The sequence below is a fragment of the Xenopus laevis genome, chromosome 6L (genome assembly GCF_017654675.1).
Source record: "Xenopus laevis strain J_2021 chromosome 6L, Xenopus_laevis_v10.1, whole genome shotgun sequence".
NCBI classification, from domain to species: Eukaryota; Metazoa; Chordata; class Amphibia; order Anura; family Pipidae; genus Xenopus; species Xenopus laevis.
Window position 1 is genome coordinate 29,208,873 of NC_054381.1, and position 60,948 is coordinate 29,269,820.

The following is a 60,948-nucleotide window of genomic DNA, read 5'->3' on the forward strand; positions in this document are numbered from 1 at the left end:
TTACCCATATTGGATTCGTCAGAATGTGTACTTTCTGAAAATATATGGTTTTCTGGGGTCTCTGTACTGTTAGGTGTCTAATGTCGCATAATACAACACACCTGGGTGGTTATATTGCAGCAGCCAGCGTGTCAGCCGTGAAAATGTCTATACATATTGTCATTTGGGGTCTCTGTGCCCACATAGTTTGGTATATCTATGCATTTGGGCATCAAACGTTTAGAGACCCCTGGCATCATATTTAGGATGTTTTATGCTGTAAGTATCACATGGGGCATATAGATGGGATAAAGTTGAAGCTTTTGAGGCAATTTTCAGAATATTTTACAAAACCGTAATTTGGCAAGCCTTGCGACTTCAGTAGTTTGGGCAGAAGGCATGGATTACCCATATTTAGATTCTGTAGAATGTGTACTTTCGAAAATATATGGGTTTTGGGGGGTAAACATATATTTCGTGGTTTTAACTCCACAAATTGCATCAATGTGTTGATTTTTCAACTTAGCGTGAAGTACCACAGGAAATTTGTATGCGCTAATTCATTTTGGGGCCTCTGACTGCCAATACTTTGGTATATACTATGCAATGGGCACCAAACTGTTTGAGTAGACCCCTGGCATCATATTAGGGATTTGATTTTGTGGATGCTTACGAAATGTGGGATAATGGTGCTGAGAAGATTGAAGCTTTGAGGCAATTTTCAGATATTTACCAAAACCGAGACAATTGTGGAAGCTTGCGACTCAGTAGTTTGGCAGCAGAAGCATATGGTTACCCATTTTAGGATTCGTAGAATGTGTACTTTCCGAAAATATATGGTTTTTGGGGGTAAACATTAGTTATTGTGTTTTACACCCACAAAAATCGGTTGCTTATTATTGCAGCAGCCAGCGCGCGTCAGCCGTGACAAATGTATACAGCTATTGTCATTTGGGGCTCTACTGGCCAATATTTTGGTATATCTATGCATATTGGCATCAAAGTGTTTAGGAGGACCCCTGGCATTCATATTCAGGATGTTTTTAGGCGATAAGTTACGAATGTGGGGCATAAATGGGTAAAATTCAAGCTTTGTGACGATTTTCAGAAATTTGATAAAAACCGATTATGTTCAGCATTGCTTGGACAGTTGCAGTTTGGAAGAGAAACGCTTATTTACCCATATTGATTTCGTCAGAATGTGTAATTTCAAAAATATATGGTTTCTGGGGTCTCTTACTTTAGGTGGTCTATGTTCGCATACAAACACAGCACTGGAGTGGTTATTTGCATCAGCACAAGCGCGTCAGCCTGAATATGTCTAACATATTGTCATTTGAGGTCTCTGTGCCCCACATAGTTTGGTATAACTCTATGCAACATGGGCCATCAAACTGTTTGAGTAGACCCTGGTATATATTTAGGATGCTTTATGTCTGGTGCTAATGATACATGGACAATACGATGGCTGGAAAGTTGAAGCTTTGAGGCAATTTTCAGAATATTTCACCAAAACCGCCAATTTGGCAAAGCCTTGCGACTCAGTAGTTTGGGGCAGAAAGGCATGGGTACCCATTTTAGATTCTGTATAATGTGTACTTTCCAAAATATATGGGTTTGGGGGGTAAACATATATTTCTGTGTTTTTACCCCACAAAATGCAGTCAATGTGTTGATTTTTCATTAGCTGAAGTTACCCACAGGACTATTTGTATGCGCTAACTTCATTTTGGGCCTCTAACTGCCATATACTTTGGTAAACCTATGCACAGTGGGCACCAAACTGTTTGGAGGACCCTGGCAATCATATTTAGGGTGTTTTTTTTGGTGCGTAACGATACATGGGTGATATGGTGCTGGGAAGTTGAAGCTTTGAGGCAATTTTCAGATATTTCACCAAAACCGACAATTTTGGGAAAGCCTTGCGACTCAGTAGTTTGGAGCAGAAAGGCATGGGTACCCATTTTAGATTCTGTAGAATGTGTTCTTTCCAAAAATATATGGGTTTGGGGGGTAAACATATATTTCTGTGTTTTTACCCCACAAAAAATGCAGTCAATGTTTTGATTTCTCAGTAGCTGAAGTAAAGTCCTGAACAATTTGGATGCGCTAACTTCATATTTGTGTCTCTAAATGCCAGATACTTTGGTAAACCTATGCATAATGGGTATCAAACTGTTCAGTGGACCCCTGGCAATCATATTTCAGGTGCTTTTTCTTGGTACGTAATATAGTTTGGGATATGCGGAGCAGCAAAATAAAACCTTTGAAATGATTTTTCAAAATTTTGAATTTTATTTTGAAAAACCGCTATGTTCAGACAAGCTTTTCTGTTTGGTAGTTGGGAGTAGAGAGACATAGTTACCCATTTTGTAATCGGCAGAATGTGTACTTTTCAAAAATGTATGGTTTTCTGGGGTAAACCTATGGTTTCAGGATTTTTTGCCTTGGAATCTAAAGCATGCCGTTTTCTGCCTTAGTGCTTTCAAAATTCAGTAATATACTGCCGGGAGTTTTTGCTGTACAGAAATCCTAAATCTCCCTAAAACTATACATATCTGGTATTGGCACGTTCGAGAGACATAAGGCTTTCCAAATACGTTGGATTTTCATCTGTAAAATGAAATATTTTTCTGGTATAAATTGATATACGATGAAAAATGGTAATTTTTCATTTTTTTTTGTTATTTAGCACTATAAATTTTTTTGCACAGGTGGAAATACATGAAAACTCAGGCAGATTTAGAAAGCTCAGTTTCTACCGAAAAAAACAATGTATAATTTTCCTAGGTAAACTATAGGTTTCCCCTCAGAAAATGCCCCTAAAGTGAGAGAGCACAAAATGCTTAAAAACGGCTGGCATTTCGCGTAACCAAAATGTGAAATTCTGCTGGCACTTAAAGGGTTAAACCACATCAGCACTGGCTGTCTGAAAAAATGTGCTGGTGGTGGTACGGCACTAATATATAGCTTTAAAGGGCATGTAAAGGCAAAAAAATAAAATCCCATTTTTACTTTCTTTAATGAAAAAAACAAAACCTATCTCCGATATACTTTAATTAAAAAATGTGTACCGTTTTTATAAGAAACCTGACTGTATGCAGTGAAATTCTCCCTTCATTTACTGCTGTGGATAGGAATTGTCAGATGGTACCTAACTGCTGAGCAGGGAAACAATCATACTTATGAACAGCAGGGGGAGCTCCCGCCTTACTTCCCAGCCATGCAGAACTCAAGCAGCTTTGTTTATGACGATTCCTAAGCAGCCCAGACCACACTGAGCATGTGCACAGTCTTCGTCTTGCAAAGATGTTTAACAAAGTTACAAGATGGTGACCCCCTGTAGCCAACTTTAGTAGGCATAAATGATTTGTTTGATTAGGCTTGTGGTGCAGTAAGTTCATGTTTATGTTTAGTATACAAAATACAGCATTTCTAGCCTTATTCTATTTTAGACTTTACATGCCCTTTAAGCAACAAATCTCTTCTTCGGTCGACTAATCTCCCCTAAATGCCGGCTAGAATGTAAATCACCAGTGGGGGTGGCCCTTGGATTGCTTCAGCTTTCCGAAGTTTCCTCGTGAGGCAACTTCGGAAAAACTAATCTCCCCACGTGAGTCACCACCACCCTAAAGGAAGAAGGTATACTGACTGATAAGTACTTTCAATTTATATTGATGCAAAAATTTTGTACTCCAATGTTTAGGGTACTTGAAAATGATTTAACTGTGACACCTCAAAACTCCCAGTCAAATCTCCTCCTCTTCGGGGAGACTAATCTCCCCGAACTGCCTTGCATCGGCTAGAATGTAAATCGCTGGAGGGATGGCAATCAATGCGTTTTGTTTTCCGAAGTCGGCCGAAGTTGCCTCACGAGGAAACTTTGGGCGACTTCAGAAAACAAAGCGCTCTGAGTGCCATCCCGCCGGCGATTTAGATTCTAAGCGGCGGGAGGCAGTTTGGGGAGATTAGTTGCCCGAAAGTAGAGCCGATTTATCGCAGGGCGACTAAATCTTCCCAGAGCGTGTGTCTCTTTTTTTTTATTATTATTACTCTTTCCTGGAGCAGCAGGTTTAATGCTAAGTGAGTATAATGTGGCAGACAATAAGTTCACTCCTGCTTCTCTCTACTATGGTCATTTGTTTCACATGCTCCGTCTCTACAGTCCCTCTCCTCATGATCCAGGCACACAGGCGGTTTCCTGACTGCCACCTACTGCTAGAGCTCAATGTGCTTGCTTAATGCTTGGTCATGAATCAAGGAGCCATGTTAACGCTTTCTAAATGTATTCAGATCCTATCTTCACAAACAACATCTTAAACTTTTACAAAATCTTATTTCACCCTTTGTAATTACATACTTGCCTAGTCTATATATATTTATAGTAGTTCTACCAAAGATGACTTTTTTTTTTGTCTTGTGCATCATTTTGCCCAGATACATACAAACTACAACTTTTATGAATAAAATGAGGGGTTTGAGGTTTGCAGAAGTTTATTGTATCTGAAATACTGCTCAAATACTGTAGCTTTGTAACTTTTTACTTGACTTTTCCATAGACAACCATTTTTATGGGGTGCAACAGAATAGCACCTCCTCTTTATGGTTTGTGTATCAGATAACTGAAGTGGGAAAAGAGTAACTTTTACATCAGAAAAAATATCCACAACAAACCTTTTCCTAAAAAATTATGTTCCCTATGATCTTCTTAATATTTTTTTTCCCTCTCATTTAGTCATGCTTGACATATATCTGCCCAATCTGTTGGGCAGGTTAGGAAATTCGTTCACATGAGGATTGCATTTGGCCCAGGATGAACCCGATTTGTCCCAGCTTGAGGGTGGCCAATCAAAGTCACCTCACCAACGGGTGGATCTTCAGATACATGGAGTCAGCTTAACGGTCACATATGAATCCATGTATCATACTCTACCTTTACTATTTGCTGCTTCAATTGCCACACCTACATTTGCTAGAACTACACAGACCAGTGCAGCAAGCTTCTTATCAAGATTCATTTACTGGGCAAACAAACACACAGTTCACTTCAGCCTGCCAAAACAATTCTTGTATATTGCCTGCATTGTAACTGCAAATGCAAATCTTCTTTTTGAAATCTTACATTCTTCAAAAATGAAACTAAAATATGTTTATATCGCAGATAATGAAGAGATTTGTAAATACTGTACGCCTGGAAGTAAGAGGAAATGGTTTCAAAAACTGTAATTTTTTTGTATTTCTTTTCCTTCATAATGTGACTGCTGATTGTGGCTCCATGACACCAGAATTCACAAATAATCCATTTCAGCAGTTTCTAAATACTTAGTTATATATTTCACAAGCTGCTTTTCATTTGCAGGATCCTTTAAGTAAAAATGGCCTCCGGATAATTTGTGTATGTTAAAATCTCCACTTGTAATGTCCTTCCATGCTGAGGAAACAAAAATAAGATGAAGATATAGTTGAAATAAAAATGCAAGGGGCGCTTTAAAAAAATCTATCTGATTCAATAATATTTGAGTTTTGGCCCAGACTTGCAATCTGTAGGATTCTGGCAAATGCCAGAAGGGCTGTGGTAACATGCGATAGACATTCATTATTTATTGGGTATATGGGGGGATGTTTGGGCCCTTTACACTTGTTTCCATTCACAGAGCTACCATGTGACTTAGTACCCATCGCTAAACACTGGTGGACAGGTTCATAAACCACTGGACCACAGAATTTCCATTTCACCTTGGATTTATGTTTATCTTATAGCTGTGCAATTATAGTTTTTATTATTCTTTCCTTAACAGTCCTTTTGGTTTTCTAAACACCTTTCCAAAAATGGTGAACACTTTATAATATTAGCTCATGCTAGTTTGTTTAGTAGAGCATACAATACATTTGGAACAATCCAGATATTTGTATGGCCCATTGCATGGATAACGTGTAAATTTAGGAATTTTTCCAAACTTTTGGATCATCCTTATGTACTGGGTTGTATGCCACTTCTTATATGATAAATGTTCTTACCATGTGATGATGCACAATAGCGACTGATAAATCTGTTACCCCCAGCCAATAACTCTGGTTTGAAAGCATTGAATTGAAATGTGAGTGGCAGGGATTATATTAACATCTTACCATCTAAATCATGTGGAATGTCCTCTGTGCCATCAAAACAGGTAAGTCCACAGGTGAGAATGTGGTTTTCTGGCTTGTTAAAGCTGAAGCATTAAAGGAAAATGGCATATAAGAATCAATAAGTAGAGTTTGAACCTGACATTAATAAGAATCTGAAGGGTAAATACAATTAGTAAGCACATGTATCATATGCTAGCATGCGAGTACCATTTGTTATTCAGTGTTAAGCATTTCAGGGGTCATGTCTGAAAATATAATGAAGCAGTATGTTCACAAGCTGACTGAACTTTCTTAAAAATAATTCATTTCCAAGCAGAGATTATAGTTCAGAAGAACACTGGACTGTAGACACCTTAAAACACCTTTGCTAAAAATAAGCAAAATAAATTGGACCTGTATATGGAATGCATCCTGCTTATAAGATCAGAGGCAGACACTGCTGGGCACATGATTCAAGTATCCTAACTCTGAATTATAAAACAGTTGTGTGTTAATATGTAGGAATACAGTCCATAAGAAAAACATGAATCTAAATATAGACTGATACTTTCTTCTACAGCCAGTCCACTTACATAAAATTCTCAACAACCCTGAGATCAGCTCTGAGTGGAGGAATAAACATCTGCAGTGCATCCTTATTCTGCAAGATTTCCTTTGGTGTTCCTCCTGCTTCGGACATATACCTCAAAAACTCCTCATCGCTCAGCTCAGATTTTTTCACCGCAGAAGACCTTGATTTTGACTGCAGTGTCAAGAGAATCAATTTGTCTGATTTGTAACTAAATTCACAATTTACAGCAATGATAAGATAATGACAAAGCAACTCTAAGATTCACTAATATATGTTACTTTATATTGCACTTGTTTATTGTTAAAAAGGATTATTTCTTATTTGTAATTCTATAAGGAACAGCAACCTTGTTAAGTATAGTAGCTTATACAATGCTCTTCCCAACTCCAATTTACTCATTTTACCAAACATATATGAATACATTATTGTCTCCAACTGACCATATGTATGTATGGTGTATCATATTAACCCTATTACAATTCATCAGCATTACAGATCTATATGCTTTAAATGTGAATTGGGATGTGAAATGTGAATAATAATAATAAATGTGTAATATTAAAAGTATCTTTATCTTCACTTAAATAGTACTGTTTTATTTGTGACCTGCAACAATATGTTTTCACTGCCCTTAATTATAATCAAGAAAACAGAATTTAAATCAATAGCTTTTATTTTTCTAACTAATCACTTTGTGGACGAGAGCTGCCTTTGGCAAATTCCAGTACTTACATGTGGGGCTGATACCCCAGACACAAAAAGATGGACAGGCTCCAGGTTGTGCTTCTCCTTAAGTGTCACTGCAGTAGCAAAACTAGTAAAGGCACCAAAGCTGGAGAGAAAAATAATACAGATTTTTTCTTTTGGAACTGACAGGTTTAGACAACACACAAGGAAATCGTTAAAGGATAAACAGCAATAAGCACATGCTGGCAATATTTAAAGGAAAACTATACCCCCAAAATGAATACTTAAGCAACAGATAGTTTATATCAAATTGAATGACATATTAAAGAATCTTACCAAACTGGAATATATATTTACATAAATATTGCCCTTTTACATCTCTTGCCTTGAACCACCATTTTGTGACTCTATCTGTGCTGCCTCAGAGATCACCTGACCAGAAATACTACAACTCTAATAGGAAGAAGTGAGGAAGCAAAAGGCAGAACTCTGTCTGTTAATTGGCTCATGTGACCTTACATGTGGTTTGTATGTGTGCACAGTGAATCGTACGATCTCAGGGGGCGGCCCTTATTTTTAAAATGGCAATTTTCTATTTATGATTACCCAATGGCACATACTACTAAAAAAGTATATTATTATGATAATGGTTCATTTACATGAAGCAGGGTTTTACACATGAGCTGTTTTAATCAGTATCTTTTAATAGAGACCTACATTGTTTGGGGGGTATAGTTTTCCTTTAATAAAAGTTTCACTGTTATAGCTGCAACACTGGCAAAGCAGTTTGGCAAGTTTGTAGCTACAATTCAACTCAGTCAATTGTTGCTGATGCCTTAAGTTGTCCAAAAAGGGTCCCTATTGTCTGTCAAATTCTGTAATGGTTTATTCTACGTCTTCTAGATTCCAGATACAAAAAAAGGGATAGCTAAAGAAATGTTTAAGCTTCTTTTTTTCTGTTCTCTGTACAGTGCAATGTTTAAAGACGTGTTCACACTCTCATAGGTCTACACACCTGTGGCCAAAAAAAGCAAATGCTTTTTCATGAAGCTTTGGCAGCAAAGTGTGGGTTACTTCATTGACTATTTGGTCCATCGTCAGAGCAAAAGCTTCTTGGGAACGTGATTCTCTTCCAGGAAGCCTTACAGAGTATACTAAGTGAAATTGAAATTTAAATCAGTTAAATGAATAACACCCTTACATACTCACAGAAAAAATCATACTTCTAATAAACAATAATTATTTTGTGTTTCTTGTGTTATTGCTTCTGTATTAAAAAGGTCAAACCCTCAATATGAGACAAGTTGTGATGTATAGTAGATAAGTATTTATCTGTTAGACAGACATGGCACTGCTTAGTAAAGCTTTGCTTATTCCATTAGGCCATGCCCTCAACAGAACTAATATATTTGTATATTTGTCTTATTTTATATATATATATATCTATATATAATACACAAAAGCCATAAATATCCTGTAAATTATATCCTTATAAACGGTGAGTTCTGATGTCATCAGTTATAAACGGTGAGTTCTGATGTAATTTCTGTCACATGACTCACTGAAACTTGTGTATTATAATAAATAAAGTACCCCCAGTTGAAAAATATGACGATATTAGAAGTTACCTCGGAGTTCCATGACCTGTATAAAAACACTCGGCCTTCGGCCTCGTGTTTTTATATGGTCATGAAACTCCTCGGTAACTTATAATATCCTTATATTTTACAAGAGGGGGTACTTTATTCACTATATATATATATATCTATAAATATCTATATATATATCTATATATATCTATATATATATCTATCTATATATCTATCTATATATATATATATATCTATCTATATATATATCTATCTATATATATATATATCTATATATATATATGTATATATCTCTATCTATCTATATATATATATATAGATATATATAGATATATATATATATATACAAATGTATTGTTAACACTAATTTTTATTGCTTATCTTTCTACTCAGGCCCACTCCTATTCATATTCCAGTCTCGTATTCAAATCAATGCATGGTTGCTAGGGCGATTTGGACCCTAGCTACCAGATTGCTTAAAATGCAAATTGAAGAGCTGCTGAATAAAAAGCTAAATAACTCAAAAACCTTAAATAACCTTAAAAACCAATTGCAAATTGTCTCAATAAATCACTCTCTAGATCATATTAAAAGTTATCTCAAAGGTGAACCTCCCCCTTTAAATAATAAAAATAATCTGGAGCCAAAAGCTAAAATAACATTTTTTCTATCACCATTTCAGCAGTATATACAATACAGCAAAAGGGGAAACACTGTGTGCACTGGCTCATCGCTATTTATTAGCAAGTCACAAAGGGACTGCCGTATGTAGCCCAGTACAGTTATCTGTGCCACAGTTGTAAGAAATGGTCCTAGCAAGCTTTAACTCCCCAACTGTAAATGGTTAACCTATGAAGCCCCTGAATTCCCAATATACACAAACAAGTAAAATAAAAGGGTCCATTCATAAATGTGGTAGCCAGTTTGCACTAAAAGAAAAAAATCTGGTATGCTGCAGTTTTTAATTTATCACATCAGCAAAACCCTTGCAAAACATTTATGCACAGAGAGCTGCAGAAATACATAACATTCCAAACACTAGGTCCCTTAGGACATGAATTAAGTGCTTTGTCTTGTATTGAAACTGCAGTATCAATTAAAGGAGAACTAAAGCTTAACTAAAGATGTAGGCTGGAAATGTTGTACATTATGTTTTGGGCTTTTGTACCAGCCCAAGTTATACACAACCCTTTAGCAGTAAAGATCTGTGTCTCCAAAGATGCCCCTGTAGCTCCCCATCTTCTTTTCTGCTGATCTCACTGCAGATGCTCTGTGCTGCTGTCACTTATTGAGCTTAGGGGTCCACTCACAATATACAGTACACATAGAATATAAATGTCACAATATAAGGCTGATTAGTAATTAATACGGATAATTACCACATGGCAGCTCAGAAACCAGTGCAACTAGCATCATAATTTAATAATCAGCCCTGTAGCATCAGTTTATATTACAGACAAACCTCATTTTCTGCTTAATCATTCGATACAAACCCTAAGCTCAGCTTCTCAACAGCTGCTCAGAGCCCACTGAGCATGTGAGTGTCACAGACACTTTCCAAGATGGCGATCCCCTGTGACAAGTTTGAAGTCCTGGATCATTGCTGCTATTGAGAAGCTGAAAGTTTAGACTGATGCAATAAGCTCATTATATAAAATATGGCATTTTTAGCCATATTCAATTTTAGGGGTTAGTTCGCCTTTAATCCTTGGCACACTCCCCAAGTGAGCTCAACACCTATGGAAATGTAGGCACCTATATTAGATAAAGAGAGATGTGTCTTGCTTTTTGTCATGCATGTCTTGCTTTTATTTGATGGTGCAGGGTAATGCAATGCAGCTTTAATAGAAGAAAACACATAATAAATGTTAAAGGGGTTGTTCACCTTCCAAACAATTTTCAATTCAGTTGTTTTTAGATTGTTCCAAAGAAATAAAGACTTTTTCCAATTAATTTCCATTATTTATTTTTTACTGTTTTTCCAAAATCCAAGTTTAAAGTTGAATGTCCCTGTCTCTGGAGTCTGGCAGCTCAGTAATTCAGGTGCAGACTGTGAACTGTTACAGTTTTGCAACATTTAGTTGATACATTTCTCAGCAGCATCTCTGGAGTATTAGCAACTATTGTATCAATTCTAATAGCTGCCTGTAATGAAACACAGAGATTCTGCTCAGAAGGGACTAAATATATCCCTTTAGAACAGTTTACAGGGTCGGCGACCCCCCCCAGAGCTGCTTCAGAAGGTGAAAAAATGACACTTGACACTTCAATATTAGAAAAAAGATCACACGCAGAAAATAGAAAGTCATTGGAAAAAGTAATTATTTCTGGTGATCTATTTGAAAACAACTAGTTGTTTGAACGTGAACTACCCCTTTAAAGGAAAACTATACCCCCAAAATGAATACTTAAGCAACACATAGTTTATATCAAATTGAATGACATATTAAAGAATCTTACCAAACTGGAATATATATTTACATAAATATTGCCCTTTTACATCTCTTGCCTTGAACCACCATTTCGTGACTCTATCTGTGCTGCCTCAGAGATCACCTGACCAGAAATACTACAACACCAACTGTAACAGGAAGAAGTGAGGAAGCAAAAGGCAGAACTCTGTCTGTTAATTGGCTCATGTGACCTTACATGTGGTTTGTATGTGTGCACAGTGAATCTTACGATCTCAGGGGGTGGCCCTTATTTTTTAAAATGGTAATTTTCTATTTATGATTACCCAATGGCACATACTACTAAAAAAGTATATTATTATGATAATGGTTCATTTACATGAAGCAGGGTTTTACACATGAACTGTTTTACTCAGTATCTTTTAATAGAGACCTACATTGTTTGGGGGGTATAGTTTTCCTTTAAGATGATACAATTAAAGTTTGTCAAGTCTAGTATAGTCCAGCTATTAATTTGAAATGTTTTTTTTAAATTACATGCAGTATTTACATTCCTTTATAATATTAATTATTCATGTACCCGTGCAGATCCGGGTACAGAACTGTTCGTTGTATCATTTATTATATTGCTTCCACTGATCCAGAAAGGCAACACACCTTCTACCGACTCATCAAACAGCCTGGCCCATTGTGCAAAATAGATTGATCCCCCTCCAGCCCATGGGAAACATATTAATCTTGTTGTTGCACTGGGTCTTCGATAGAGGCAGGTGATTAGTTTGTCCATCCTATCAAAAAAAATTAAAATATAATAAAATAAAATGTGGTTATATAGTGACTATAGATAAACTACTAAATAATTTGTAATAACTAATTTCGAAAGCCTACAATATTATATTGTACAATATTACTTGTTATCAAACCACTATTAGTTTGGAACCTGTAATCCAGTACTCTCAGAATACTGGAAGTTTCCCCAAACATCCTTTATTTTTTCTTATCCATTGTTTCACTGTAATGTTCAGGCGGTGCCTTATAAGTCATGTTAACTAATCCAACATCAGTGGCGGCTTTTTTTTTCCCTAGTGCTCCACTTACCACCATCTGCCCCCATGGCAGTATCTTTTTGCAGTGTCATTGACATACCCATATCTGACGGTCCCCAGCACAGTTACATCCCTTCCACCCCTGTAGTAAATAGTAGAACTTTATATATTATAATATGTTACAATACATTTCAGGTACATTGGGACTGCAAGTTTGAAAAAAAAACATTAATGCAGTATCCAGGTCCTAGGAATTGAGGATGCTGTACTTGTATTTGCATTGCATAGCGTGTATGAAATAATACTGATCCACAAAATCTATATGTTTTTACTCAGTCCTCCAAAAACAATATTTGAAATCTCTCGATCAGACCAAATGCAAAAGGTCAAATAGATGGAAAAAGACTTTTAGAGGAGTTCTCATTATTGACATAGGGTGACAATGCACCATTATCTTGCCAACTAACTGACCCCACGGCATAATGAGTGGTCAAATAGCTGTGATACAATCAATCCAACTAAAGAAGATCTATGAGTGATTGAGAGGAAGATTTGACTCCAGTCACCTCATCAGCTGCCAATAATACATCCACCTACCAATAAGGGGCATGAACAGAAATTGGACAGATAGGAAGGCAGACAGGTATGTTGAAATTGCAGTCCCCCCTCTGAAGTGCCATATTGGTGGCATGGTTTAAATTGCCCACATGGGCATTTACGACTACTTACAATCACATTTGTAATTGCATAGGGGGCGGCTACATTCCATTGTCAAGATAAAGCAGAATACCCTTTATTAGTCTGGGTTTATACTGTATTCCTTAGCGAATAGGTGTTTGTGTGTCAGTTTAAGTTACATAGTACTCCAATGTCACTGTGATTTATATGTATGTCCTATTTATGAAAAACAGCACAGACCATGTTTACCCCTTCAGAGGCAGCTCTGCTAACATACAAAATCAGATCAATAATATCATTGAAATCTCATACCTCCCAACTGTACCGTTTTGAGCGGGACAGTCCCACTTTTGACAGCTCAACCCGCTGTCACGGATTTGTACTGATTTGTACTGTACTGAAGTCCCAAATAACTCTGATCTCCTGCACTGAACAGTCAGAAACAGATACAAAGTTTCTCACTTAATTGGGTCTTGGCAGGCAGCCCAGAATAGATACTTAAAGGGCATGTAAAGGCCAAAAAATAAAATCCCATTTTTATTTTCTTTAATGAAAAAGAAACCTATCTCCAATATACTTTAACTAATAAATATTTACCATTTTTATAAGAAACCTGACTGTATGCAGTGAAATTCTCCCTTCATTTACTGCTGTGGATAGGAATTGTCAGACGGTCCCTAACTGCTGAGCAGGGAAACAATCATACTTATGAACAGCAGGGGGAGCCCCCGCCTTACTTCCCAGCCATGCAGAACTCAAGCAGCTTTGTTTATGACGATCCCTAAGCAGCCCAGACCACACTGAGCATGTGCACAGTCTTAGTCTTGCAAAGATGTTTAACAAAGTTACAAGATGGTGACCCCCTGCAGCCAAATTTGAAAGCATGAATCATTTGTTTGATTAGGCTCGTGGTGCAGTAAGTTCATGTTTATATTTAGTATACAAAATACAGCATTTCTAGACTTATTCTATTTTAGACTTTACATGCCCTTTAACATACTTTTGTAACAATTAGTTAAGTAGTTGATCCTCTAGAAGGAAAGGTGTTTCCCCAATCAGGCAATCAGCAGGGCTCTCCTCCACCCTTAAAAAAAAAGACAATTGTGGAAATTATACTTCAGTTTGATAAGAACCAAGAATCACAGCTTAAAGGGTATTCACCTTCATTTAAAAATAACATAACATATAAAAACCACAGAAACTTTCATAACCTGCCAAATTATGTAAAATGAACATGGTAATTTGAAGGTGTGGCCACAAAAATGGGCGTGACCAAAAAAATGTCGCCACGATAAGCGCACCAAATCTTTTTGTCCCTCTTTTTGTTTCCTAAATGTTGGGAGGTATGCAATCTGGTCAAATTGAAGTAAAAGGGGTGGTTCACCTAAATTTTAGTATGTTACAGAACGGCAACTTTTTATTTGGTCTTCATTTTTTTTTTTTTTTATAGTTTCTGAGTTATTTACCTTCTTCTTCTGACCTTTTTTCAGCTTTCCAATGGGGGTCAATGACCCCATCTAAAAAAACAAATGCTCTGTAAGGCTGCACGTTTATTTTTATTGCTACTTTCTATTACTCATCTTTCTATTCATCAATGAATGCATTGTTGCTCGGGCAATTTGGACCCTGGCAACCTGATTGCTCAAACTTGAGAGGTGCTGAATAAAAAGCTAAATAACTCGCAAATAATAAAAAATGAAAACCACTTGCCAATTGTCTCAGAATATCACTCTCTATATCATGCTAAAAGTTAACAACCCCTTTAAAGGAGAAGGAAAGGCTAAAATTAAGTAAGCTTTATCCGAAAGGTCTTTATAAATACACCAGTAAACCCTCAAAGTAATGCTTCCCTGAGTCCTCGGTCAAAAGAAACACAGCATTTCTGTCCTTCTATTGTGTACACATGGGCTTCTGTATCAGACTTCCTGTTTTCAGCTTAAACCTCCAGGGCTAGGGCTTGAGCATGCTCAGTTTGCTCCTCTCCCCCTCCCTGCTGTAATCTGAGCCCATAGCTACTAGTGAGCAGGGAGAGACTCAGGCAGGAAGTGATGTCACACCAAACTAATATGGCAGCTGCTATCCTAAACAAACAGAGAGGTTCTAGAGCTGTTTACTCAGATATGGTAAAGCATTCTACAGAATAAATAGTGTTATAGCTTGCACTATTGTGGCTAATCTACTGACAATAGACTGCTTTGGTACCTTCCCTTCTCCTTTAAAAAGTATTGGGATAAAGAGGTGCAGAGCTAAAACCCCACACGATGTCCTAAAACAACGAAACCACACAAACAAGATCGATGCTTTTTATCAGCCAGAACCAGTGAACCTGCAGAGCTGTTTTCGCTACAGAAGCGAAGTAGTTGAATGATATTTCCAGAGACTGCTACACATGTTATCTGAGCCGTCACTGACCTAAACTACTGACAGGGAAAAAAAACCCCACACAAAGCAGCTACACCAGCCTCATAAACTAACAATACCTCACAGCTCGGGGAAGAGTGCTTGAAGTAAACGCAAAGCGCCAGAGAGCCAAGCCTCGTTCTGGAACAGGAAGCGTAGCTGATTGGTTGTCAGGTCTGTGACGTTCTGTGAGTTCGGGCGAGTGATCGGCGTGCTTTGCGTAAGGACTGGGTCTATCATAACGACAAGTTCTTTAATGCGGTGCTTCCTCGCAGCTCATTCTATGATACATTTATTGTTGGTTACATTGCTATTTCCGCATATTTCGCAGTAGGCCTCCAGTAGGCAACATATAACTGTAGAGAGGAAATACAGTAGGGGTGCAGCATCCTTCATAAAATGTGTTAGCGTCACGGTGGCAGACCCAAGTGGAGAATTAGAAGCTTTAGGGGAGCTGTCCTAGCTAAGCAATAGGTAATACACATTTCACTGCCCTTGACTTTTAAAGGAACAGCAACACCAATATTTCTCTTTAAAGGAGATAAGTAAGCTTTATCAGAAAGGTCTATATAATTACACAGTAAACACTCAAAGTAATGCTGCTCTGAGTCCTCTGTCAAAAGAAACACAGCATTTCTTTCCTTCTATTGTGTAGATTTAGACTTCCTGTTTTCAGCATAAACCTCTAGGACTAGAGCATGCTCAGTTTGCTACTCTCCCCTTTCACCCCTCCCTGCTGTAACCTGAGACCAGAGTTACGAGTGAGCAGTTAGAGACGCAGGCAGAAAGTGATGTCACAGCAAGCTAATATGGCAACTGCCATCCTAAACAAACAGAGCTTCTAGAGCTAGTGTTATAGCTTGCACTATTGTGGCTAATCTATTGGCCATAAACTGCTTTGGTAGCTTTCCTTCTCCTTTAAACATATCCATTCTAAACACTTTAGTTAAGATTGTGCAATATTGAGAAATGTGACTATAAAATATTGATTAATGTGAACTCAGACTTTCACAATACAAATGCTTTTCTGATATATATATATATAGATAGATAGATCTATTCTTGAAACTGCTTAAAGTGGACCTGTCATCCAGACACAAAAATTTGTATAATAAAAGTCCTATTCTAATTAAACATGAAATCCAATTTCTATTTTTTATTAAAGCATTTATAGCTGTTGTAAGCTCATTTAAAAATCTGAGCTGTCATTCAAATATTGTCTGCCCCTCCTCTATGCCTTAGGCAGGTAAGTATTTCAATTCCCAGCCATAAAAACAATAAAACACTGTAAGATCACATAAGTATTTTATTAAATGGCCTATATCCTGCAGCTAAGGAACAAGTGTCAGTTTGTTTGATGAGACAGTCTGAGTAGGAATCTCTGCTCTTGGTTTGCAGAGTCGCAATACCAGCTTGGTTGATGCATGTTCCTACTGACAAACATGTAGCACTGTTACTGCTTGGCTGTCTGTTTACAGATGCTTAAGTCACAAGTTGGATGGTGTATAGGCAGAAAAAAGAAGGAAAGCGCGTGTTTACACTGATCAGAAAGCTGCATTGAGTAGAATGTACAGTTCTAGGTTTGAGGAGCCGGAATACAGCTTTTGAGTAAAATAACAAAGTCATTATATAGCAAGATATGTGAGAGGAGTGAACTGGAACCCAAGAGAGCGAGTACAGAATGCACAGGGAAAATACTGTATAGGTTATATTAGGAGATGGAATTATAGAGTTAGGAGTCCCTTAATATTGAATTCATCAATGTTATCTAACACACAAAGATAAAACATGACAGATTTCTGCAGATGGTTACCATGCACTGAGCCTTCATTCCAAGCAGCGTGTTCTAGATCATTCCACACGGACACATTTATCAGCTCACCACTGGCTCCATTTACTTGCATAGGATTTTTAGAGGTAACTTTATTTTCACTATTTGATAAATATTTCCCTCTGGCAAATTTTAATGTGTTCTAGTTTCACTTTCAGGTAAATACACTCCAATACATTCTTTATATAAACTTTGCCGATTAATTTTACAGAAAATGTAGTTAAAACTATGATGGCTTCAGTAACTCCAGTTTAGCCCTCTGCTATTAAGGGTAATTTAAGTGGATTTCACAAAAACTGGAGTAATTTTATTTCATTTTTTTTTTACTTCTAGCGCAAACTGCAAGACCTATTTGTTGAGGAACTAGGTGGAGCCCATAACCTGTTATTCCTCATGCCAAAGAGGGGGCATCAGCTTTACTGTCTATAAAGACAGACAGACATAAATAGCAATAAATATTTTTTATCAATACATTTGTTATACATTATTTTGTGGGACAGGGTTTTTTTGGTTTTTAATTCTTAAAATTTTAATTTTGTTTGTGTCAAGTACTCCAAATTATATCTGCTTTTGGAATTCAATGCACACATGAATGCGTACTCTTCATAAAAACTCTTCCGCTCTTCATTTTAGACAAAGATGTAAGAGAGAACTGAAAATTGTGAAATACACTAAAAAGACGATAGAAATTTTTGACAGCGGCACAGACATACGTACCGGAAGAATGTTGTGCATCCGACTACTATGCGAATGCTAGAACTTTCCTCCATACAAAATGAATGAGAGACGCTATTATGTGCTTTGCCCTGTCTAGTGACATCTGGTTATGTCTGCAGCTTTGCATTTCTCCAGTGTTATGCATCACAAGATAAGGTGGATTGTGGTGATTCTCATTCTTTTTAAATGTCAGTACCCTTAAAGGAGAAGGAAAGTCTAAAATTAAGTAAGTTTTATCAGAAAGGTCTATATAAATACACCAGTAAACCCTCAAAGTAATGCTGCTCTGAGTCCACTGTCAAAAGAAACACTGTGTTTCTTTCCTTCTATTATGTACACATGGGCTTCTGTATCAGACTTCCAGTTTTCAGTATAAACCTCCAGGGCTAGGGCTTGAGCATGCTCAGTTTGCTCTTCTCTGCTGTAATCTGAGCCCAGAGCGATCAGTGAGCAGGGAGAGACTCAGGCAGGAAGTGATGTCACGCCAAGCTAATATGGCAGCTGCTATCCTAAACAAACAGAGAGCGCTTCTAGAGCAGTTTACTCAGGTATGGTAAAGCATTCTGCAAAATAAATATAGTGTTATAGCTTGCACTATTGTGGCTAATCTATTGGCAATAGGTAGCTTTCCTTCTCCTTTAAGATGGATATAGACATGCAGATTTTATTCTTTGTACGACATAACCGTTAATTTTCATGTAACGTCCTACAATTAACCATTTATATTAAATAAACTAATTAAAATAAATCAGATGTTCTGGCCATTTATTGACAGCAATCGTACGAAATGTATGTTAGCTGACAGAAATCGTCTAACCAATAAACGAAGCAACCGATAACTATGGTATGAAAAATATTGTGACGATCCACACACGGTCCAAAAATCGTATGAATCTTCTTTACGTACATCGTTATCTTGGCATCTATGGCCAGCTTTAGAGTTACAGTACCCCTGCTGTTCTGATTTGTGAAGCCAAACAAAGCATCTCTATCCTGCTCTAAATGATCCCTTTTCAATCGAATGGGAAGCAGAGCGGGTCAGTTGTCAAAAATATTTGACTGATTGAAAAGTGATCTAGGGCAGTTAGTGGTGTTCTGATCACTGCCACAATAACAGCTACCAAAATGTCACATTTTAGGCCCTTAAATATAGTAGGTTTGTGTAAATAAAAAAGTATATACTTCATAGTTTAACTAAACCAATCTGCAACAGAATTCAATATTAAGTTATTAACAGGGAAATGTTTAAAATGGCACAAACTTAGTACCAGATTTAATAAGAACTGAATTGTCAGGAAGCATGGATTGGTCACCTTTTTAAAGCAAACATCTCCATTAGTTGCCATACACCAGGAGTGCCCTTTACTAAGGTGAGGTCTACTTTTAGGGACAGATTTATCAAAACTCAGATTTTTTTTTTTTTTTTTACATGATTCAAATTTTTTTTGCACCCAAACGCACACATTCAAGGCATATTTTAGAAAACCTGAATGTCTGTTAATAAGAAAAAAAATTTATGTAAAAATGTGTTTTTTATCTGAAAACTTGATCAATTCAAGTTTTCAGATCATAAATCTAATCAATTCGAGTTATTTCGCCACATGAACTCGATCGTTGAGTTTTTCATGTGAGTTTTCAACATTCAGATTTTTCCATAAACACGCAGACATTCGAAATTCGAGTTTATCCGAGGTAGACAAACCCTCACACAACTCACAAATTTGATTCTTGATAAATATGCCCCTAAGTAGTGATGTCCCATTATTAACTACACATCCATAAAAGCATTGTTAGCATTCTGTTCAATGGAAAATATGACAAATACTGATTAATGGGAAAATGTATATTGTTATATTTAGCAAACAACTCTTTCTTATGTAACCTCCACATAATAAATATCTGAATGAAACAGGAGGGTGATCTAGACAAGCTGTTTGTTGGCAGTGTCTTGAGATCTACTGATCACAAGCTAAAGGTCTACTGGTAGATCCCGATCTAACTTTTGGGCAACCCTGCCATACACTGTGCAAACTTTGTGACTTTTGTTGCATTGCCCCCATTGTCTAAATTTGTGTTAGGCACACACCATTCATTCCAAAGGTATAGAAGCATGGTCATATGGGGCAGGGTGCTGGGGTTAGTTAACTATGTAATCCTACCAGGCTTTTGAACTCTTAAAGGAGAATTTAACCTGTAACATAAAAAATTCCTACCCCCCTACTCTACGTAAACCCCCCCCCCCGGGCAAAAGCCCCTAACTTTTTTACTTACCCCTCGGTTGCAGATTCTGTCACGGCAGCCATCTTTTTTTCTTTGTTAAACTTCGGAAGCAGCAGGGAGTTTCAGCAAATGCATAGTTGAAGTAATATTCATGTCCAAAACAACTGCGCATGCGCTGAAAGTCAAGAAAAAATTTCAAAAATTTTCGTGACTTTTGGCTGCAGTTGTTCGGGACCAGAATATTACTCCAACTGCGCATGTGCTGAAACTCCCTGCTGCTTCCGAAGTTTAATGAAGAAAATAAGATGGCTGCCGTGAACTCCCAAGGACAGAATCTGCACCGAGGGATAAGTAAAAAGTTAGGGGCATTTGCCCGGGGGTGGGGTTCAGGTAGGCTGGGGGGGGGTCTACGTTAGGTAGGGTTTTTTTATTTTACTGGTTGAATGCTACTTTAATTATTTTTAAAAAAAAGACCAGCAACTTAGTTAATTTCTTAAATACAGATGAAGCAGAGCTTTATGAATTAGGAGGAGGACTTTTCCCAATTGCTTGGATGGTGTGAATGCATATTGTGTGTGCCAGGTTCACTCTGCTCTTTGTGGTCTGCATTACTATTCCCTACACGGTTGTGCAATCAAGAGCCAGGGATAACCATTTAGAATCAGAATTTAGAATCAATCCGATTCTGAAATTAGTTGGCCTATCACTGAACCAAATGCGCAATAGTATTCCAAAAAATTAACAGTCAAAACTTAAACAGAGATTGTCTATTTTGTTACAGGAAAATGTGGACAGGCAAATCCATATGGGACTCTTGGCAACAGAACTGGAATGAAGTTTTGGATTTACATGGGTGTATTGGTTCTCATGTTCCAGAAAGCACTGCATGTTTTCAGGATATCCCCACAGAAAGCAGGCCATTGTACCAATTTCTACGCACTCGACAATCCTTAAAAATCTGATCCAGAAACCATGCACTAGCTCAAAGATGAAAGCACATTTGGGAACCAATTCATTAAGCTACATGCCAGCTAAACACAAATGGACCTTTTAAAGCACCAGTCCCACCCCTCCAAAAAAAAAAAAAAAAAAACCTTTCCATTCTGGCATAATCAACATTAGCCCCAGCCAGTTACCAGGTTTATCGTTTCAATATAACACTGTGACTTAAATAGAAAAAGCTAATTACAATTCTATGCCCTGTTCTGATGAATAGGGCCAGCAGCACAATGCCAGGAAGAGTACAGCAGCAATATCCAAATGTTAAAGCGTTAGAGTGTTCATGATGTCAGTGCTCTCCTCAAACTCCAGTTGCCAGAAATACCTTAAAAATGAGTCATTTGTTGGCATTCTCAAAACCAAAGTCTTGATGCTTTTTTTTTTTTTTTTTTTGCTGCAGATACAACCAAATGTAGAGAGTTTTATTTTACATGCATTCTGCAGTTTTCTGTATAAAAATGATGGTGGGTTAAAGACCGGAAACTCAGTCCACAAAGGAAAAGGTTTTTAAGTGAAAGGAATGTGCTTTAGTTCTTTTTGTACAAGTTCTTCATGAAAAATAAGATCAATGATGGCTCTGTCCCATGCCTGTGTGGTGCCAGAATCTGCCAGGATTCTAAGATTTCTTCATTATTTCAGGTTTCCTTTGCCTCTCCATTTGCTTCCATGTACTTTGTGCTTTTTGTTCATGCACATTGGCTACTCGAGTCCCTTCATGACTACAGATGGAATGCAAATGTGCTCCTTACTGCAACACCAAGCCGACCTGTAAGGAAGTAAAGATGGCCATGGTTATTCTACCATTTTCTAAACAAAATACACACACTGGGGGATATAATAAGTATTTGAGAAAGAAACTGCAAAATCAGACTTCACTTTGTGGTGCTCGTGCAAAAAGCCAGAACAGTTTATTGTTTCTTATCTACAATCTCAGTGTTACAGGTTGAGATTTCATTTCTTGGCCTGTTCTTACAATATGAAGCCACTGTAGCCAGTAGGAGCAGAATTGCTGTGGGAGTGTACAGTGTCCCTTTTTTTAGTTTATTTCAGCCCACTCCCTCATGCTGCAATATTACAGAGTATATTGTCTCTTAAAGGAGAAAAATGGAATCATCCTATTGTGGATTATTTTGCAAAAGTTTCCACCCCTGACACTTAATGCAATGGCAGACGTAGCTGTTTGTCGCCCGCGGTAATAAAGTGGTAAAAATAATTAATAAGGGAAACTATCGCGAAAATGAAAATTTTATATAAGCTTCAGCATACTGGAATAAGAAACATTTAAATACAATCAATTAAATATTCTGCATTGTTTCTGAAATAATCAAATTTATGTTCACTATCCCTCTCTCAGCATCTGTTTCTCTTCATTCTGTCTTCTTGCTGCAGTTGGGTGTCAGATATTCATTGACAGATCCAATGTATCAGAGTTCACTTATATAACTGATTTCATTACAAACAAAATAACTGACTTTTGCACAAATCCTGCATGTAGATAGACATGATGTCTGATGATTTTAATAGTCTTCTAGGCAAAAGGAGCCCCCCTATAAGATATATTGGATCTGACTGTCAATGAATATCTGACACACAACTACTGCAGGAAGAGAGAATGAAGAGAAACAGATGCTGAGAGAGGGACAGTGAAGATAAACTTAATTATTTCAGATTTTTTAATTGATTAAATTTAGAAAATGTCTTATTTCAGTATGCTGAAGCTTATATTAAATTTTCATTTCCGCGATAGTTCCCCTTTCATGCCTTCTTGCAGTTTCCAAAAATTAAGCCATATAGCTGCATATAAAGTGTTTTACATTCAGTGATCCCCATTCTTTGCATTACAAATAATTTCTGGATGCTCTGTAGCCCCTGGCTATCTCCTGTGGATTACAAACAGCTGCATCTGGCATTGCCCTTATCTTTTCCAGGAAGGCTACAACCAGGGTTGTTTAAAAATGTTGACAGAATAGGTACTCTTAGAGGAACCAAAAAATGAAAATGTTTTAAAGAAATGATAATATATTGTACTGTTGCCCTGCACAGGTAAAACTGGTGTGTTTGTTTTAGAAACTATAATTTCTGAAGAATGCTGTTGCATGCTACAGAGCTTATCTGTTATCTACTATGTATCCTGTGCCCTTTCTCCTTTTTCAGCTTTAATGGCTGCCCCCTGGTGACACAGTAGTCTATTTATAGAAAAAAAAATGGTGTTACTGTTGTTTTAAGATCTGCAGTTAAGAGACATCTCAATTTCCTCACCTTTTCAGATTCCATGGCTGGACACTTCCAGTTATACAGATAATACTGCAGATTGCCATCTCCAATCCCAAACTTCAGCTTTTCCAAGAAAATTTTGTTTTCCATTAAATCGAGAGCATTAAAAACATCAAATCCTTTCTGCCAAGACAACAGAATTAATCATTTAAAATATTTTCAATAGAAACAAGCAGCCAACATATCTTGAATACAATATAAAAGACTATTTTGCTTTAATATAATGAACATGAGCAGCACATGAATATCCTGTAAAATATATCCTTATACTACACAAAAGCCATGAATATACCGTAAATAATATCCTTATAAATGTGAGTTCTGATGTCATTTCTGTCACATGACTCACTGAAATTTGTGTATTATAATAAATAAAGTACCCCCAGTTGCAAAATACTTCGGCCTCGTGTTTTTATATGGTCATGAAACTCCTCGGTAACTTATAATATCCTTATATTTTACAAGAGGGGGTACTTTATTCACTACAGTCTGGTCATTTCCCTATGGGACCAGACTGTAAATTATATCCTTATAAACGGCGCGTTCTGATGTCAGAACACGCCATTTATAACAGGGGTCCCTCGCTGCCGAATTTGACGATGCAAGTCCGAATTTGACACAGAGCATCCGAATTTGCTGCCACCGCGTTCAAATCGAACGCCGGCACGCCTGATTTGGACGCCGGCGACCAGAATTGGATGCTGACCCCTCCACCTCCCTCCTGACATTTCACACAAAATGTAGATTATAATGCATAATGTACCCCCTACTGAAATTTATAACGATATTAGAAGTCACCTCAGAGTTATGTGACCTGTTTAAAAAACCTTTTATATGGTCACATAACTCCTCGGTGACATAATATCTTTATAAATTATAGTAGGGGGTACATTATCCACTATATAATACATAAAAGCCATGAATATCTTGTAAATTATATATACAGTATATATATATATATATATATATATATATATATATATATATATACATATATATATATACATACATACATACAGTATATATATATATATATATATATATATATATATATATATATATATATATATATATATATATATAATACACAAAAGAGCCATGAATATCCTGTAAATTATATCCTTATAAACAGTGACTAGTGATGTCATCAGTTATAAACGGTGAGTAGTGATGTCATTTTTGTCACATGACTCCTAAAACTTGTGTATAATAAATAAAGTACCCCTTGTTGGAAAATATGAGGATATTAGAAGTAACCTCAGAGTTCCATGACCTGTTTATGGTTATGGAACTCCACGGTGACTTATAATATCCTTATATGTTACAATAGGGGGTACTTTATTAATTATATAAATGTCACATGACAAAAAATAATGTAACCCCTGTTGTAAAATATAAGGATATTAAAAGTCACATGACTGTTTCATGACCTGGATAAAAGCACTTGGCCTCCTGTCTTTATATAGTTATGGAGCTATATACAGTACAGTCATACAGCACATGAATATCCTGTAAAATATATCCATATAAACACAGTTATACAGTTATATTTAGCGCTTAAAACTTGTGTCATATAAGTTTTGTTTACTATGTATCCCCCTAAAAAAAAAGATATACTGTATAGGTTCCATGACCAGAGCTATGAGTGAGCAGGGAGAAACTCAGGCAGTAAGTGATTTCATACCAAGCTAATATGGCAGCTGTTATCCTAAACAAACAGAGAGAGCTTCTAGAGCTGTTTACTCAGGTATGGTAAAGCATTCTGCAAAGTAAATATAGTCTTATAGCTTGCACTAATCTATTGGCAATAAACTGCTTCGGTAGCTTTCCTTTCTCCTTTAATGAGGTGGTTCACTGTTAAGTTAACCTTTAGTATGTTATAGAATGGCTAACTCTAAGCAACTTTTCAATTGGTCTTCATTTATTCATAGTTGAACAATTTGCCTTTTGCTTTTGACACTTCCCAGCTTTTAAATGGGGGTCACTGACCCCATCTAAAAAAAAACAAATGCTCTGTAAAGCAACAAACTTCATATTACTCATCTTTCTATTCAGGCCTCTTCTATTCATATTCCAGTCTCTTATTCCAATCAATGTATGGTTGCTACGAGGATTTGGACCCTAGGAACCACATTGCTGAAATTGCAAACTGGAGAGCTGCTGAATAAAAAAGCTAAATAACTCAAAAAACACGTAATGAAAAATGAAAACCAATTGCAAACTGTCTTAGAATATCAATCTCTACATCATACTAAAAGTTTATTTAAAGGTGACGAAACCCTTTAATGATTAAATAATTTTTAGTAGACAAAGTATGGAGATTCAAATTACAGAAAGATTTGAAAGAAAGATTTTACCAATTTGGCAATAATTAGTGCATCATTCATTAGGTCCAACAGAGGTGTTTCTGTGTGGATGTTGTAGAAGGAATATGCTGCTTTAAGAGTTTTATGGATGGGGTGGTGCATCACTGTTGACGGTAATGTGTAGAAACTGAGAAAATCTGTTAGAACCCCATTTGAACTCTATAAAGAAAGGGGGGGGGGAAAAAGAAGAGAATGTAAAGTATAAACATTTATTTTTAACGGTAATTCAATGTATAAAAGAAAACACTGCCACTTCCCAAAATGAGTTTATCGTTGGAAGCCAGACCAGCTGGAAAAGTAGACAAAAGACTGGTATTAGTTGATTCATCTCTCTTATGCCAGTGGTGGTGGAACAAAGAGAATTATCCCATGATTTAAATTCGATGGGGATGTCTAATGACCAGTGCTTCAACTCTAGTGTGTTAAAGGAGAAGGAAAGGCTTTGTGCACTTGGGGGTGCCAAATGTTAGGCACCCCCAAGTGATTGTATTTACTTACCTGAAACCCTGGTCTGGTGCTCCTATCAGCAGAAAACTGCACCGGCCCGGGGTTATTCCAGCGAGCACCATGGAGCAATCCTCTTCTGTCTTCCTCTTTCTTCCAATGTCCCGGCCAAACGTATGCACAGTTGAATGAAATAGCTGACTTTTTAGACTTTTTGTTCTAATGCTCATGTGCAGCCGCAGGAAGGAAAGAGGAAGACGGAAGAGGATCACTACATGGTGCTCACTGGAATAACCCCAGGCCGGTGCAGTTTTCTGCTGATAGGAGCACCGGCCCGGGGTTTCAGGTAAGTAAATACATAAACTTGGGGGTAAGTAAATACATAAACTTGGGGTGCCTAACATTTGGCACTCCCAAGTGCACAAAGAGTTTCCTTCTCCTTAAACACAACTTGATTATAATAGGATGCAAGAAAAGTGGCCATCTTCCTAGTTTGCTATAAAGGCAAACCCTAAACCCAAAGACATCCTCTTAGGTTTTATTCATGCTCTTCATGGGTCATCCTTCAAGTTAATAATAGACACCGCAGCATAATGAGAAGAATTGGGCAGTTACGAAGAGAATATCTTCAGGAATCCTGTCGTATTAACGCAGAGGCAAAGATCAATCTCCAAGTGGATTTTTTGATACCAGAGTGGTGTCTTCAACCTGTTTGCCTTTCTCTGGCTAGATACTTCCAGGACTGATGCGGATATACTATATAGTAGTAGTAGCAGGTTACAAAACAGACAATTTGCAAATATTTGAAGGGGAAAATAAAGTTTAGAATTTAAAAAGGGATCCATAAAGCAGGTGCTTTGAGTGCTGATCAAAATTTCATGTGTGCAATGGCAATTAACAAAGCTTTCACTGGCATAACACAAAGTAAATTACCTCTACAACATAGGTGTCAATAATATGATCCTGAGGAAGAAACCAGTGTTCGACCTCTTCTTCATCCATGAAAGGAGCAAGGTTGAACTGCTTCAGATAGTTGTTTAGTAAATGCTGGACCATTGTAACATCCTTCCTTTCCATTTGTCTTAGACCTGCGGTCTTTATGGCCTTATTAAGTTGAGAGAGTAAGAGATCAGTGAGACTGGTAGAGCTAATAGCAGTTTACAACACTTTCATAGCATTAGGGCCTCCAGAGCATTTTATAATTAAAGCAGCACGTTTTAGAGTATAGCATTAAATGGATTGGATTTATCAGCTATCACAAAGCTGTGGGATACCCTCAGTATGTAATAAGAATACTCGAAAAGACAGTCCCGAAGAACCCTTAAGACAGAAGGATTTAAGTGGATCTCTTTCAAAGCACAAATGAGCAGAGTTCTTGATCCTTTTTTTTCCCTCACAAGCCAGAACATGCCATCTACAGTTACAGTCAGGTACTGCAGTCTTCCATAGGGTGTTTTAGTATTTTTAACATTTTCTAAGAATTTATACCCTTGGCTTTTCCACACGCTGCTGTGCTACTAACCCGCAATTACAATTAATTTAATTAAGATTTTGTCACTGATCTACACAGATTAGTGCAAGATCTTGGATGTGAACAAAAAATCTACATTGTTTTCAAAATTATTTACAAATAAAAAAAACAAACATGGTTGAATAAATATTCACCCCAAAATAATCTCTGGGGCAACTACCTTTAGAAGTCCCATAATGGAAAAATGGAAATACACCTATGTAAAACTGATGACATGATCTCACAAACACTGTGCACCTTTTTCTAGTTAGACCCTCTGCAATTCATATTCCAGTCTCTCATTCATATCAATGCATGGTTGCTAGGTAATTTGGACCCTAGCAACCAGATGAAATTGCTAACTGGAGAGCTGCTGAATAAAAAAGCGAAATAACTCAAAAACCACAAATAATAAAAAATTAAAACCAATTGCAAATTGTCTCAGAATATCACTCTCTACATACGAAAAAATTATTTAAAGGCGAACAACGCCGTTAAAAACTGCTGCTTAGGCAACTGATATTTAGAAGACACCACTATAACACAATGATGGTGCATGTTTACATGGCACATAGCCAGCCAGTAGCAGCAGCCTTGTGCTGTGACACAAAGTAGATCCATACGGTTCCTCATAACTCCGCCAGCGCTATGCCAGCCCACTTTTGTTTTTCCTTTGATATAATAATTACATACTGGGCTCTGAAAAGCTAAAACGACAAGCAGTGGAAGAAATGTGTGTCATGGTAAAAGCATAATGAATAAAAGTGAATTTCCTTCTAACTAAACAATCCCACATCATGCTTGAGACCAAACGATGAAATGTACTTTCTACAACAATTAAATCAGGCATACCCCCAAATATGGCATTTCCGTTTGCATATGGAGAATGGGTATTGCTCACACAGCCCCTGCTGTTGCCATGGGTGCACGCACTAGTTCATCACTGTGGGATATTAAACAGTATGAAGGGATTGAACAGCAATATACAGTCAGTTACTTACATCTGGCAGCCTGTAAAGCTTCATTGTCCTTTGTAATGTCATATTTCTACTTAGATGAGAAAACTTCACTTCTACCAGTTTTCTAGGATTCAGGGACCGATGCCAGTATCTGTGGGAAGAGAAAAGGTTCGACTTGTTCCCATAGACACACAAATAAGTAAATAAATAAATAAATAAAGAGATGAGAGATCCCTTAGCTGGAAACCCATTTCCAAGATCCAAATTACGGAAACACCATCTCCCATAGAGTCCATTTTAAACAAATAATTATTTATTTATTTTTTTAAATGATTCCTTTTTAATCCTTTTTGGTAATCAAACTGCATGAATACATACTGATGGAAAACAATCTTACTGGGTTTAATTAATGCTTCTTTTTTTTTTTTTTTTAAGCATCATTAAAAGGGGAAGTATCACGAAAATGAAAAATTAATATAAGTTTCATCCTACTGAAATAAGAAAATTGCTAAATACAGTTAATTAAAAATTCTGTACTGTTTCTGAAATAATCAAGTTTATCTTCCCTATCTCCCTCTGAGCATCTGTTTCTCCTCAATCGGTCAGATTTTCATTGACAGTTAGATCCAATATATCTTATAATGTGGCTCCCTTACCTAGCAGTAGTATTAGAGCTCACTCAAATAACTTATTCCAGTACAAACAAACTCTAGCACAAATTTTGCATGTAGAGAGACATGATTTCTGATGATTTCAATGGAGTGAGCTCTTTGAGACAAAAGGAGCCCCCCCTGAAAGATACATTGGATTTAACTGTCATTCAATCAGAATCACAACTCCTGCATTAAAAGAGACAGACGCTGAGAGGGGGATAGTGAAGAGTAACTTGAATATTTCATAAACCGTTCCGAATTTTAAGTGATTATGTTTAGACAGTTTCTTATTTCAGTACAATGAAGCTTATATTAAATTTTCATTTTAGCGATAGTTCCCCTTTAAGGTCCAGAGAACTCTGGATTCACAGGCTTTGACGTGCATTTGTTACATACGGATTATATGCAGAATTTCCACATGCTAAAGGAAAGCTATGGCTTATACACTTGGTCCCTTAATGTCCAAACAAATCTTTTGATGTCTGTGAATATTTTGGTGAATTCAGACGATTCTGCTGATTCATCTTTTTTGGATCACAGTGATGCTCATGTAGTTGTTTGGTAGAAGCAATAATTTAGAAATCCTGCTTTATAAAATGTACAATTTGGCACACATGTCTCAGAAGCCAACTGCATGCCTGCGTGTGCGTGGGAAGAAGGCAAAATTGTCTTCTGAGAGAGAATATCTATCATTATTAAGACAAGACATATCTCTATGTGAGTAAGTACAAAATCCAGACCTTTCTTGATGGCTTTATCCATACCTGCATGTTGACACGGGCTTTGGAAGAACAACTCCTGCTGTGTAAACTGCTTGGAATATCCCCTCCAGATTTACTCTCCTTGTTATTTCACGGATAAGCACAGGAGCCACTCTCTTCGATCGCAGCTTTTTATGGACACACAGGAAATTGATTTCTACCATTTTCTTTACACTGAGGGAAAAGAAACAAAAGTGGGAGTGCTAAATGTTTTATTGTGTAGGTGCCTTGAATAAAGGCTCAGTACTATTCTGATGCAACATGCAAACAAATAAACCCTGGTTTAGAATAGCTTCATGGTCCCAAGGACAATACCACTTTTAGTATGTCCTGATTGAGAGAGAAGCCTCAAATGAATTAATCAAAAAATAACATAATATATAACTAAATTAACTTGTGTTCTGCATCACAATATTTTCACCTTCTAACATCTACAGTATCTACATGTATAACAGGTAAAAGCTTAGGTGCATGTGCTATTACGTACCTATTATGCTGGCTTTGCACATAAAAAAGATCATGGTATCATCATGTATATGTATGTATAAATGCTATACTTACGTATCATAAATACGGATTGAAGCAGGAACCGCGCTTATGAAACCCACTAGTTTCTTGTTGGAGGCAACCCGAACACCGCAGTGCCATTGCGATAACCAGCCAGGTGGACGCAAAGCCCTGCAACAAGGATTTATATATGAACACAAGCACTTACTGGTTGCACCAAAAGCCCCTTGATTATCATGCTACAGAAGTACAGGTATATTTTATTTTTGCATTTACGGTCTTAGTGCTTTAAGTGTTTAAGTGAATTTCTCTGCAGGTGGAGAGAAGCTACTATGCTTCTCTGTGTCTCTGTACTGACAGGCATGGTTTTGGCCTGTGTGCAGATTCATGGAGGCGATATCAGCAAGTAAATGCATAGGTTGTTGCAATATCCTCTCCATGAGTCTGCGCGCACGCACACACTGCCTGTCAGCACAAACACACAGCAGAACATAGGGGAGAACATTCGCTTTTTCTCTGTAGGAGAGAAGAGGAGGTTCTGTCTCATTTGATTGATTTTTATTTGTGCCATGATCAGGATTACCATGAATTAAAGGGGAACTAAATCTCAAAGAATTAGGCTAGAAACGCTACACCTTATGTTTTGGGTTTCTGTAGGCTGTCAAGGCCACCACTACTGACGCAAGTTAATATCTGCGCCTCCAAAAATGCCCCCAGTAGCTCCTCGTGTTGTTTTCTGCTAATTCACAGCAAATAATTTGCACTGCTATCAATTACCTGAGTTTAGTGACCCACACACAATATACAATACATTGCGGACTAGTAACTAATTCATACTACATGGCAGTGCTACGCAATATGTTGGCGCTATATAAATACATGTTAATAATGGCAGCATAGATACCTGGGCGTTCTAATTATGAATAAGTAGACCTGTAAATCGGCTACAATGACAGATGTAACATCACTTTTCTGCTAATGTTTTGATAATTTCTGGCGACAACGTACACTTAGATTCTTAACTGCCCAGAGCACACTGAGCATTATTGTTATTATAGGGCTTCTGAAGCTTTGGGCTGATACTGTAAGCAGTTCAGTATGTAAAAAAAAAAAAAAAGAACAGCAATTCCATCCATATTCTTTTCTAATAGTTAGCCTTTTCTGTTTGCTCCATCTGAAGGAGGCACATGTGAAATAGATGTACAGAACAGAGCTGTAATAGTTGATTATATTTAGAAATTAGCGCAAAAACTGGACTCAAAGTGGCATGGTAAGTACTGATGGGTGAAATTGTCCAATTTCGCTGAAACATTTGCGAATTTACAGTGAAATTCGCAAAACAGGGAAAAATTGGCGAAAAAGCATTGAAGTCAATGGGCGTCAAAATTTTTTGACTCGTCAATTTCATTGCCGATTTTTATACCTGAGGCTATTTTTATATGCGACACCTGACAATTTTTAAGCGCGCGACTATTCTGACACGAGGCCAGTTTTTTGGGGTTTTTTTTGATGAGGTGGATTTTTCCCCAGCAAATTTTCTAATTTATTCGCAGGCGGCAAAACGTGAAAGTTCACAAATTCGTGTCTGGCGACTTTATTCACTCATTACTAATGGCAAGTCACCTTTAGCTACATCAAGCAGCTTAGTTATGGAGAAAGCCAAAGAAAATCTTCAGCCTATAATGTCTGTGCCTTACTGTTGAACACTGTGGTGGATCTATTCAGGATTTCATGGACGATAATTGCACCCTAGAGAGTAATAGGTTGCCTAAAATGTCAAGAAAATCTTACATTTAAAATGTGAATTTTTTCGCTTTACTACTAACCATTGTAGAAACTCCGGGGAATAGTCAAATCGGAACATATTATCGTCATCTTCCACATAATTTTCATTTAGCAAAGTGTAAAGTTCTTTTAGCTGAAGGGGAGACAAGTATTCGAGAAATCAATACATTTACATCATTCTGCTTAGTACAGAACATGCAATGATATAAATATATATACATGCAATGCCAGAGTAATTCATCACTCCCATGATCAAATCAATCATCTGTTTGATCTTGCTGTGTAGATTTCCATCAGAAGACAACATTATTGTACTGTATATACTTACCACCTCAGCATTACTCAAGTCCAGTGTGTCCCACATAAATCCCTGAGGCAAGGAGTATGGCTCTTGGCGTATGTTGTCCTTGTCAGCCTCAATAGGACCGTGACATGTTATAATTTCGTCTAAAAGTGTATAAGATATATATATATATATATTAAAGGAAATGCATTCTATAGGAAAGACGTGTGCTAGCTTAGAACCTGTAGTTATCATGCATAGCAAAATAAAAATAAGTCATGTTGACTCTGAATTGAAATAGGCCAAGTAGTGTAGAAACCAGCACAGTTAATAAACCTGCACAAGATGTGTAACTACACTCCGGAGCAACAGTATTAGACCTTTGTGCAGAAACTTCAATAGGCTCAAGATATCCATTTCAATGTATCATTGGTTTAAATTCTGACGTAACTCTGGTGTACACACTTAAAATAATAAATAAATCCTGCATTTAAGCAAGTCACCCATTGCATGCAATAAGTACATAAATACAGAACATGGTACCCTATTCTAAGGAAGATCAGATTTTAAATGCTCCATGTTACTGATACGGAATGTCTAACCTGTTTAAATGAAGGTTTATTGAAATAACTCAATAAATCTAAATAACTCAAAAGCTACAAATAAAAAATGAAAACCAATTGAATATCATTCTATGCATCATACTAAAATTTAACTTAAAGGTTCAACCTTTGAAAGAATATGTTGCAAAATGTTAATTTTCAGTTGACCTTCCCATTTAAATGAACATTTTTTACTATTAAAATAAGTACATCAAGATGACAGTTTATTTTTATAGTAACTTCTGGTAACAAGAAAATATCTATCTGCAAAGTTTGGTGGTATGTGTGTGGGTGGGTGATAGAAACCAATCATTTCCTGCTGTTTATCACACAATGCATCAGGCCACTTTTAGGGCTAGTCCACACGGGGAGATAGCGACGCGTTTGCGGTCGCGGCGACAAAGCGCCGCGACAGTCGCCGCGACCGGCGCAGGTGACAGTTTTGTATGGGCGCCTATGTAAAAACGCCTGTGCTAACCACACGAGGCGATGCGCTTTTCAACAGTCGCCTGAAAATGCCTCGCCAGGCTTTTTCAGGCGACTGTTGAAAAGCGCATCGCCTCGTGTGGTTAGCACAGGCGTTTTTACATAGGCGCCCATACAAAACTGTCGCCTGCGCCGGTCGCGGCGACTGTCGCCGCGACCGCAAACGCGTCGCTATCTCCCCGTGTGGACTAGCCCTTATGCCTACATGAAAAGTAAGAAATGTCTCCATCAACAAACACCTACAAAGAGGGAACATAAATAAGCTTTAAGTTCAGTTACAAGCCCAGAAAAAGTGTTCAGAGTGCATCTTACAAAGTCACACCCCATGTCAGTAGCCACTCTCAGTACTCTAAGTTATATTATGGGTCGAGAACAATAGTTGCATCATATATTAACTTACAATATAAGTTATGCAGTGGCTCAAATTCCATAAGCACATACAGCTGGGGGGTTCCAAATATATAAGCAGCCCTTTGGCTGTGTAAAAAAACATTTAGTGATGGGCGAATTTATTCGCCAGGCTCGAATTCGCAGCGAATTAGCGCGATTCGCCGCCAGCGAATAAATTCGCGAAACGCCCGCGAAAATTCGCGCCAAAAATTCGCGGGTGGCAAAAAAAATTTTTCCGAAAAAACGTACGCCGGCGTCAAAAAACGGGCGCCGGCGTCAAAAACGAGACGCCGGCGCCGTTTCGCGAATTTTTCGCCGTTTCGCGCGAAATTCGTGAATTTTTCGGCTAAGCAAAACGGCGCAAATTCGCCCATCACTAACCACATTGTTTTTTTTTACGATTATTTATGTCTACCTGTAATTACTTACTGCCTATCTTATCTAAACATGGGCAACCCACAGCTGAATGCTGCGTTGGTTTAGAGTTGTAATACTAAAACACAATGCGACTATACTTTGCCGAAGGCTGATCTAGCAACAGGAACACAATTCCAACTAAGCAGCTCTGTTAAATAAACTAAACATGATATATATACCAATGAAATAAAATACACATGTTTTATGTTGTAAGTAAAGGTTGGCCATGCTAAACAAGGGTCACAGTGTCGATGCTCTTTTCTGATCATTTCTGATAATAAGGTAAAGTCTCATCGGGAAGTCTAGAAACTAGTACCTCAGTCACCTGTATTTAAATATATACAGGGCAACTGGTTAAAGTGGAGCAGAAAACTGAGAACCTGTAGCAATGTCTAACAAGTCATTCTCACACAAGAACCTGTGTTACTAACATGCACTCTGGCTGAGAGACGGAGAATGCAAAGAAGGCACGAAGATGCTGGGAAAGCACAAAAGGGAAACCTGTGTAGTTGTTCTTTGAATGTGTGTGTATGGCTGAATGGAAGAAGTTGAAGGACGAAAAGAAAAAGCAAGAACATCAGATTGAATAGAAGGAAAGTGGGGAATGAGAAAGCAAGAGGATAAAGTTACCTGCCAGGTGATGTTGTGATGGCTGATTCAGTTAATGCCTTTAAGAATGGCTTGGATGATTTCTTGGACAGACATAATATCAAAGGCTATTGTGATACTAAGCTCTATAGTTAGTATAGTTATGGGTATATAGAATTTAATTAAAAGTAGAGAGGGGTGTGTGTATGGATGCTGGGTTTTCATTTGGAGGGGTTGGACTTGATGGACTTTGTCTTTTTTCAACCCAATTTAACCATGTAACTATGTAAAGGTGACTATAGAAGACAGAGGAAAGGCATCATGGAGGGAGAGCAAAATAGCAAAGGATCAAAGGCACAGATGGAAACAACAGGATGAAGCAACAACCATACGCTACACAACATGCAGGTTTTGTAGAACAGCAGTTGTAGATGGGAGTTGGACATTCACTTCTTGACTGTGAACAAAGCACACAATAACGTGTATAAGAGACTATGGAATAACATGTAGAGTGGATGGCAACACCACAACCATAACTGTGTTGTCCAAAATGAGAGGGCTGTTGGCACCAAGCAGCCCCTTCTTATATAAATAACAGGCCTAAAAAAAGTTTGTTTTACCCACTACAACTAAAGACAGTGCTGAGAAAACTTCTATTTTGCTATTTAATAGACACAGGAACCAGAAACTAAAGAAACATAACAGCAATAAGAAACACAATTAAGTTCAATCCAAAGAAACCGGTTACTGCACAAAGTAAGTAAAAACATACACAATACCCTTCTAAAAATATTTGCTGTGAGTTTCCTAGTGCCAACTTACTAAGTTTGGGTACAGGCTGTGTATCCCAAAACTGGTATTTACGTTTGCTTGCCTCGTCAAGGTTCTTTGCGGGTCCCTGGCAGGCAGAAAGCAGCTCCATAGCTCTCTGGATGTCTTGCAGTTTTTGCATTGGAATGGCTGGATTCTGTAGATAGAACAATGGTGGTTACAGTCATCAACTCACAGTTTACCTAATCTACAGATGTTGAACTAAAGATTTAATGAAATGATTTCCTCAGCTAAATATAGCCTTCTTTATTGTATGGTATAGGATGTTAAGCCATTTCCCACAGCCCTTAAACCTCTTGAGTTTCAGCTGCCTGTCCTACTGTACATATGAAATCAAATATCCAAAGCTGCCTTCAGTGGAAATGGTGAAACAAGTGTCACAGGGACAGGATTTGTAGAGAAACTAAAGCAGAAAGAATAAGTACAAACATTGTGCCCCATAGTTCTATTTTCTCCCCTAGTGGGACACTCTGTAAATGCAAATTTGCAAATTTGAATCCCACTAATCGCACAATAATTTGAAGGATTGGTCGGACTTCGCTAAAATCGGTCTTTCGGCAAGAGAAATCTTTGCGTCTATGGGGACCTTAAACCTTTACCTCATTTAGGATGGGCCTTACTTTTTTTTCTTTTCAGTTTGGTGAACACCTAACATTAATGTAGTTATTTGATGAATCAGGATTTATCACAAATCTGGAAGCGCAAGATAGCAGTAAAAGTGGCCAGATCAGTTGTACTTACATGTATTTAATGTATTAATGTATCATTACATTAATTAATGCATCATTAATGTATTTTTCCTATATTTTACCCAGTCTTGGAGTGCTTCAACAACAACCCATTTTGTGTACGTGATAAAACTAAACTGTAATAAAATTGATGGTGTCGTGCAAATATATTAGCATACGCAAAATATTGGAAAAAAGAAAATAACTGGGAAAAATATACCCAATCTATAAACAGGATATTCTTTCACTTTACTTGTATCAATGTCAGTTAAATAATATTTAAGCTGTCTGTGCAGTTATTAGTAGGGATGCACCGAATCCCGAATAGGGACAGGAAGGGGAAAGTGGAAAAAACATTTTTACTTCCTTGGTTTGTGACAAAAGTGACGTGATTTCCCTTCCTTTCCCCTAATTTGCATATGCAGATTAGGGTTCAGATTTAGTTCGGCCATGCACCAGAATTCAACCGAATCCTATCCTGCTGAAAAAGGCTGAATCCTGGCCGAAACCAAAACCGAATCCTGGATTCGGTGCATCCCTAGTTATTAGTTGGTTATAAGTTGCAATGGTGATCCCACTAAAAAACAATACAATCCAATAAATAGGAATGCACCGAATCCATGTTTGGTTCAGGATTCGTTCAGGATTCGGCCAGGATACGGCATTTTCAACAGGATTTGGCCGAATTCTTGTGCCGAACCAAATATGCATATTAATGTAATTTTTTTGTCACAAAACAAGGAAGTAAAAAATGTTTTTCCCCACTTTTTCCCTTTAGGATTAGGATTTCTTTTCGGTATTCGGCAGAATCTTTCATGAAGGATTTGGCCGAATCCCAAATAGTGGATTTGGAGGATGCCTACCAATAAAACAGGGCATGGGGAAATCAAAACTTGTATGGCACCACCAAGATGTGGGAATTGTCATGGTAAGTGAGCATAACATAAACAATTATTTTAAGATGCCTGGTATCAGGGAGAATGGTGTGCTTTGGCATGAACTGTGCAAGCTGAGGCTTATGCGGCACTGGCACAATAGAAGGTGAATTAGCGGCTCCCAATACAACTATGGTCTTTAACAAGATATTTGCAGCAATTATACTGTGGCTAAAATTGTGTGAATGTGAGCCAGTGCATTTGAGCAGAGAGCAGTGTGAATTTAGAGGTTAGCTAAAAGGATGCTTTCCGTTTTCTGTTCATAAAGAAACTATCATTTTGTTGCAGGGTTTATATGAAAACTGCATCTTGTTGGCACAGTCACTAATACAAGGTTTCCCATAGACTTAATCGGGGCACATTTCTGCATGTAATTCATAGTAAATGACACTTTAATGCTGCATGAGACATTTACTGGCAAAGCTAATGAATAAAAAAGTCCCCAAGGTTCATGCTGCCCACCATTCTAGCATATAACCACTACAGACATTTAAAAAAACTATTAGTGCTCAGCCTGTGTTTACTTGTAACGTTACAACAGCAGACCCTTACCACTTACTATACATTCAAATATATAGTATATATACCTCTGAGATGCACAATTAAAAGTAAATACATGAAAGTGCTAAAAATATCTGTCACAAAGTTAAATATGAAAATGCCAGATATTCTCTCCAAGAATGTACGGTCCATAAATATTTGGACAGACAACTTTTTTTTCTAATTTTGGTTCTTTCCATTACCACAATGAAATTAAATGAAACAACTCATTTGCAGTTGAACTGCAGACTTTCAGCTGGGTTCAACAAAAATATATTGCATAAAAATGTGAGGGACTAAAGCCTTTTTTTAAAACAATCACTTCATTTCAGGAGCTCAAAAGTAATTGGACCAGGGGTTCAAAAGTAATTGGACAATTGACTTCAAGGCTATTTCATGGGCAGGTGTGGGCAATTCCTTTATGTCATTATCAATGAAGCAGATAAAAGCCCTTGTTGATCTGAGGGGGGGGGGTGCTTGTATGTGGAAGATTTTGACAACATGCGGTCAAATGAGCTCTCCATGCAGGAACAAGCCATCTTTAAGCTGCAAAAACAGAGAAAAACCCATCACAGAAATTGCTACAAAATTAGGAGTGGCAAAATCTACAGTTTGGTACATTCTGAGAAAGAAAGAAAGCACTGGTGAACTCAGCAACACAGAACGACCTGGACGTCCACGGAAGACAACAGTGGTGGATGATCACAGAATCATTTCCATGGTGTAGAGAACCCCATTCACAACAGTCAAACAAGTGAACAACACTCTCCAGGAGGTAGGTGTATCGATATCCAAGTCTACCATAAAGAGAAGCCTGCATGAAAGTAAATACAGAGGGTGCACTGCAAGGTGCAAGCCACTCATAAGTATCAAGAATAGAAAGGCTAGATTGGACTTTGCTATAAAAAAAAAACAAAAACAACAAAAAAAAAAAAACATCTAAAAAAGCCAGCACAGTTCTGGAAAAAAGTTCTTTGGACAGATGAAACCAAGATCAACCTCTACCAGAATGATGGCAAGAAAAAAGTATGGAGAAGACGTGGAACAACTCATAATCCAAAGCATACCACATCATCTATAAAACATGGCGGAGGCAGTGTGATGGCTTGGGCGTGCATGGCTGCCAGTGGCACTGGGACAATAGTGTTTATCCATCATGTGACACAGGACAGAAGCAGCCGAATAAATTCTGAGGTGTTCAGAGACACTGTCTGCTCAAATCCAGCTAAATGCAGTCAAATTGATTGGGAGTCATTTCATAATGACCCAAAATATACAGCCAAAGCAACCCAGGAGTTTAATAAAGCAAAGAAGTGGAATATTCTCGAATGGCCAAGTCAGTCACCTGATCTGAACCCAATTGAGCTGCATTTCACTTGTTGAAGACTAAACTTCGGACAGAAAGGCCCACAAACAGCAACTGAAAGCCACTGCAGTAAAGGCCGGGCAGAGTATTGAAATGGAGGAAACCCAGAATCTGGTGATGTCCATGAGTTCAAGACTTCAGGCTGTCATTGCCAGCAAAGGGTTTTCTACCAAGTATTAGAAATGAACATTTTATCTTCAGTTTTTTAATTTGTCCAATTACCCTGAAAATGTAGTGATTGTGATAGTTCATCACATTTTTATGCAATCTTTTTGTTCAACCCACTAGCTGAAAGTCTGCAGATCAACTGCATCTGAGTTGTTTCATTTAAAAATTCATTTTGGTAATGTACAGAACCAAAATTAGAAAAAAAAGTAGTCTGTCCAAATATTTATGGACCTAGCTGTACATATACAATTTGCCTTGGGTATGGCATGGAAACAGAAATGCAGACAGTAAATTACCTACATATGCCATAACCACAGCAGTGTCACGCACTCTGGGGAATTCCATTATATTTAGTCCTGGCAACTTTTTATATGGCAAGTTTCTCAGACTCTGAGGACTGCAGTCCAACTGCTCAAATGTTTACACGATTTTTACTTTTTCCCTTGTGGAAAAGACACAAATAAATTGTAGAAATGAGATTTGAGTGGGTCGTGGGATGTACAGCAGGGTTATCGGCACTGAAAGACAGGAGCTATTGTGGGACTGAAGCGGACATATATCCTGAATGTGAAAAGTATGGAAGCAATTATAAATGCCAAGGGCCAGTTAATGTATGTAGGTATGCATATTTCTATGTATATATAATTATAATAATTATATATAATCATTTTATATTATAGAGTGACACGCAGAACGCAGGGTCTACAAATCTCCAATTAAAGCAAAGATATATTGTATTATGCTGATTAAATCCAATCATTTGCATTTATTCTGGAACAGAATGGTAACTATACTTTCTTTCAAAAAAACGTATAAGCTTGTACCTTTTCCTCCCTGTTATAAAATATTCCCATGGCAGGGTTTAATGGGTTCTAACAGGGAAAAGCACAAACAAGAACAGGACAAAATAATTTGATTTGGAGGTGTTTGTGCAAAATACATGTCAATATCTTTATAATAGCGCAATACTGAAATTGCAAAAAACAATAGCAACATCAAATATTGGATTTGGCTGAATATTGAATTTGTCAGAATATTGAACTAAATGTGAACCCTATATTTAGTAAATTCAAATTTGAGCAAAATCTAAAAAATGTAATGGAACATCCACTGGAATAAAAATACCTTCAGGTAAAAGGGGTCGTTCATCTTCCAAACACTTTTTCCAGTTCAATTGTTTTCATATTGTTCACCAGAAACTTTTCATCTTTAAAGTTGAATGTTCCTGTCTCTGGTGTTTCAGTCTGGCAGCTCAGTAATTCAGGTGCAGATTCTAAACTGTTAAAATTTTGCAACATTTAGATGATACATTTCTCAGCAGCATCTCTGTAGTATTAGCAACTATTGTATCAATTCTAACAGCTGCCTGTAATGGACCCCAGAGATTCTGTTCAGCAGGGATAAAGATAAGAAATGTATCAACTAAATGTATCAAATTACAACAGTTAGAGGGTCGACGACCCCCCCAAGAGCTGCTTTAGAAGGTGAAAAATTAAACTTCACACTTCAATATTAGAAGAACATTGAAAATAGAAAGTAATTGGCAAGTCTTTATTTCTGGTGAAACAACTGAAACCAACTGAACTGAAAAGTGTTGGAAGGTGAACAACCCCTTTAATATCACATGATATTAAAGGCTCAGAATTAGGGATGCACCGAATCCACTATTTTGGATTCGGTCGAACCCCCGAATCCTTCACAAAGGAACTTTTTCCAGTTCAATATATGCAAATTAGGGGTGGGAAGGGGAAAACATTTTTTACTTCCTTGTTTTATGACAAAGTCACGTAATTTCCCTCCCGCCCCGGATTCGGTTCCGCCAGGCAGAAGGATTCGGCCGAATCCTGGCCATATCCCGAACCGAATTCTGGATTTGGTGCATCCCTAATTGTAATACTGGAGCATGGCCATGTACCAGTAACCTGAGCACCTACTTTTGAAGGCTGCTGTGTCCTTATTTCTTGAGAATCAGAGGCAGAGTCCGACTTGGTGCCACCAGAATTTGGCTTTTCCTTTTTCCGCTTTTGTTTCTTCTTCTTTTTTTTGGCTCCTAGATCCCCAGCAGGGCTCCTGTTTGAGAAATCAGAGCCAACAGCTTGAATACATTCAGAATCTCAATAAATCAAGCACATATAGTACATGTATGAGTTTTGCTGACTAAGCAGGTAGTGCTGGGAGTTGCACAGTAACTCAAAACAGCATGTGAACCACAGGCCAGGCCCAGCAATCTGTGGGTTCTGGCAAATGCCAGAGGGGCTGCTGTAAGTTGCCATAGTATATTGGGCTGGTGGGAGTCTGTTTGGGCTGCTGCGTGGCCTGTTTGGGCCTCTGTGTACCTAAAATGCCAGGGCCTATTTTGAATCTCAGTCCTGGCCTGCCACAGGCTAATTCATATACGCAACATTTATAACAATAGAGAGCTCTTTACTCATATACCCAGATGTTTACTCATAAATATGAATCCTTACAAGTCTTCCACATTTTTAGAGAACTGGTAGGACCTGTCCCATATCTGGTGTAGCTAAATAGACAACATAAGTTTATTTTTGGTTACATATACAATTTCTATTACACAGTAGAACAATAAATGCAATAAATGCAACACTGCTGAAAACATCTGCAACAAATACTGTAATAGGAGCAAGGTTTTTCTCCATATCTTGTAACGACAATCAACCAGTCGGCATTTACAGGTCTAAAGGTGGCCAAACACAGGGAGATCCGCTCGTTTGTCGAGGTCGCTAAATGAGCGGATCTCTCCCCAATATGCACACATTGAGGTGGGCGATATCGGGCTGATCCGATCGTGGGCCCTAGGGCTCTACGATTGGATCAGAATGGAAGCAATACGGCGGTCGGACCGCGGGACTGCAACGATGAGATTCAGCCTTGATCCGATGGACTTTTTACCCTGCCCGATCCACATGGCCAGATTACAATCGGGAAGCCTGTCCGGAGGGCCCCACACATGGGCCAATAAGCTGCGGACTCGGTCTGTCTGCACCTTTTATCGGCCCGTGTATGGGGGCCTTTAGACAGATAAATAGATAGATTCCCTCCTTGTTTGTCAATGAACAATTTATTCAAGTGTGGCATCTCAGAAAAGTGTAATGTAGTCATTGCCATTTAAATTTTCTTTCTATTCCATTATCCCACCAGATCAGCAAAGGTTTTGTTTTTGAACTGGTCCCTTTAAAGAGGGTTATTCACCTTTAAATTAACTTTTAGAATGATGCAGAGAGTGATAGTCTGAGACAATATGCAACTGGTTTTAATTTTTTTTATAATTTGTGGGTTTTGAGTTTTTTATTCAGCATCTATCCAGTTTCAGCAATCTGGTTGCTAGGGTCCATATTACCCTAGCAACCATACACTAATTTGAATAAGAGACTGGAATATGAATAGGAGAAGGCCTGAATAGATAGATGAGTAATATACAGTAGCAATAACAATAAATTTGTGCCTTACAGAGCATGTTTTTTTCACGAGGGTCAGTGACCCCTATTTGAAAGTTGGAAAGTGTCAGAAGAAGTCAGAAGATAGTAGCACTCCCATATTGTGAAGATAATACCGCCTTTATTATTTCATACGGAAACTCCAGCAACGTTTCAGAGCCTCCAGGTCCTGACAAAAAAAGGCGGTTTTATCTTCACAAGATGGGAGTGCTACTATCTTTTGACTTTGAGCTATAAGGTATGTGAAAGTGAACACATCTTTTGCGTGCACCCCCCAGAAGAAAATACATATAACGTGTGCTGGAAGATTGCTGTTTGTAAAGAGTCACAAGAAGGCAAAGAATTCAAAAACTTAAAAAAAAATTAAAGATGAATGAAGAAGTTGCTTGGCATTGAATATTCTAAAACATACTAAAAGTTAACATGAAGGTGAACCATTGCACTGTGACTGCATATGCAGAAAGTATAGCTGTTACCCTTTAAAAAGTCTGCACAGATAGTCAGAGATATCACTTTCACTATGAAGCCTATGGAATATCATATTTCGTCTTTACAGGAGAACTTAATCTGTACAGTCTCAGAGGGAAAGACTGAATACTAGCTGCTTATTGGTATAGCAGAAACTGAAGTTCAGAAACTGAAGAAAGTTGTCAGATCCTTTATGTTGGTAGCGATGTCCCTTTTCAGAATGGGAGGAACGTGACTTAGAATTCAAATTGAAATATGCTTCCATTTAAACTCATTTGAACTACGGATATGGGATCCATTATCCGGAAACCCGCTATCAAGAAAGCACCACAGAGACTCAATTATAAGCAAATAATTCTCATTTTTAAAAATGATTTCCCTTTTCTCTGCAATAATAAAACAGTAGCTTGTACTTGATCCAAACTAAGATATGATTAATTCTTATTGGTAGCAAAACAATCGTTTTGGGTTTATTTAATATTTAAATGATTTTCTAGTAGACTTAAGGTATGATGATCCAATTTAAAAAAAGATCCCTTATCTGGAAACCCCCAGGTCCCGAGCATTCTGGATAGCAGGTCCCATACCTGTACAATGTCATTGCCACCTGCTAAACCATCTTTCTTGTGCACTTTAATTGTCCTAAATAATTCATCAGCAACACATGTTTATCTAAATTTCATTTTATTTCTATTTGAAAGCTAGAAAGAGTCAGAAGAAGGCGGCCAATAATGCAAAAGCTATAATAAATAATGAAGACCAATTGAAAAGTTGCTTAGAATTAGCCATTCTATAACATACTAAAAGTTAACTTAAAGGTGAACCAGCCCATTAATTCAGTTCAGAGTAAAGTTGCACAAGAATATTGCCAGATGCAATGCAATATTGGTGGGAGTAATGCTAAGATCTATGCCATTGGACTCTGGGGGTTCTGAAAAAAGTGCTTCTAGCAGTCTCAAGCTGGGCAGACACTTTAAAGGGACAGTAACATCAAAAAGATGAAAGTGTTTTAAAGTAATACAAATATAATGCAGTGTTGCCCTGCATTGGTAAAACTGCTGTTTATATATTGTTTATATAAATAAGCTTCTGTGTAGCAATGGGGGCAGCCATTCAAAGGGGAAGAGGCTCAGGTTACACAGCAGATAAGCTCTGTAGAACATAATGGTGTTATCTGTTATCCGCAAGTTAACCTGTGCCATGGAAGCCTTTTTTTCAATTTCCGCTGTTGCTATGCAGCATATGAACTATAGTAGTGTTTCTGAAGCAAACAGTTCAGTTTTACCAGTGCAGGGCAACAATATATTATATTTTTATTACTTTAAAACATTCATTTTTTTGATGTTACTGTTCCTTTAAGATCCAGTTTGCCAAATCATCAAACAGCAGATCGTAATTCAACTTGGTCACCAACAGGCTTTCCCAAGTCAAAATGATCCATTTGCTCAGCCTCCTGGCCAACAATCAGATTATAATATAAGAGTCCTAAAGGGGCTTGTCCGGAAAGGACCACGTAAAAAACTGTCCCAGCAAGACAGAGATGGTTACAGCAGCAAATAAGGAGCATCTTCATATTAAAAACATGGATTTCAGAATGAGATGGTGGATAGGCAGGTGTCCGGATACTTTTAGCCACGTAGTGTATAGGTATGTCTGACTTTCTGTGATATCTTTCTTACAGAAAAGTTTCCAGGGACATCAACAGTTTATTGTTGACTTTCTGCCAATACAATAACAACACTGTTATTAGGCACACCCTATGTCAAATTTGGTATTTGCTGCAACCCAGCTACACCCAAAATATTTCCATATAAGTCACACTGAAATAAACGAAACAAAATTAAAGGTAGAATGCTGACCTTCTGAGCAGGCATGGGAGGCAACTGCATTCGATTTCCGCCACTTTGTCTAAACTAAAAATGTATTCTGTTGATGTCCCTTCTCGGAGGATGGATGGTCAGTGGCATATGCAGACGTAAAAAGAGCAGCAGTTTCTTACTTCCATTTTGGCTACTGACATTCATACTGAACAATGTGGAGGGCCAGTGCACGACCATTTTAAAGGAGTTGTTAAAAGACCAGTAACAAATTAAAAAAAAAAAGTTTCTTTTTAACGGTTTTAACTTTTAATTTGCAAAGCTTTTATTAAGAAATTACTTATCGATTCTCTGCTTGCGCTCCTCTTCAGAAACGGCGACAATCTATTGTGCGGCGCTTGATTTCTCCTCCCTGCCCTCTATAGGAGATAGCCAGGGAGGAGAAATCGAGCGCCGCACGATGGATCGTCGCCCTGTTGCCATTTCTGAAGAGGAGCGCAAGCATAGAACCGGTAAGTAATTTCTTAATAAAAGCTTTGCAAATTAAAAGTTAAAACTGTCTTGGTGTTTTTTTTCCATTAATAAGAAACAGTTTTTTTTTTAAAAAAAATTTTATGTTACTGGTCCTTTAACCTTTAGAATGATGTAGTGAGTTATATTCTAAGACAAATTGCATTCGGTTTTCTTTTTTCATTTAAGGTTTTTGAGTTATGGGGTTTTTTATTCAGCAGCTCTCCAGTTTACTATTTGAGCAATCTGGTTGCTAAGGTCGAAATTGCGCTAGCAACAATCATTTGATTTGCATAAAATACTGGAATATGAATAGGAGAAGCCCTGAATAGAAAGACGAGCAATAGCACATTTGTTGCCGTACAGAGCATTTGATTTTTTACCCCCATTTAGAGCTTGAACGAGTCAGAAGAAAAGAGCAAATAATTAAAAAACTATAAAAAAAAATAAAAATAATGAAGACCAATTGAAGTTGCTTAGCGCTGGCCACTAGTGATGTGTGGGTCAAGTTTTTCCCGACTCCCAGCTGACCTTAACTCGCCCTCGCCCACATCCAACTTCTGGGTTCCTTTTATAGACTGGCGCCCCGCCGATGACGTCACAAAAGGGGCCGGGCGAGGAGGCATGTCGCTATAAAGCCAGAAGCCGGCATTTGAAAGTGGCGGGAGGGGAGAGCAGTAGAAGAGCTCAACTCGCACCCGCCCGTCAACCGCGAAGAGGAGTGTGGGGTCAGCCTGAACCTGCCCTGAATCAAATTGTTTAGAAGAGCACTTGGAGCTATTCAGAAGGGGTTTTTTTGGGGGGTTTTTTAACAGTGAGAGCTGTGAAGATGTGGAATTCTCTCCGTGAATCAATCATACATGCTGATACATTAGATAGCTTTAAGAAGGGGTTGGATGGCTTTTTAGCAAGGGAGGGAATACAGGGTTATGGAAGATAGCTCATAGTACAAGTTGATCCAGGGACTGGTCCCATTGCCATTTTGGAGTCAGGAAAGATTTGATCCCCCTCTGAGGCAAATTGGAGAGGCTTCAAATGGGGTTTTTTTGCCTTCCTCTGGATCAACTGGCAGTTAGGCAGGTTATATAAAAGGTTAAACTTGATTGACGTGTGTCTTTTTTCAACCTAACTACTATGTTACATTCATTTTCATTCTTTTGAGGGTCTACATTTCCTTCAAAAGAAGTAATACAACCCGATATTTCATGACTTGTGAAACCATAGCCTCAGATTTAGCCACCGGATCCAATAAGCAAAGCAGATCACAGCTTTCCAAACAAATCTGGTCAATACAGCAATAAGAGACAGGAGAGCAAGGGTTGATACATGTATTATTACAGCAGACTACATGAGAACACTTGTGCGTTGAGCAGCAAAGGGAGACTGTCAATTGGTCAGACTGTAGGGCTCTCGAATCAGACGTTTCTATTGTAGATTTCCAGCTGTCCAGCTGCTGTCTGTCTACCCTGTGAATTGCTGCAGGATTTCTAGGTCACATCTGTATGCTTTACTGACTAAAATCAATAAGAATGTCAGCCAGGATTACTAGGCAATAGGTCTCGCGTCTGCTTTGTACATTTTCTAGGTATTGTCATTTCTCATTAGCGAGGGGCGTGTATTTAAGGATGTTTCTTTATTCCTTTCTAAATCGTATCTAAAAACTGGACAATACTCATAGGCTTATAAATCCATTTCCAAAATCTTTGCATGATAATATTATTTACATATGCTGCTACTTTCTCTTTCTGGAGCCCAAGCCAGGGACATGACTTTACGAACGCTCCACGGGAAACAACTAAAACTAAGACTGAATGTGTAGGTGTTTCATTACAAAAAGATTATGATGATCATCCTTTAACCATATTGCTGTAACATATTACACAGCACTTTTTTCCTGTTTAGCTGAGAACAAAGCAGGGGTTACAATTCTCATCACGGTTTAATCATCATCATGTATTAAGGATCACATGTTGCCTCACATGAATTTAATAAATTTAACATTTTACGCCGAATGAAAGACGAGGAATCGTTAGCAATGGAACAGGGCTCCTGCTATCCTAGATCAAGCACAATACTGCTGTGTATGAGAAGGAAGCATGGCTACTGGGGCAGAAAAAAAATAAATCTCTGGTTTCTGGGTCTTCATGCTGTGCCCACGGATAAGAATGATGCACACTAGCCCTCCAATATGTTACATAATGACTAACTGAGAGGAGAGGCAGGAATGGGGATACCAATGATGCAGAATGCAATACAGCTATGGCAGCTTACATGGATTGCAGTTTAAGCCTCTTTGGAGCTACTAGCTATTAAATACTTTGATAAGATTTGTTTAAAATGCTGGATATATCCTCTGCATTCACAGCAAAGCTCTTCCAACTCATTGGGCTTGCCTGAATAACAATGCAATGGCCCGAATCTCCCTGACTTGTTTGAAGATGGCCATACAAGGACTGATATAAACTGCCGACTCTTGTCTGTGTATGGGGGGCCTCCCGGCTGCCTGGCAAATCGAGATCTGGCTGGACAGGTTTGAAAATACTGATTGAGTAATGCATCAGCACGGGCCTCTATAGGCTGTCCAATGATCTGATTATTGTCTCCAGGCCAACGATTTGATCAGTCCCAGAGTGGGGACCAAATCAGGCAGAGATCCACTTTTTTTTTTTTAACACCCTTGCCCAACAAGCAGATCTAAAAGTATATGGCCATCTTAAGCCACAGGGTACCAACGTTTCTTTAAAATAGGGATGCACCGAATCCAGGATTAGGAATCAAATCCTAATTTGAATATGCAAATTAAGGGCGGGAAGGGAAATCATGTGACACTTTGTCGCAAAACAAGAAAGTAAAAATGTTTCCCCCTTCCCACCCCTAATTTGCATATGCAAATTAGGATTTGACTCAGTATTCGGCTGAATCAAAAAAAAAAAAAGGATTCGGTGCATCCCTACTTAAAAGACTAGATATGGTACCCAATCCAATAAATGAGAATTTCGCCTTTTACTTAATGCATTTTGGAGCGACTATGGTAACAGTGCGTTGCCAGGCAGATCTCACTTTTGCAATTTAAACAGTTATGTGGGTGTTAATTTTAATGAGCCTAGCAAGCAGGCATTTTTCTGTATCCCACAGTAAAGCATTAATAGTAAAGTGCCTACACGCAAAAGCATTATATGTAAATAGCTATTACAACTCTCACGCTTTGTGTTTGAAGGGAAGTATACTGTGGGTTCAGTGCGCATCTTGATGCTGCTATAGCCCAATGTCAGGAACAACACAGCATGCGAGGGTCCTTGAACCCAAGTCATTTGAGAGTGTGTTTTTGTTAGTTCAATATACAGTAGCTCAATTTTAATGGAATCAATTAGCTCAGGCATGTCCAAAGTGCGGCCCGTCTTCAAATTTACACCTGCCCTCAGCCTCCATCATGAAATTAGTAATAATGCGACCCGCCAGCACAGTGCAATCAGGAATCGCCTAGCCGTAATATTTGGGCACATTAGTGAAATGATCTGCCACTTGGTCTATACTGCTGCCTGTGTGCTGAAGGTGTTAGCAATAGACACGTACTGGCACATAGTGATGCGCCACTTCACATACTTCTTTCGGGATGAAGGTGTCAATATACGTACTGACGTGCCAGTACAGTAAACTACATGCCAGTACGTGTCTATTACTAACACCTTCAGCACACAGGCAGCAGCATAGACCAAGTGGCAGATCATTTCACTAATGTGCCCAAATATTACCGCTACCGCTAGGCGTTTTAAATGAGTTAATGGTTCAAAGAATGTCAGGCTGAATGGTCGGCCCCCACACATTTTTACCTCACCAAATCTGGGCCTCATTGCAAAAAGTTTGGACACCCCTGAGTTTAGGTTCACTCACATCTGTCTCAAAAGTACATTAAACACATGGTCCATAGGCCCCTTACACATGGGCATTTTTGTCATTAAGCACATGTTAACAAAATCTCATGTGTGGAGCCCTAAAGATGGCCATTCCTCAAGTCTGACCTAATATGGTGTGTACACACAATTGTATCCCCTTGGGTTGAAATGTTTTTATATATGGGCCCTCCCTAAGGCCTCATTCACACGGAAGGCATCCTTACGACTTAGGCTTCAAGCTATTTGGCATTCAACACCTGCTGGTCATTTCGGCAGCTGTGTACAATTGGGAAAAAAGCATTTTGTTGCTAAAGGGATTGTTCAACTTCCAACACTTTTTTCAGCTCAGTTGGTTTCAGATAGTTCATCAGAAATAAAGACTTTTTCCCCAATCGCTTTCTTTTTTCTGTGTGACCGTTTTTGTAAAATTGAAGTTTAAAGTTTAATTTTTCCACTCCAACAGCAGCACTGGGAGAGGGGGGGTCGCCGACTGTTCTAAATTGATACATTTAGATGCTACATTTCTTACCTTTGTCCCTGCTGAGCAGAATCTCTGAATTTCATAAAATAGTTGCTAATACAGAGATGCTGCTGAAAAATGTATCAACTAAATATTGCAAAATTGTAACAGTTTAGGGCAGAGACACGCGTAGAAATTCGGGGAGATTTAGTCACCCGGCGACAAATCGCCTCTTCTTCGGGGCGACATCTCCCCGAACTGCCTTCCTGCCCGCTATAATGTAAGTCGCCAGCAGAATGGCACTCGGATCACTTCGTTTTCCGAAATTTCCCCGTGAGGCAATGAAGCGCTCAGAGTGCTATCCCGCCAGCGATTTAGATTCTAGCAGTTCAGGGAGATTAGTTGCCCGAAGAAGAGGCGATTTGTTGCTGGGCAACTAATCTCCCCAAATCTCCATGTGTTTCTCTGCCCTTAGAGTCTGCACCTTAATTGCTGAGCTGCCAGACTCAAACACCAGAGACAGGAACAATAATCTTAGATTTTGTAAAAAATAAAAAATAAAAAATAGAGAGTAATTGAAAAAAAAATCTTTATTTCTGGTGAACAATCTGAAAACAACTAAACTAAAAAAAAGTGTTTGGAAGGTAAACAACCCCTCTAAGGCTAAGGCCACACTAGGCGATAGCGCCGCGATTTGACTCGCGGCGACTTTTCGCCGCGACTTTTAAGCCGCAATCGCTGGGGAAACTTTTGCGCTGGCGTCTATGGGGAATCGCGAAAAATCACCAGCGTAAAAACACACGCGGCGATCTTTTCTCTACTGTCGCTCGAAATTGCCTCGCTAGGCGATTTCGAGCGACAATAGAAAAAAGATCGCCGCGTGTGTTTTTACGCTGGCGATTCCCCATAGACGCCAGCGCAAAAGTTTCCCCAGCGATTGCGGCTTAAAAGTCGCGGCGAAAAGTCGCCGCGAGTCAAATCGCGGCGCTATCGCCTAGTGTGGCCTTAGCCTTAGAGAGTCATCGGAAGTTGCTCTGTTAGAACAGTGACAAATACGTCCCCCTTTGATGTCTAAACTTTGGTCATGGTCCTATCTGGCTTACGAAAGGTTACAAACATGGTTTTAAAGGAGGAACGGCAGATTCACTGGGGGGTGACAAAGTGTTAGGGCCTGGCATAAAATTAACATTTTTCCTGAAAAGAACCACCTTACATTTGGACTTCACTCTGAAGTCCCTTGTTATGCAGCTTCATTTGCAATAACAGGAGCAGTTACTGAATTGTTTTCATTTCCAAGCTTCTACAGTACATATTCCCAGGCGGCAGAGCTCCCCAGGTGGATACAATACCAATCATATCCTAACCCTGAAAGCAACTAGGCCATAGATTTAAATTTGCATTACATTATTACATCGTATAGCATCCAGCCCAAATTCCATTTCAAATCACTGCCTGATTGCTAGGGAAAGCAAGCCCTAGTAATCACATAGCCATTTACAATTTTTAAAAATCAATGGGTCACATGATATTAAGAGTGACTGTTTATGTATAATAGCCCTTTACAGTAGTTTAACAACATACTGATTCCTGACAATCAGCAAGCGTGTGGTAGTGCACATTATTATTATTAACATGCATTTATAGAGCGCCAACCTATTGCGCAGCGCTGCTCATAAGAGCCAATCCTTGCCCAGGCAATGTATATAGAATTGGGGTATTAGACACACGCTCAGATTCAGGGAGATTGGTCGCCTGGTGACAAATAGGGTTGCCACCTTTTGTGGAAGAAACATACCGGCCTTCCTTTATATTTATCTTTTTTTCCCTATTAATAAAATTGGGATCAATCATCATCTTTACTGACCAGGTAGCGACAAATCTCTTCTTTGGGGCGACTAATCTCCCCGCCCGCTAGAATATAAATCGCCGGCGGGATGGCACTCGGAGCGATTCGTTTTCCGAAGTCGCCTCACAAGAAAACTTTGGGGCGACTTCGGAAAACAAATCGATCCGAGTGCCATCCTGCCGGCGATTTACATTCTAGGGAGGGGGGGAGGTTATTTCATAGCAGACAGCAAGATGAATGGGGAGGGAAGAACCATGTGCAGAATGAGACAAGATGGGGATGGAGAAGAGCAGAAAGGAACAAGCTGCAGCCTGGGCTGTGCATAGAGAGAATAGGGTTGGAAATGCAGGACTGGGGACGTCCATGCTGCAAACCTTCCATCTATTGCTCAGCTCAACTGTCTGCAGCCCTGGAAAATGCCAGGAGGAGGCTGTGATACTAAGGATACAGGGCAAATATCCTCATTGCTCAACTCAAATGTGAACGACAGTTCCCAGCATTCCCTGTAGCCGAGACACCAGAGGCCACACACACATGTAACATCCCAGCGCTGCGCTCCTGTCTGACACCCCATACAGCTCTCGCCTGGTACCCTGCTGCCTACAACGTGCCCGGGTTATGGCCACGGCCTCCTCACCCCTTGGCATGCTCCGCTTCGTCCTCGTTATCACCGTCTATACCGCAGGTGTCCTGGTCATCCAGGTCAAAGCTCTGCTGGCTGGCCGCGGACTCACTGTCCTCCGCCATCACGGGAGAGAGACACAGAGAGCGCGGACAAGAGCACAAACAGCCAGCGTAGTCCCCCACAGCGCCCTCTAGCCGTCGGGACAGGGAAGGGCAGTGCGCTTTCTAATGAGCTCTGACATTTACTACCAGGCGAGGGAACAACCAAGAAGAACATTTGCAGTGTAGGGCGTAATAGTTACCCCTGCAGGGGGCGTAACTACAGAGGAGGCAGAAAGCTGCAGTTGCATGTGGGTCCAGGAGTGTAAAAAAAAAGGGAAATAGAAAAAGTTGCCATCGATGTTTTTGACCACGCCCGTTTTTGTGGCCACACCCCCTAATTATCATGTTCATTTTACAAAATTTGTCAGGAGATCAAAGTTTGAACACATTTCTGTTTTTTTTCCAGTTATTAAAGTTTTGCTAATGCCCTTTAAGCTGCAATTCACAGTTCCCCCAAGAGACCTGCTTATCTTAAATAGTTACAAATGTATCTAAGTGCAGCTGCCACGTATTCTTGGCTCTCTGCCAAAAGACTCTTATTTAATTGAGTTTTAGGAATCGGGACTGTCCTGCAACAGTTGGTAGGCATGCCCTAATTAATGAGCAATTCTAATATATCTTGGTCAATTTACCAACGTTTTGGGTCCCTAAATTGAATTTGCTGGGGGCCCAGTAACATCTAGTTACACCACTGCTACCCTGTCTGCTTCTGGCTTACATTCAACGTTTACATTTAGTAAGGAAGACTTTATTAAACAGCAGTACGAGAGGTGTGCTGAATTTGGGTTACGGTTCTTATGTTTTGCTGTGGTATTTTCAGTGGAGTTAGGTGTAACTAGCTATTACTGGGTCCCACAGCAAATTATTTTTCAGGCCCACAAAATGTCTATAGGTTGACCTGTTTTACCAATATTTATTGAAATTGTATATGAATTAGGGTCTCATGGGGCCCCTATACATCCTGGGCCCCCCTCCAGCCATAGGGTCTGCTTCCTCTGTAGTTACGCCCCTGTGTATTTTGGGCACTGCTGTATGGAACCACGTGGTCTTTAATCACAAACACTCATTAGAATTGTCAGTGCAGCTACAGATCCTTCTGTGTAGCCACCCATCCTTATTGACCCAATATAACTTTGCCCCCAGGCAATGACCCAACATTTTCCAGTTTCTGTCTCTTTTATCCACTTATCACTCATGTGGCCCCTTCACAATTCCTTTCTATTCTTCCTTTTTAAAGGAAAACTATACACCCAAAATGAAAACTTAAGCAACAGCTAGTTTATATTATACCAAGTGTCATATTAAAGAAACTTACCAAAGAGAAATATATATTTACGTAAATATTACCCTATTACATCTTTTACCATGAGCCACCATTTTATTATATTCTCTGTGCTCTCTCATGGATCACCTGACCAGAAACAATGCAGCTCTGTAACAGGAAGAAGTGTGTAGACAATTACAAGAGTCCTCAGCACTCAACCCATTATCAATATATTTAAGACAGAGACATTTTGTGCATACTGCTACTGAAAAATGCCTTACCCTTTAAACAAAACAGGGATTGTTTGTCCATATATTGCAATATATTTAAGCTGGCCAACTACGTCAAAGTCATCCCATATCTGGCCAGTCCTATGCTCAATTTTCATCTGATTCATTAAGAATTCTATTGCTTCATTATGCATTTTACAAAGGGACGACTACGTTTTACCTGCAACTTACCAGCTGCTTTCAAAGTAAACCTCCCAAACTTGGCTGCCCTTTTATTAGACACCAGTGGGATCACCTGACTATAGTTGGAGAGGGTGGGAGCTACAACATGGAGCTGGTCACTGCTCCTGTATAACTATAACAAACAAGGGAAAGTTGTGCTCACCACTATTTTTTAAAACCATTAGGCGGGGGTGCAACGAGGCTGTGACCACAAAATACATATAGACAATTACAAGAGTCCTCAGCACTCAATCCATTATCAATATATTTAAGACGATGACTTTGACGTAGTTGGCCAGATTAAATATATTGCAATATATGGACAAACAATCCCTGTTTTGTTTAAAGGGTAAGGCATTTTTCAGTAGCAGTATGCACAAAATGTCTCTGTCTTAAATATATTGATAATGGGTTGAGTGCAGAGGACACTTGTATTTGTCTATATGCATTTTGTGGACACAGCCTCGTTGCACCCCCGCCTAATGGTTTTAAAAACTAGTGGTGAGCACAACTTTCCCTTGTTTGTTACAGGAAGAAGTGTGGAAGCAAAAGAATCATAGGATCCCCGGGGGTGACCCTTTGTTTTTAAATTGGCAATTTTTATTTAAGGATTACTACTCATGAGTGAAATATTTTATCAAGTTCCGCCGTGAAAAAAAAAACACACATAGACAACAATGAGTGAAAGAAATTGTCAAAAACTTCAATGCATTGACAAATTTTTCGCCGTATATATTATCCATTCTTTTAACTCAAAATACACTCCAAGTTCCAGTTAGCTTAAAAATCATTTGCCAAACCTTCAGTATAAATGAAATCCAACTTTTTCCCTTGTAAGTTGTCCGGTTATCCAGTATGTATGTCATAAAAATCTAATGAAGGGCCACTCCCAGCCTGGGTCCTCCAGTTGGAACACCTAAAAACACCTAGCATTTTAATCTATGTTCTTCTTAAAGTTCAGTGTAGAAATAAAACTAGGTAAATAGTTAGTTAATGCAAAATAAAAAATGTTTTCAATATAGTTAGTTAGCCAAAAATGTAATCTATAAAGTCACACCAGCTAGGGTGGTAGCACACATGAAGATTTGGGGGAGATTAATCTCCCAATGGCGATTAATCTCCTACGCATCTTCACGTGTGTCACCACCCTTACACATCTAGTCACTCCAGCCTTTATAGATTACTTTTTGGCTAACTAACTATATTGAAAACATTTTTTATTTTCCACAGCCTATCTATTCACCCAGTTTTTATTTTTATACTTAACAAAAAAACAGTCAAGCTTCCATGTCATTGTTTATGACTTCACATTATCAATAAGGTACTTCAGGAATAACTTTCTTTCATTGCCAACTACATCTGATTTGAGTGTTTAGCAATGTCTATAATGGAAATGCCAGATGCACCACACCAAACCAAGGGTTAAACTGTTGAATCATTCAGAAAGCCGGGACCCAGAAGCTCTGTTTGTTGCACAACTGTTCCAATTTATTAAATATTTGCTGCAGTTTATGTGAATAGAAGGGCAGAGTGAAAGAAACACTGAACCCCGGCCAACCGATTGCTCTTGCAGACTGAGGTAGGCTAAACCCTCTTGAAGGGCTGCTGAGAAGTGAAATTAGAAAATGCAAGTATAAGGGTTAATGACAAGACTCCCAAACACAGCTATAATGAAAATTAGAAGTATCTGGTTGCTTGTCTCCATGGTAATTAGTATAAAACTTGGCAGGCCGTGTTTTTCACATGTCCTGTCCACATTTAATGGGATAATATGATGTTTATTTCCTTAATTCTAGTTGCAGGATCATTTCTGTCTTTGCTTAAATTATCTGTTAGAAACTGTCAATGTGAAAAAACTTAAAGGGCAGTATACACTTTGTCCAACATGAGTGCAACCAATTGGGATTGAGCTGAACATAATTGCCTAGTGTTTTAGTTACAAAACAAGACATACACGGGAAATTAAAGCTATTCCATGTTTGGTCGTTGCAAGGTGCACAGATAAACCCTCTGCATAATTTTTCTGATTAAAAAATTAGGCTGCATTTAGCACAAACCCTTTGGTGTTTTTACCCTAAGGGAGAAAACACATACAGTATATAAACATTATATTGCAGAAGCAAGGACAGACATAGCATCCGCCATTTGGTGCTCACATGGGTGGGAAACTCCCTCTCTCTTATACAACGTACACCAACACAAGTCACCCAAACACGTTGTCTAAGGATTATCTATTCATCCCCTTTTTAGTCTCCCGGGACAATAAATGAGGAGAGAAAAAGGAAAATAATGACCCATTATGCTTGCACCTCCCAGCAAGATTGTACTTTATCCTCTATATGACGAATTAAAACATAACTTTTATTGCCACTATAAAAACTAATATATATCACTTTGTATGGAGCAAAGTATAGTACATTGAGGGAGACATTGACTAAATTGGAATGAAGAAGTAGTCAGGGATCCCCAACCTTTTGAACCCGTGAGCAACATTCATTTTGAAAAAATTTTTTTTTCCCATGACAGTATCCCTTTAAGTTTTTAGTATGCAAAATGCCCTATTCTTAGCAACTGTTTTTTAAATATATATACATTTTGAATTATTAATCTTTCTCTTCTTCCTCTCAGTAGCTTTCAGGAGAATTCTCATTGACAAAGCAGACAAAAATCTATCGCTCCGTGAGTCTACAATTTTATTGTTACTTTTTATTTCTTAACTTTCTATTCAGGCCTTCCCGAAATAAATTGCAGAATCTCATTAAAACCACTGCCTGGTTACTGGCTATTCAAATTAGTTACACTTTAACCCCAATGTGGTATTCAGTTCTCTGTTAACCCCTGCAATAGATCATGTGCTCACTAGTTGTTTTACACAAGCCAGAAGCTAAGCTCTGTCATGTCTGCATGTCATGTATGCATACTACCCTTTATGAAAGACTATAAGAAACAAGGGAAAGTTGTGCTCACCACTAATTTTTAAAAACATTAGGCGGGGGTGCAATGTGGCCGTGACCACAAAATACATATAGACAAATACAAGAGGTCCTCTGCACTCAACCCATTATCAATATATTTAAGACATTGAGACATTTTGTGCATACAGCTACTAAAAAATGACTTACCCTTTAAACAACAGGGATTGTTTGTCCATATATTGCAATATATTTAAGCTGGTCAAATACGTCAAAGTCATCCCATATCTGGCCAGTCCTACACTCATTTTTCATCTGATTCATTAAGAATTCTATTGCTTCATTATACATTTTACACATGGACTAAGTTTTACCTGCAACTTACTTGCTACTGTCAAAGTAAAACTCCCAAACTTGGTTGCCCTTTTATTAGCCACCAGTGGGATCAGCAGTAGCAGCACAGATAAGACCTAACATTAATATACGTATCCAGGTGGTAAACTAATTATAAGGCTGTCAAAACCACTGCAGGTTGCTCTGTATCTGGGCCTGGTTGGGTTCAAAATGCATCACTATTTGTACTCAGTGTAGAAGAGTTAGAAGAGTATCATATGAAACATTTGCTCCAAAATGTTGCTATGAGAGCTTCTCCAGATTATTCCCTCTTCACTGGAAAAACACTAACCTGCCATTACCAATTACTGCGCAGAGCAGGGGCACAATCCACTCCTGTGACCTTCTTTCAATGAGTTGAGTGCTTTAATGTGACAATAGGGATTTCACTGCTGCAGAGCCAGTGACACCCCTACGTTGGTTATATCAACTCAGTACACCCCATAGAAAGCAGAAAAGAGAATTGCTTGGCCACTTGTTTTATTATGTCCGACTGCAACTTGATAAACAATTATTTTGGGATTTACGCAACAATTACTGTTGCAACTTATCTATTTGCACAACATTTTGTGACTCTTGACTATTTCACAGTTCATGGAACATAACTAATTAATTGCATAAAAGGCTATATGCTTTGTAAAAGGTTGCAAATATATGAAGCACTTCCATGTCTGTCATCCTGCTATAGTAATAGTTACAAAAATGTTCAGGATTTGAATGTTGAGGACAACTACAGGTCACCATGCATTATAAGATCTGCTTGTTTGGAAAGGTCTAGGGCCAAACAATCAGATTACAATGACTGGAATAGGAGCTGTTGAGCCAAGGACCACTTCAACAAGCCAAAGCAGTTCTCAATCCAATGTGATCCTTGATCTGACGTGTGCCTGATCATCATCTGACAGATTTTCAGACAGATATCGGTCGGATAACCTCATCGAAGGGACCCATACACAGACAGATACTCGGTCTAAAGGACTCAAATGTATGGCCATCTTGAGAGCTCATTCCAAATTATATTATAGTTGGCTCCCAGGACAGTCTTGTTCTCTAGGCATCAACGCTGCGACAATAGAATTACTTACCTTATTTCCATCGCATGCAACGTGACGCCTGCGTTTTGGCACCACTGCGCGTCGGATCGCGCCGGAATCGTCTGTGGAGCCCTGCCCTAAAATTATGGGATATTCAGGGTGTACCAGGGTGTTTCCTTTTAGATAAAATAAGGGTGGCTGTGAGGAGCCCATGGTCTGAAATCATTTTAATCATTTAAAATAGATGGGCTTCAAATATAAAACCAAATTAATCACTGGTTCTATGTTGTGTCTCCAGGCACTATTTTCTTACTTTCTTTCTTGAGATGCTAGAACAAAAATATTTGTTAGAAATCTTTATCTATAGCTGGGTGAGAGCATACATGGACAGATCTTTGTGCTCCAAACTTAACTCAGGTATCCCCCATTTCAACTCCTAACTTGATCGGCATTGAAAAGTAGAAATAAGGGAGCACTGACAGATGGTATTTTTTAAACCCCTAGCCATTTTACCATTATGGGGGGCCCTGGCCACCAATGTTTTTATTAACTTGTGGGGAGGGGGGCTGACCAAGAGATTAAACTAAATGTAAGGGGCAGATTTATCAAAGGTCGAGAGTCTCGAGACGAATTTTTTAATGAAAAAAAAAAATCACATTTTTGTGTACCTCGACTAGAGAATAGTCTAAATTCAATTCGAAAAAATGTGAAAATTAGAATATCGAAATATATATACTGTCTCCTTAAAAATTTGACTTTGACCCTTCGCCATCTAAAACCTGTTGAATTGCTGTTTTAGCCTACGGGGGACTTCCTAGAACCTATTTGGAGTGAATTGGTGGACTTTGAAAAATCAAAGTTTTTTTTGGGAAAAACTTTGTTTCAAATTCAATTGAATGCGCTATTACTTCAATTTGTACGATTCGGCCAAATAAGGACCTATTTATATCGAAAACGGACCTATTCGGCCAAAAAAATCTTCGACTTAATTTTGGTTGGTCTTTTTGAATTCGAATTTCAAAGTTTTTCAAATTTGAAATTAGACCCTAAATAAATATGCCACATAGGGGCCCATTTACTTAGTTTGAGTGAAGGAATAGAATAAAAAAAATTTTTGAATTTCCAATTGGCTACTTCGACCTTTGAATACGACTTCGAATCGAACGTTTCGAACTAAAAATCGTTCGACTATTCGACCATTCGATAGTCTAAGTACTGTCTCTTTAAAAAATACTTCAACCCCCTAGTTCGCCACCTAAAACCTACCGAAGGCACCATAGGCTAGGAAAGGTATAAGAAAAATCGTTCGATCGATGGATTAAAATCCTTCGAATCGAACGATTCGAAGGATTTAATAGTTCAATCGAACGATTTTTCGTTCGATCGAACTATTTGCGGTAAATCCTTCGACTTCGATATTCGAAGTTGAAGGATTTACATTCGGCAGTCGAATATCGAGGGTTAATTAACCCTCGATATTCGACCATACGTAAATTTGCCCCTAAGTGTTAGAGGTTAAACTAAATGGAAGAGTAGGTACCTGCTTAAAGAGTCTACCTTGAAGTGGTGGCAGGTTTAAAGGGAATGTCAACCCAAGAAATATTTTGCCTAATAAAAGAAAACATAATTCAAAGCAACTTTGCAATAGACATTCATTATACATTTTCCATGGTTTTGAAGTTATTTATATATGTATTTCTTTTGCTGGGGAACTAATACTCTTGCAACAATGTTTAAAAATTAACAACCAGGCTTTCATCAGCAATCGTTTTAAAAGCATTGAATATTTTTAATGAATGTATATTGGAAAGTTGCTTAGAATTATGTTTTCTTTTTTTTTTGGGTTG

The 60,948-nt window shown here is 38.4% G+C and overlaps 2 protein-coding genes across 5 annotated transcripts; both read right to left on the reverse strand.

Moving 5' to 3' along the window:
- Positions 1 to 4,455: 4,455 nt before the first annotated feature.
- olah.L (oleoyl-ACP hydrolase L homeolog) lies at positions 4,456 to 15,745 on the reverse strand. 4 transcript variants are annotated; one of them, XM_018267298.2, is made up of 8 exons: positions 15,592 to 15,745; positions 14,112 to 14,195; positions 12,045 to 12,175; positions 8,382 to 8,520; positions 7,412 to 7,511; positions 6,681 to 6,850; positions 6,109 to 6,191; positions 4,456 to 5,410 (listed from the first exon to the last, which is right to left on the reverse strand). In XM_018267298.2, the coding sequence occupies exons 3-8, from the start codon at positions 12,172 to 12,174 to the stop codon at positions 5,268 to 5,270; spliced, it is 765 nt and encodes a 254-aa protein (XP_018122787.1). In that variant the 5' UTR covers position 12,175; positions 14,112 to 14,195; positions 15,592 to 15,745; the 3' UTR covers positions 4,456 to 5,267. The 4 variants fall into 4 exon arrangements, with proteins under 4 accessions (XP_018122787.1, XP_041421810.1, XP_018122788.1 ...); XM_041565876.1 differs by lacking the exon at positions 15,592 to 15,745 and adding an exon at positions 15,438 to 15,456; XM_018267299.2 differs by lacking the exon at positions 14,112 to 14,195 and having other exon boundaries at positions 15,592 to 15,656.
- Positions 15,746 to 21,045: 5,300 nt separating this feature from the next.
- Positions 21,046 to 53,070, reverse strand: nmt2.L (N-myristoyltransferase 2 L homeolog). The gene is given in 12 exon segments (NM_001092647.1): positions 21,046 to 22,044; positions 23,538 to 23,675; positions 25,910 to 26,077; positions 27,296 to 27,466; positions 28,874 to 28,982; positions 30,249 to 30,419; positions 30,807 to 30,923; positions 32,579 to 32,670; positions 32,866 to 32,984; positions 36,126 to 36,270; positions 41,806 to 41,941; positions 52,958 to 53,070. Coding segments are annotated over 12 exon segments (1,497 nt in total). The 5' UTR covers positions 53,068 to 53,070; the 3' UTR covers positions 21,046 to 22,023.
- Positions 53,071 to 60,948: the final 7,878 nt, after the last annotated feature.

Bases quoted from the DNA above. Each gene is read 5' to 3' on its own strand.
- olah.L (XM_018267298.2), bottom strand. From the start codon at position 12,174: ATGGACAAACTAATCACCTGCCTCTATCGAAGACCCAGTGCAACAACA. The intron at 6,851-7,411 runs GTAAGTACTGGA...TTGACACTGCAG, and splicing joins CTGGGGTATCAGCCCCACAT to TCAAAATCAAGGTCTTCTGC. The intron at 5,411-6,108 runs GTAAGATGTTAA...TTGTTTCCTCAG, and splicing joins CATTCCACATGATTTAGATG to CATGGAAGGACATTACAAGT.